General features: G+C 53.8%; 2 protein-coding genes and 1 non-coding gene across 5 annotated transcripts; 1 reads left to right on the top strand and 2 right to left on the bottom strand.

Annotated features, from left to right (window-relative positions):
- Nucleotides 1-4,167: 4,167 nt before the first annotated feature.
- Nr4a1 (nuclear receptor subfamily 4 group A member 1) lies at nucleotides 4,168-24,987 on the bottom strand. 3 transcript variants are annotated; one of them, XM_074083428.1, is made up of 8 exons: nucleotides 24,854-24,987; nucleotides 20,099-20,180; nucleotides 8,079-8,956; nucleotides 7,145-7,274; nucleotides 6,670-6,821; nucleotides 6,185-6,387; nucleotides 5,913-6,091; nucleotides 4,168-4,992 (listed from the first exon to the last, which is right to left on the bottom strand). In XM_074083428.1, exons 3-8 carry the CDS (start codon nucleotides 8,952-8,954, stop codon nucleotides 4,736-4,738), a joined length of 1,797 nt encoding a protein of 598 aa, XP_073939529.1. In that variant the 5' UTR covers nucleotides 8,955-8,956; nucleotides 20,099-20,180; nucleotides 24,854-24,987; the 3' UTR covers nucleotides 4,168-4,735. The 3 variants fall into 3 exon arrangements, with proteins under 3 accessions (XP_073939529.1, XP_073939528.1, XP_020017993.2); XM_074083427.1 differs by lacking the exons at nucleotides 20,099-20,180; nucleotides 24,854-24,987 and adding an exon at nucleotides 18,068-18,416; XM_020162404.2 differs by lacking the exons at nucleotides 20,099-20,180; nucleotides 24,854-24,987 and adding an exon at nucleotides 11,614-11,770.
- Nucleotides 24,988-40,980: 15,993 nt separating this feature from the next.
- Nucleotides 40,981-51,405, bottom strand: Tamalin (trafficking regulator and scaffold protein tamalin). The gene is made up of 8 exons (XM_020162408.2): nucleotides 51,064-51,405; nucleotides 48,783-48,832; nucleotides 46,887-46,941; nucleotides 46,682-46,784; nucleotides 45,147-45,240; nucleotides 44,977-45,043; nucleotides 44,763-44,829; nucleotides 40,981-44,335 (listed from the first exon to the last, which is right to left on the bottom strand). The coding sequence occupies exons 1-8, from the start codon at nucleotides 51,313-51,315 to the stop codon at nucleotides 43,830-43,832; spliced, it is 1,194 nt and encodes a 397-aa protein (XP_020017997.1). The 5' UTR covers nucleotides 51,316-51,405; the 3' UTR covers nucleotides 40,981-43,829.
- LOC141410628 (small nucleolar RNA SNORA51) lies at nucleotides 41,811-41,936 on the top strand. The gene has a single exon (XR_012435463.1). It is a non-coding gene; the product is annotated as a small nucleolar RNA SNORA51 (small nucleolar RNA).
- Nucleotides 51,406-51,743: the final 338 nt, after the last annotated feature.

Here is a 51,743-nt window from a genome sequence, read left to right as displayed (position 1 = left end):
CTGTCCTGCAAGGAAAGGGCTGTTTATCTACCCTGCTAGGGGAGGGTCTTCATCTATCCTTGGGAACTGTTTTTCTGGCCCTTGTTTTGTGTTGGGCAGGGGGCATCTCTGTATCCAGCCTCATGGTACTCCAGCTATGTAGGGCTGTGGTATGAGGTCCAGATTTCCTGCTTGGTCACCCAAAAGCTGGACTTCCCCTGATGGGGGCCCAGGCTAGGCAGGCAGCACCAGTCAGTACCCCGCCTGCCTGGCTTGCTGCTGGGCACTGCTCCCTGCTAACGCAGCATGTACCAGGACAGGCTCCCCCCCCTCCACTCCCCTCCCTGGCCCAGCTGCCACCCCCAGCCCCCGCAGCCATGCTGAGCCTGATTTATGGTCCTGGGTTGAGGCTGGACACTGCCAGCGCCTGGGTCAGACCTTGAAGAGACCTCAAGTGGCCCCCCCAACCTGACAGGGTCAGGGCCCAGCAAGAAGCAAGGGGAACCAAGGGAGGGTGAGCAGAGCAAGGACCTAGGATGACAGGCAGGAGGCAGAAGCCAAGGCCAGAGCCTCCAGAGCCCCACAGCCCTCAGACCAGCTATGAGTCCAAGTGGGGACCCTGGAGTGGGCCTCCTGCCCTCAGAAGGAACAGGAAACATTTCGAGTAAGGTCCTTTCCTCAGTCTGGCACTGACTCTGTCCTGTATCATCACAGGCAGCTAGGTTTCAAAGTCCTTGCAAGTGCTGGAGGCAGAAGTTCTGTCTGGGACTGAGTGCTGGTTCTTGTGGGGTTGGGGGGGATGGGAGGGGGACAGGCTGAACTGTAAGATTGCAAGGCCAGGCTTAGAAAGGACTGGAAGCTTTCTCTGAGGAAGCCCAGAAGCCCTGGGGTCTCTTTGGTGGGGGGGCTGGGGCTCACCCAAATCACTATGCTAAAACTCCCTCTCACATGAGGGACACAACTCTAACCTGCTAACAATGCTACCTCACGGCTATGACAGGCCACCACTGCTCAATATCCAGGACCACATAGCCTGCCACTTGACAGGCTCTCTCAGGCTTCCCTTTGCTGCCCCAGAGCACTGCTCTGACTGAGCACCCTGGGCCACTATAACTCATTGCCCATGACCTTCAGAAGTTTCTCACCTCTTTCAGATTGAGCTATACCTAGACCAAGATCTTGTGGCCAGAGCCCAGGTAGTGGAGCAGCCTTGTCTACTCCAGGCCTCAGGGAAGGGACACAAAGCATAGCCCCTGGGGTGTAGCACCCCCCCTCAGAACCCAGACCTCAGACTACCCTTCCTGAGTCACAGGGGCACCTCAGGGCTGGGGAGGGGGCCAGGGCCTCTGGGCACTGGGCCCAGTGTGGGTGGGTGTGGGGGGACAGGGAGGCAGGCTTCCTGGGTCTCCTGTGAGGATAAACAGCAGGCTTTGAGGCCTTGGAAAATCCCGCCTGGGATTCCAGACCCTGCCGGCGTCACTGCCTTTTGACTATTGTCCCCTTCGGAAATGGGCCCAGCCCCCGGCCAGCAGGGACAGAGCTACCATTGTGTGGCCCCACCAGGCTCAATGCCCCCTTGTTAGCCCTCCCAACCCCTAGCAAGACTTAGAGGCCAGTTCTTCCAGTTGCTGAGTGGAAAGAAAGGCCTGCCTCCAGGCTCCAGCCCTTGGGTGGGGCAGAGCAGGGCAGGGCAGGGTGGGACTGGTAGATCAGCGCCCAACTCCCATACTCCTGCCCCATGTATCCCAAGTACCAGCATCCTGGAAAGGAATTGCCATCAACGAACCTTCTTTTATTTTGGAGGCTGTAGACTGGGAGGCCAAATGGTCAAGTAGTTTGGCCACACCCAACTCAACTACTAAGCCAAGTGACCTTGGGAAAGTCATTTCCTTCCTCTGAAGTGGATTCTCCTTTATTGGAAAGACAATAGCTAATATTTATTGGGCGTTTACTATGTGCCAGGCTCCATTTGAAACACTTTATGTATATCCACTCTTGTGATTCTTTTTAGCAATTTTATGAACTAGCTACATTTTTTCCTTCACTTAGAGATTAAAAACACTGAGACACAGAAAGATTAAGTAATCTGCCCAATATTGCACAGCTAGTAAGAGTTGGAGGCAAAATTTTCCTTCCTTCCTTCCTTCCCTTGCTTTTTTCTTTTCTTCCTTTCTTCTCTTCTCTTTCACCTTGTGATGCTGGGGATGGAATCCAGGGCCTCCCTCATGCTAAGCACACACCTTACCATGAGCTACACTCCCAGTCCTGGAGCCAAGACTTAAATCCAGATAGCCTGGCTCCAGAGTCCTTGCTTTACCCATGCCACTGTGGATCCCGCCTGTGAGGTGGGTCTAATCCTGCTTTCCTCATTGTGGTCGCATACCATATAAAATGGACCTGGCTGGTGGTGGACAAAATACTTGACGTCTATCATGGTGGGGCTTACGAGGATCTAGGGACCAAGATTCTCCTTTGCCCCACCCTTCTCCTTCCACCAAGCACCAGGTACTGTAGAACTTTACCTTCCCCGGGGGCTTCCCTGTCCCCACATCTGTCTGTGCTAAAGGTACAAGGAAGAAAGTGACCTGAGGTGAGAATAACCCAGGTTTTGCAGCAAGCTCTGCTCCTGGCCAGAGCACTATCATCAAACCCAGCTCCCTACTAACAGATAGGGAAAGTGAGGCACACGGAGGAAAATGTCTTCTCTGATAGTAGTGGGCACGTGGAGGCTGCAGGAGGAGTCCATCTCCTCACTGCCCCTGCCAGGTGTTGGAGCTGCTAACAAACCTTCCTTGGGCCTGGTAGTGGGCCAGGGTACGAGCTTGAAAGTCCATAGTACTGTGGGGGGGCCACCATGCCCAGGCTGGTCTTCCAACCCAGTCACTTGTATAACCTTCAGAAGGCCTCAGGCTATTGTGCTTCCAGAAGTGAGGACCTGTGGCTGAGACCCCAGGAGAAGTCTTCACTGTTCCAGAGCAGAGCCCCAGGTTTCCAGGGGCCGTGGAGACGGAGACTCAGTGGTGAGGAATAGGAACCTTGCCTTCCAGGCTCCTACCAGGTCCAAGAAGGAAACGAGGCCTGATAGGCACTAAGCACAGTGAAGGGGGCTGGGCCCTGCCTTAGGCCTTAGGCTGTTGTTAATCTAGATTCATGTTTCTCAAAAGGGTGGCCCTCAACCACCTGTGTCATAAGCATTCACTGTGCTTGTGTAAAAGTACAGATTTAAAAGCCCTACCCAGCACCAACTCTTGAGTGTCTAGGAAAACAACCCAAGAATCACTTTTTTTTTTTTCCAGTACTGGGGTTGGAACCCAGGGTTTTGCACATGCCAGGACACTGAGCTACACCCCAGCCTGGGCATCTGCATTGAAGCCAGCTAAGCAACTGATAAGCTGGGAGCTGAAGAACCTACGTGGGCACTTGGGCACAGGTAGAGACCCCGGAACAATCTTCTTACCAAGAAGGCTAGAGCTCCAACTATGTGGATCCTGTTGCTGGGCTGGCAGGGGTGGGGAGATGGGGAGAATGTTGAGACTGGTATGAAACGAAACTTCCACTGAGTAACATCAGCTACTAGCATTTCAGACTCACCATACCCAGTCCCATGCCAAGCGCTACGCTGACATCCTCCTCTAAATCCTGAAAGCCACACGCTGCTGCATCTGTCTCTTCCTGTTTTACAAACGTGGAAAACAATAATCAGAGAGGGCTAGGGTATAGTTCAGTGGCACAGCACTTGCAGAGTATGTATGACTGTCCTGAGACATGAAGCCAGATCTATGGCTATGGTCACTGCTCTGATCCTTAGACTAGTTGCCATTCAAGGTGAGTGCCATCAACCAATAAGAAAGACTAGTGGAGTTTTCCCACTTGTCACATGTCATAGCTGGGCATGGTGGTACATGTCTATAATCCCAGCACGTGGGGGGAGCTGAGGCAGGAGGATTTCAAGCTCAAGAACAGCCTGGGATACATAGAGAGACCCTGTCTCAAAGATAAAAGGAAAAAAATCCCAGTGCTTTACCTAAACAACCACATGAACCAGGTGTCATCACAATCTGCCTTCTACCAATGAGTAAACTGAGGCAGGTTAGCTCTTGCTGGTAACATATAAGGTTTGTTCAGTCACCTGCCTCTTAGGTGATTATGGTGGAGTGTGTAGTAGATGTCAGAAAAAGACCATCCCAATTTCTGCTACATGTCTATTTTTTATTCAATATATTAAATATATTAATCAGAAAAGTCAACATACTATAAATCCAGGAAAAATACACAAATATAAATGTCAGAATCTGTCATTTGCTTTCTTCTCCGAGTGACAGTTTATGTACATGTGGAAGGAGGGTGGGAAGAGACAGCAAGTTAAAGGAGGCTGGAAAGGCTTGCCCAGGCTGGCGGGGGCCCCATCCCTTCCTCCCAACCCCCACCTCAACCTCTTCCTTCCTGTATTTACAGCAGCATTCAGCTTATTTACAGCAGGGCACATGTGTTAAAAACGGTTTATCTTACAAAAAACATGAAGGCCAGGACTTGGCTAGGGGCGAAAAGACAAAATAGTTGGGTCACCCCCGTGAATGCATTCCCTCCCGCAGAACTTGAACTCCCTGCCAACCTCCTGGAGTAGGTGAGGAGGTGGGTCAGTCTTACAGTTCAAGCCCAGACTGGGAGGTGCTCTGGGGGTCCGTGGGCTGTGAGTAAAGGCACATGGGGTGGCGTAAGAGCATACAAACGTGTGTACGTGTGGTCAGAGCTGGGGTCAGAAGGGCAGTGTGTCCATAAAGATTTTGTCGACGATTGGTGGAGGGGGCACCAAATCCTCCAGCTTGAGGTAGAAGATACGCTGTAGGCCCTGGGTGCACAGGGTCCGCAGCTCAGGGAGTTTGCCCAGCAGACGTGACAAGCAGCTGGCTGGCTGGGGCTCACCCGCCACAGCCGCCATGTGCTCCTTCAGGCAGCTGGCAATGCGGTTCTGCAGCTCTTCCACCCGCCTTGGCTCCTGCAAGCCATGCCGGTCTGTGGAGAAGGTGCAGAATTAGCCTCTCAGATGAGGACCAACGCCCAGGAGACCCAGCCCGCCCTAGGCCTCTACACCTGTGGCCACTGACCGCTCCTCTCATTCCTCTGGCACTGTGCACAAGTCTGTTTCACAGAAGCCATTTTCAAGTCTCATCAGCAGTCTGTGGGAGGGACTGACCCATCGCACTCCTACTCCAGGGAGAGACAGGCTGATGCCCAGAGAGCTTGAATAATTTGCCCAAGCTCCTGAGGTTTGCTCAGGAGTTCTTTCAGACTGTTCTGAAAAGCCCTGGAGTCTAGCAGGAGTGTCTTAGGGCTACCTCCAGGGGGCTGGTCTCTCTTCAGCCATGGCTCCTCTGGTTTTGTTCTATACAGATGGGTTCCCTGTCAAATTGATGTGAAAAAAAGGTACGAGGGCAGAAAACTTAAGAGCTCTGAAAACTTTGCCACTTAACGCCAGAAACCAGTCCTCCTGACATATGAACTGAAGTCCACAACAGGAACAGCTGTAGGAAGTCAGTGGTGACTGCCTCCAGCAGAGACAGTGATGGGAGGCGGCACAAGGTGGGCTTCTAGGGTGCTGGTTATGTAAATGCAGCTTGTGAAAATGTGTACACTTCTCTGCATGTGGTGTAACTGACAAGAAGATTTTAAAAACAAGCCAAAACCCCATGCCAGATACCCAACACCTGTGGTCGTATCTTGGGTCATTCAAAGGCTGGCTTTGTTGGCCTTTGGAGTCAGATGCAGTCAAGCCCCTCTCCAATTCCCACTTTGCAGGTGAGTATGAGCACAGAGCAACTTAAAGGCCCAGAAGTACTAATTGCCAGTCTACACAATGTCCTAGGACACTTCTCTTCTGAGGAGGGCTCCCCAGTACCCACATTCTTGGGAGCAGCTTGGTACTGGCCACTCACCAGTAATGAGGACAAGAGCAGAGAGGCAGGCAAAGGCAGGGACATCAACAACCAAGCTATGCAGGGACCGCGAAAAGGCCAGGATACTGTCGATCCAGTCACCAAAGCCACGAGCACACTGTAGCCGGTGCAGCACCAGGCCTGAGCAGAAGATGAGCTTTCCCTCACCTGGCTTAGACCTGGTGGGAGAGGTGCAGAGAGTGGTCAGGGTTCAGGGCAGCTCTCGGGCAGGAGGAGTAGAGAAGGGGCTAGAAGGATGGTGGGCAGCTTACCGGTAGGCCAGGCGGAGAATGAAGAGCTCTAGGAAGGCTGACTCCAGCAGCAGGTCCTGGTCACCTGGGGACAGCTCAGCAAAGCCAGGGATCTTCTCTGCCCACTTGCGGATAACATCCAGGGAACCCGAGAGCAGGTCATAGAACTGCTGTACATCACCAGCATCTTCCTTCCCAAAGCGGGGCAGCACAAGTTCCTGGAACTGGAGGTGGGTCCAGGGGGTGAGCACCACAGAAAAGACCTCAGATGTTAGATCCAGGAGTACAGAGAGGCCCAGAATTGGGCCCGTGTGTTGGCTTGTCAATTCTACACATCAGCCCAGGGAGTGGCTGCTGGAGAAAGCCCTGCTCCCTCCCCAACACACATACACAGGAGGTGCATTTCCTCTTTTTCTGATGGGGTGCCTTTCCTAACATGCACAAAGGCACTGTGTGTGCTTGCAGCACCTTCCCCGGAGTAGGGGCAGGGTGGGCTGGGACCTCACCTTGGAGTAGTCCAGTTTGGCAGTGCTGGGCCCTGAGTCCAGGTGTGCCCGGACAAGGGAAGTGAGGAGATTGGCAGGCGAGGCATCTGGAGACTGCTTGGGTTTTGAAGGTAGCCGGCCCCTCCGCCCCTTTAGGCTGTCTGTCCGGACAACTGCAGAGAGAAATAGGTAGGGGTGAGGAAGAAAGGGATCTGAGGAGGAAGAGACCTTCAGCCCATGCTGTGTACACTTTTGCTGAGGAGCCAGGACCTAGAGCCCCAAAACCCAAGACAACCTACAACAACCTCCCCTAAACCCCTCACCATCCAGGCAGGCAAGAAGCTGCATCCTGCCCCCTGGGCCCAGGAGTCCCAGGTGAGAAAGGAAGTGAGGAGCAAATGCACCCTTCCTGTGGGCTTCTAGGTCAGATGCCAAAGGACCCTGCCCCACCCCATCAGGCTGCCTCTGCCCCACTGGGCCCCATCCCGCCACCCACCTTCCTTCACCATGCCCACAGCCAGGCACTTCTGGAAGCGGCAGAACTGGCAGCGGTTCCGCCGCCTCTTGTCCACAGGGCAGTCCTTGTTTGCCAGGCAGATGTACTTGGCGCTTTTCTGCACTGTGCGCTGGGGGGGAGCAACACGGAACAGGCTGTCAGAGGGTGGGGTAGGGAGGGGGAAGCCCAGGGGAGGGGACCTTCCAGATCCTGCTGCCGACGCAAACAAAAGCGCTCTCTGTTCATAGCTATTTTTCTAACATTTGGGTGGCAGGGGAGGGAAAGATTGGGGGGGGTGACTCTTGGAGACATTGATGGCAGTTTCTGCCTAAGGAGGAAGACCCCAGGACCCAAGACTAGGGACTAGGACTTCCTGGCTATCTAGACACCTGACTTTTAAGTACCTGGGTCCATATGTGTGACTGCCTCTTTCCTGGGCCAGACAGGAAAGAACTGAGGGGCTGGGGGTGGGGATGGGAAGCAAAGCAAGTACCCAGCACAGGGACAAACACACAGCCTGTTCCTGAGTCCACCCCCAGCCCTCAAGAACCAAACCCCTGTCCGGATCCTTTCATCTTGTGCCAGGAACACGAGTGCCTGGGGCCCCTTCCCACCAGGACCTTGGAGGGGGGCAGTGCAGGACAGACGCTGCCCACTAGAATGTTCCCTCCTGGGCACCACATCCTCAGTCCCTATCTCACTCTTCCTTCCATTCTATGAAGTTCAATAGACCCCACAGGTTATGGTGAACAAAAGATCCCAACTCCTGTATCAGTGGGTCCCTGGGAAGGTGGCCCACCAGGAAGGCCTGTCCCATTCCCTTGGGACAGAACTAACTGGCAGGAGAACCCAAGGGAAGGGTTCAGACTCCCAAGGGATGAGACCAGTCCACCCCCACTTCCAACACAATGCCGCATCCACGGGAGCTTAATACCTTGAAGAAGCCCTTGCAGCCCTCACAGGTACGGACTCCGTAATGCTGGCACGAAGCGTTGTCCCCACATACTGCACAGCGGCCCTCACTGCCACCTGTAGCGCCACTCCGGGCCTTGGCTGAGGTTACAGGTGCATCCAGCATCCCAGAGCTGTCAAGGTGTGGGGATGTGGGTGCCAAGCCTGGGAAGGCTGCTGGCATGGAGTAGTTCTCTCCCTCCCCAAGCTGGTGGGCGGCCTGCGATGGGAACAACTTCAGGGAGCTTTGGGCCAAACTAGGGTTGGGACCAGAGGGGGGACTGAAGGAAAAGAAGGCTGGCGGCTGTGGGAGCCCAGAAGCCTTGGGCAGCTGCTCTGTCCATGCCCGGAGGCCTTCATAAGTCTGGCTGGGGGAGAAGTGGCTGAAGGAGCCATCCCAGGGAGAGAGCTGGGGTGGCTGGAAGCTGGGTGTGGATGGTGACGGGGCTGAGCAGGGACTGCCATAGTAGTCAGAGCCACTGGAGGACAGGGTCTCATCAAGTGGGCCGCTCAGGGTGCCAGGGTAGCAGCCGTACACCTGGAAGTCCTCCAGTTTGAAGGAAGCAGAGGCGGGAGAGGTGGCTGAGGACGAAGATGTGGAGGAGGCTGAGGAGGAGGTCGAGGAGCATGGCTGGGCTGTCCCTGGCAGGTGGTAGAGGAAGGTGTCAAACTCTCCAGTATAGCCGTCCATGAAGGTGCTGAAGCTGGGCAGGGCAGTTGGTGCAATGGGGGCTGCCTCAGGGCTGGCCAGGTCCATGGTGGGCTTGCTGAGCTCAGGAGTCAGGGGATCACTTGCCAGGTGGTCACGCGGTCCTGGGCTTGGTGCCGGTGTCCCATATTGGGCTTGGATACAGGGCATCTCTAGAGAGAGAGGAGACCCAAGGGAAGGGAGGAGAGAAGTCAATGAAAGAAGCCTGAAACCTGGTCTCAAAGGATAGGCCCAGGACAGCCAGGTGGCAGGCCTAGAGATGGGACAGAGGCACCAGAGCCACAGAACGTAGGAATCCTGACCCCTAGTCCAAGCTCTATGTGTCCTAAAGCCCAGGACAGCAGCCCAACCTAAGTGGGCTCAGTCAGAAGCCCAGCCACACCCCAGGGGGCCTGGGAACCCCAGGGAAGGCAGCCAGCCAGCATCTCTCTGCTGGAACAGGGGGAAGCTGTGTTCCTCCAGCCCTGCCCTCCCCACCAGAGAAGGCATGGGTGGGACTGGAGAGGGTGGGTGGAAGAGGCAGCCTGGAGAGCCTCAGCCCAGCCCCCAGGAGCAGATTCCTTGTTTCTCCAACCAGGCACTTCCTGGGAATATTCCCAGGCACACCCCAGCCTCTGCATACCCCTTCTTCACCTCCCCCCACAGTGCCTGGGGAGATAGACATCCTGGAAATGCAAGAGGAGTGGGGAGTGAAAGCCCAGCTGCCTAAGAAGGTGGCTAAGCTGTGATATAGTGGTGCCCCACATCCCCCCCCCACCCTACATGCTGTGCAAAGGCAGCAGATCCCACGCGTACCCCTGTTCTGCCATCTGGGGCTGGGTACCCACTCTGTACTGCCTGGGATGCTTCCAGAAGCAAAACAGAAGGGAACCCAGGCCTCTTCAATGTCCCCAGCTACTCAGGAGATCAGGTGACCTAGCTCCAAACCTTTAAATACCATATATTACAGGGAGGCTGGGGGCAGAGGGGAGTGGTGGAGGCAGAAGGCCAAGAGACCATCTCTCTGGACATCCAGGAGAATGGGCAGTTCTTCAGTGGAATTCCTCTGCTACACTTGGTTATTTTTATGAGTAGAACTCTTGGAGTCCAGCAGAGGACATGAGGTCGTTATTCAGGATGAAAGAGCCAGCTGGTTGGTAGGTGCATGGGAGATATCCTGCCCCTGCCTGGGTCCCTCCACTGAAGTACTATCTGTGCATCAAGAGCTCAGACAAAGGGGGTTACACATCCCTCATGCTGAGGCACCTGAAGGCCGCATCACTCAGGAAGACCCTTAAATTCACAGACTAGTCAAAAATCTTGCTGAAGAGGACCCAGTCCCTCCCTGATTCCAGGTCTGTGGCCTCAACAGTCCAGGAGGTAAACCACACAAGAAACCAAGGTGGAGCACAGTGTACCATAACCAAGGGGTGCAGTGATGGGGCAAAGGCTGTCACCACCTCCTGGCCAAGAGCTTCTGGTCCCAGCCTTTCTCCTACCTCCCAGGGGTTCCAGTCAGGATAGTCCCACCCCTGGCCTGACATACTACCAACCCAGACAACAAAGCCCCTCAAAACTCCGGCCCCACCTGCCCAGTGGCACTGTTCACAGGAATACAATACCCTACAGGAGATGGAGTGGCCACGTCTGCCAGAAGCAGGACAGCCTGGGCAGGGATGGGTTGGGGGTGGAGGAAGAAAGGCAGCAGCCACGCAAGACTGGGCATTCATTCCAGCCTTATTCAAATCCTGTTTCTCCACTTGGACGTCCCACATCCGGATCAGCCTCCACCCACTCCCCCACCCCTTCATACAGGTACTCAGCAACACAGATATGGACCTGCAGCTAGCCTGGGGGTGGGTAGTTCCAGGGAAGGAGGAAACAGGTGGGGTTAAAGGAGGGAGTGGGAGAATCCGGCATTAGGCAAAGGTCCTGGCAACAATGTGGTTTGCACCTGTTATCCTGAACAAGCTTCAGGCTGCACCTTACCTGAAAGATTCCTCTCTCTCTCTCTCTCTCTCTCTCTCTCTCTCTCTCTCTCTCTCACACACGGGATCCAAGCCACACACACACACACACACACACACACACACACACACACACACACACACACACACACACACACACACACACACACACGATCCAAGCCACAGCTATAACAATCCTGCCTGTGCTTTCAGATCCCATGACCCTGACCCTAAGAAAACTTATTCCCACACCCAGCAAGCAGTCCTCCACAATTCCACCGCCAACCTAACCATATTCCTTCGGTAATCCTGAGATCTTCTCATACAATTCAGGCAGAAAGTACAGTAGGGAATCCCCAGCCTCAGCCTCTACAGCGTAAGTAAACAACTGGGACAGGGGGAGCAGAGCTGACATAGTTTGGGAAGGAGACCCTTGTGGAAATACAATCCTAGTTAGAGTTGGGTGGATTCCAGCAGCTCCTTCTCCCATACTGTACTGGGACCCCCAACAGCACCCTAGTCCAGAGCAACGTGTGCCCATTCGGGCACCCTAGGAGAAGGAACTAATGCCAGCCATCTGTTGGACAAGTCCCCACTATGGACGCCAACCCCAACCCCCTGTGGCTTCCACCTTGCAGACACTTCACACACACACCCATCAATCCTCAACCCCGCGTCCAGTAGATTCCTCTCGGATGTAGGTCTTCATCCCGCTCCAACCGCTACCCTTCAACACCAGCTTACACACCCCTCCACACACCCCTCCTGCCAGCCGACCCTACATCTCTTCTGTTAGTACATATACCCGTTCCTTCATGCACCGCCCCTAAAAGCAGATGCATGCTCCCCGCGGGGACACCTACCCGGCCGACTCCAGTTCCCCCTCCTCGGGACCAGCGCCCGAGTCGCAGCCTGGTCCCGCGTGCACTCAGCAGCTTTTCTCTCGCACTCCCCCAAGTTTCGCAGCCTCTGCCACTGGGGCTCCCCGGGCGAGCCAGACCCTCCTCTTAAGCGCTCCGTGACGCACGGAGAGGGGCGGGGGCGCCACTGACGCACGCGGCCCGGCGAGCTTTGGCCATACAAGGGCGCGGGGGGCGGCGCGGTTCCGGCGGGAGGCGGCCAGAGGGAGGCGCGGGGACGGGGAGCCCGAGGGGGCGGGGCGAGGAGGGGGGGCCTGGAATGTCTGCGCGCATGACGCACGCGGGGTTCCATTGACGCAGGGAGCGCGGATTGTTTGATCTATAAATAGTTCCCTCTCGCCCTCAGCGCGGGCTAAAAATAGCAGCTCTAAGACCCACTAGGCTCCCTGTGCCGGACCCAGGACCCAGTCCCGGGCCTCAGGGTCCGAAATAACTAGGCCTGGAGGCCAGAGTCCGAGGAGGAGGCACTCTAGAGCCGCGCCCTCAGGGCTTCCCCCGGACCGTGATGCTCTCGATCGCCCGCTGGCAGGTCCCGGGAGCTACCCGCGCCGGGTCCCTCCGGCTCTCCCCGACCCCGCCCAGCCTTTGCCCTCTCCTAGCCCTCCTGGAGGCCTGGGGTGTCGCCCTCTGCCGCTACTGGGCGTCCAAGACAGACTGAGAGCTGGAACTAGCAACTCGGGACACTGGGGAACCTGCACCCCCACCTCAACCATGAGCACGGCTGGTGTGCCTGACGCGCCTTCCCCAGTAGGATCTCAGTCGGAGATGTTGCCCCAGGGACGGCAGCTAGAGCCCTCGCTTATTTCCTTCCCCCCTCCCCCGGCAGTGGGCAATCTGGCCTTCCCGAGGGCAGGGGTTTGCCAGGCCTACACTGGGCCAATGGGCTCCCGCTGATCTTGGTTTCTCACCAGTAACCTCCCGAGCACCCTAGTTGGGAAATTACCGAATTTTAGAACTGGGTGGGGCCTGAGAAATTTTCAAACTCGTGCCAATTCTTCCCCTTTTTATAAATAAACAAGCTCAGAGAAATAATGGCACTTGCTCAAAGTCACACAGGGAGATGGTGATATCCTGGGGTAGAACCCAGGACCACGGACTGCATCTCCAAGGGCTCTTTTCATGCCCTCCTGCCAATACCCTGGCCCACAATCAGGGAGCACCTGCCCTCCACCCCACCTTCAGCAGTGGTGGTGAGAGCAGCTCTGACCAGTTACCACCTGCCCCGTAGAGCAGGGAAGGGCCTGCCAAAGTTGAATCAGGGAACAGACCAGGCTGCAGCCACCTGCAGCCTTCCCTGGTCTGGCTGTCACCCCTCCCAGCCCCAAGCTTGGGGAACACTAATTGGCAAGGTAGGAGAGGAAAAAAGAAAGGCTACCACTGGCGAGGAGACCAGGGGGCCCCCCACCTATTCCTCTTTTCCTCTGCAAGTCAGCGCTTTACTGAGCTGCTGCTTCCACCCAGACTGCTCTCATCTCATCTGGTCACCCCATGGTACTTCCCTCTGCCTCTGAGCACTATGGGCTTTGGGCTTCCACTTTCACCTCCTCTCACAAGCTTCCCACACCCTGTCTCCAGCCCCCACTTCTGCACAAGTCCCATAAGCACCTCAAACATCATCCATTCCAGATAAAATTGACCCATCTCTGAGCCCTTTGCCTGCCACCCCATCTCTGCACTGGATGCCCCATACACAACCTTTTTTTTTTTTTTTTTTTTTTTGCAATATTGGAGTTTGAACTCAGGGCCTACACCTTGAGCCGGTCCACCAGCCCTCCTTTGTGTGTGTGTGTGTGTGTGTGTGTGTGTGTGTTGGGTATTTTCAAGATACAATCTCTTGAACTATTTGCCCAGGCTGGCTTTGAACCTTGATCCTCCTGATCTCTGCCTCCTGAGTAGCTTGGATTATAGGCATGAGCCACCAGCTCCTGGCTCAGCCAAAGTTTTTCTTCTTGGATTTTTTTTTTTTTTTTTTGCACAAGATTTTGCTTAGAGTTTTGTGGAAAAGGATGCCACAATTTAAATAAAGGTTGAAAACCACTACTATAATTCAGGTCCTCCCAGTTTGAAGATTAGAACCAAAGGGTTCCAAGAAGAGTGGCACCTTTGCTCTAGAACACACAAAGTCTGGCCCAGCTGTGTCACATCTGACTCCCCCACCAGCCTGCACCTAGCCCTGGATGCCTTCCTCTACCCAGCCTTCCTCAAACAATAACAATTTTAATATGTCAGCAAAATCAGCCAAGTCAGGCTCTTTCTCCATTCAGAAAAACAGGTGGGTTAGCACGGCTTAACCAGTGTGTGCAGAAGCCCAGCCATAGCTGGGCCTTAGCCTTGAGGGGTAAGCCCACCTTGAGCTCTAGTATCCTCCTCTATCCTTACTATTCTACCTCTGAGTAAAGTGACCATCCTGTGGGGTAGGCCCATCCATGAGTCCCAGGATGATCCCATGTGGTAAGGAGCTAAGTCCCTGGTCTAAATCTCGGCATTCCATCCCAGCCCTGGGTCTGCAACCCACACCCACTTCCCAAGCGGCTGCAGTCTTATCTGAAGCCAGAGGGTGAGAAACTACAGCTGTACCTGGCTAGACTTCTGGAGGTGGGGGCTTCTTGGAGGTCTGAACATAGCACACTCTAAAAGTAAGTCCTAGGCTATGGTGTGGCTCAAGTGGTAGAGCACCTGTCTGGCAAATGCAAGGCCCTGAGTTCAAACCCCAGTACCAAATAAAATAAAGCAAAAAACAAGTAAGTCCTGTAAATAAGGAGAAAAAAGCAGAGGCTGTCCGTGTGAACACAGCTGGGGTCACACATGAAGGTACCAGAGTAGAGCACCTAGCCTACCACAGAGGCAAAGGCAAAGGGGATCCCAAGGCTTCGTCCCTGCTGGTCAAAGGCCCCCAAGGGAGGATGGCCTGGGGCTCTGTGGGGTGGAGTCCAGCTAAGGTGCAACTCTGAGGCAAGGTGTAACTGATGCAAATTTGGGAGGTCTAAAGCAAAAGCTAGTGCCCCAACTGGACAGAGACCTCCAATGAACCTCCAAGTCCAGCCTTCGAGAACAAAACCAGAATGAACAACTCACTGGAGGTGGGGGAGGAGGAAGGAGCAGGTAACAATGGGAGAGGTATCCAAAACTAGAAACAAGGATCTGAAAGGAAGGACAGACCATGGTGACACAGAAAGGGCAGGGAGAGAAGATGACATGTTGGAGATACAAGCCAGCACCACCCAGTCGGGTCCCACACCATGGCCCAACCTACAAATCTGCCTCACCACCCAGCCTAAAGTAAGGTCGTTGAGCTGATCCTTCCCTCTGCCAACCTCTGCACATGCTACCTCACCCAAGGGCACACTGTTCCTCTTCCCTGCACTGGAATCCTGCCAATCCCCCCAAGGACTTCATCCACTCTGCTGCCCTTCTGAGCCAGTCCAACTCTCAATAATACAAACTTTCAGACTGGAGGAATGGCTCAAGTGGTAGGGTGCCTGCTTTGCAAGCATAAAGCCCTGAGTTCAAACCCCAATCTCACAAAACACACACACACCACCCACACCTTCTCACTGGGGTGGGAGAAGGTGTTTGAAATTACAATCTGCATATTATAAAGTAGTAAACACAGGCTCAAGGGCAGGTTCAAATTCAGGACCTCTAACTCCCAGTTTCAGGCTGACCCATGACTTAACTCTGACTTCCAGAGTTAATCAATAAGCTTTGATTCTTGTAAGTGCACCACAAAAGTAGGTACACAGACAGCCTGTAGCAGATGGCTCCGAAGGGCTCTTTGGTGGGACTAGAGGCATTCTAGTTCCCGATGTGGATGATGACAGCACAAGTGTGTTCCCGCTGAAGAAGTCATCAAACTACTCCTAAGATCTTACACCTATGAAGTGTTCACTTTTCCGAGGGTATGTTATACTCTCCCCACCAAAAAAAAAAAAAAAAAAAAGCTTATTTCAAAAACAGCCACACCTAACAGGAATGACATATTTATATAAATGGATGCAGATGCAGCTGGACTTGACTAAGTTCAAATTCATTCAAGTGTATGTTTCTGAAATCGGAGTGGCTGTTTTTCATTACACATGTGTTCTATCAACATATACTCAGCACAACTAGAGTTAGAAGTTAGAGTTGTCAGGCCACAATCCCTGACAGTAGAAAAGGGGTCTCCATGCTGCCATCACAGTGTTTGGGCCCAGAGTCAGGTGCCCCAACCCATCTCCTGCCCCCACCAGTGTATGAACAACATGAGGCCAAAGACACTATCTCCCTTCTTTCCAGGAGGATTTTTTTGTGTTTTTTCAACAGTAAGTCACCCAGGGCAGTCCCCAAATGGGCAGCCATGTCTACTATTGCCCCCCAGTCAAGAGAATGGGCTTAGAGCTAGGTGAAGAGATGACCAAGGGAAGCAGAATCACACAGTTCTCTCCCATGCTGCCCCTTGGGCTGGGCCCCACCTGCCCCACTTTTATCAGGCTATCCCCATCCACAGCCTCCATGCTCTCTGCAGAGGATGGGCAGAGGGAGCCAGCCTTATTTCTTCCAGGGAGCTTCCCCTCATCAGCCCCAGGGCCTACTGCCAGGCCTCATCTGGCCACTTCCTCTTCCTGCCCTGGTAGTGGGCAGGGGGATTTGTGCTGTGGGCAGGGAAGTGCTACCTGCTGCCCCAGGGGCTTCCCATGGCAGCTCTGGGAACCCAAATGAGGGGTCAGGCTCCAGCCTCTGGCTCAAATCTCCTGGACCTAGTCCAGGCCCTGACATGACCACATACGATTACTTCCCCTAAAACAGGTTTCCAAGGTCCAGGGCAGGTTAGGTACTGTGTTCCCTCTCATACCTCAGCAGGGGCAAGAGATGAAGAACTATCAGAGGCATCTCGCACCAGCAAGATGCCAGCAAGTCTGTCATGTGACCCAGCTAGTCCTCAGGCGCCTGAAGCTTCCCCATCTGCCCAACACAAACAACCTAAGCCCTGCTGGTGAGAGAATTCAGTTCACTAAGGGAGAAGCTGAACACTGAAATGAAGCACTCATTATCTGGGGTAAAACTCCAGAGACATGCAGCAGAATCCTGAAGCTGGCAGGGGACAGGCAGGGATGGACACACCAGAGTCTGAGGCCAGACTAGGGAGCTAGCAACCTACCCTCTCCAAGAATGAAACAGTAACTTCATCCCTATTTCTGTGCAGGCCTGGGGGAGAGAAAATATAAGTGTGCCCAGAGATGGGAAAATTCCAGATTCAGTATGCAGCAAGTGCTCAATTAACACTCTGGAGAAAACTGGTTAATTCAAAAGGTCAAGCTATGGCTGCAGAGGCTATCTCCAGTCCAGTTATTTCTCTACCCCACCTACTTTGCAGGCCAGAAGAAATTAACATACAGCATCAAGGAATAAGGTCAGAGCTGCTGAAGAGCAGCCAGACAGAACTGGACAGCAAAGACAAGATCAGAGTTACTCTGGGAAAGATCACCCTGCACCTCATTTGCACCCTGTCACAGCTGCCCCTCCGGCTGTCAGCAACTGCCCCACACACACCTTGGAGGGTCCCCCAGCACCTTGCAGAACATTCCCACCCACCAAATTCCCTTGCCCCTGACCAAGGTCTCCACCCAGTCTCTTCAGGGAAAACTTCAAATTCCAAAACAAAAACCCTCTGATAACAAGCCCCAGCCGGAAAGCCTGATGCACTTTCCTATTGTTAAAATATTTTTAGTGGCAGGCTCTGGATTCGTTTAGAGACTCACGTTCAGAAGGGGGAAACATTTTTTTTAAAAGCTGAGAAGGAGGAGAACACAGAGCCTCCCACGTAAGAGGCTGCCACCGATTCCGGCCAGCCCCAACCCCTGGCCCAGGTCCCAGAGAGCATGTTTGTGGCAAGCTGACTGGGGACTTGCCAGCCCTCACTCCCCACCCTGCTTCTCAGGCACCAAAAGCTGGGAAGGTGACAGGCAAAGAGAGCAAGAAAGGGGCAGAGAGTCAGCAGGAAGCCAAGCTCTCTGCCCAGCCACTAGTCTTGACCAGCTGAGGAGCATGGGACCCTACTCAGAAACCTATTCTCATGTACCCTGAATAGATGCCAAACTCACTCCCACCATCCCTCCCCTGCCTGAGCAAACGAGGGCCTCATCCAGGGTGGGTACATGGAAGAGGACATTTGAGACCCTGTCGGTAGTCTCTGAGGAAGGAGAGTGGTCACCTGTCAGTTTCCACATCTCATTCTCAGTCCAACTCCATCACCCAACTACAGCCAAGCTGTGCTCACTCTTCCAGACTATCAGCTACCTTTGCTTCCTCCTCTTCCCTCTCATCTCAAGGCCCAAAGGATTTGACATGATAGTCATAAAGAAAGAAAATCCAAAGAGCCCAGCTCCTGTGCCTCAGTGTCCCCACTCCTAAGACTCACCAGCTCTCTTCCTTAACGACCCTGGACAACAAAGGGAGAATCCAGGGTTGGTGGGGCTCTTCCCACAGCCTCAGGGAGCCCAGGAGGAGACGTGACTGCCCGGTCAGCCTGTCCTCACCGGCTGAGCAGGCTCTAGATGTGGAACTGTCTCCAAGCCAGCGTGTCCTCCTCTGTTTATATAGCAGAAACAAGAGCCGGCCTCTGGGGAATGGGGGAGCTGCCTTAGGGCCCTCTTGGCTGGGCCTGACTTTGGCCCAGGTCAGCAAGAGCCCAAAATAGTCAGCTGACGGGAGCCCCGGAGTGAGCGTGACCCTGGGCCCATGCCCAGGCCTGGCAGACAGGTGCCCACGTCACAAGACCAACAGCTCTAACGCTCATGGGGCCCTGGCTGGCAGCCCCTCGGTTGGCCTTGGCAGTATGTTCGGCATGGGAGTTCCACCTAATCGCCACCGTCACCCAGACAACGGGGTAAACACTAGGAATTCTGCCATTAGGGTTCTGCTTTACCCAGAGGGAAGGCTGGGTACTTGGGAAGCTGGGTCCGGGCTGGGGAGTAGAAGTAGGGGCAGAATGAAGGAGACACCTGGTCACTGCTCTCATCTTGACTCACGTGCTTCCCAAGTCCAGATCGCTGGCTGACCAGGGACACCTGCCCCTTCCACTTACAGTAATTCCTCCCCTGTCCCAGGCCCAAGGTTGGTGGCAGGGAGCCTGCTGCCAGCAGGAAGCCAGGTGCACACTCAGCCTAGCTCCCAGAGGACCCACTTCTCAGGGCTTCCCCTGCTTCCAGACCCAGCCTGGACACCCCATCCTCCCCACCCCAGCATCTCTCTAGGACTCTGCACCTTGTATACCAGTTCCACAAGCAGCAACAGGGTTGGGAATGGGGACGTGGGGAGAGAGGGATACTGAGCCACCCTACTTTATCTAAGATCTCCCAAACCTGAAAAACTGTGACTCAGAGATGACCCTCTGTCCCAGGGAAGGAAGAAGGGAGTCCCAGGGCCCTGTCCAGGGTGCCAGGTTGAACTCTACTTCCCTCAGCATAGTAACAAGTTCTATGGCGCTCTTAGCCTCATCAAGGTATCTTAGGTCCACAAGGAAAGGCTGTTGGAAATCCCACCCCTTGCCCACAGTCAGCTCATGTCTTCTCTGCAAGCTTCCTCAGACAAGGCAGGGTGTCCCCACCATCAGCCAGGCTCTGAGCTTGACAGGAATGCAGCAGACCTGGAACCTGGGTCTGACTCTGTACTGCCTCCCTATAGAACCTTAAGAAGTCATTTCTCCCTCTGGACCTGGCTTTCTCATTGGTGGAGGGGGAAAAGGGTTAGCTAGATGGCCTAGGGTCCCCCGGCCATGGCCACAGGTTGGGATTTTCCTTCTCAAAGATAATGGATGAATAATGGAGAGTCTGTTCCTGCCTCCCAGTTCACAGAGGCCACCTCCCCACACTACACACTCCACAGGACCTATAGGCTTGCCATGGTGACAAGGGGTGATCACTACCCTTCTGGGGTGGAAGGGGTGGTCCAGGCCTTGCCATCATGTACTCTTTGGGGGCAGTGTCTATCCCCTGGAAACAGACCACTTTCCCACCCCACTCCCAACACACACACACATCTACATGCCCCTACTATACTCACAGCCCTAAGGTACCCACCCACCACCTCAGCTTCCTGGAACCAGGCATCAGGCACGTGCTATGAGCAGCTGTCCCCTCCCGGCAACTACCTGCCCATGACACCAGAGCCCTGAGCCTCCAGTCTAACCTGCTAAGAAAATAAGGCTTCCCCGTCCCCACCCCCGCACCACCCTACCTCTAAAGAAATCAGATCTTCCCAGGCTGAGCAGCACCTCGCCTGCCACCTCTGCAGGGCTTCCCCCTCCAGTCCCCAAACCACATCCGCTTTGGGCTGCTCTGCGCCCACCTCTGCCCACCAACCCCCTCTTCTCACAGACCTTAGGTACACAAAAGACAGCAGCAGGCACTTACCACTCTGGATGGACCCAAAAGCCTTGGTCAATACTTACACCATCCCCTCAGCCTTCAGGGCCTGGCAGAAGAAGACAGGATACCAGGGAGGAGCAGGGGCTGGCCTCCATCCACTGTGCCCTGTGGAGGGAGAGTCTGTGAGTGATGAGAAACCAGCCAGCAGGGATATCCCCTGGAGACAGTACAACCAGGAAACAGGAGTGACAATAGAGGTAGGGCCAAGGCCAGGAGGGGGAAAACGGTCCCTGGCCCTCCTGGGCTAGGTATCAGAACCTGGAGCCCATGCCCCAAGGAATCAGCTCTGGGGGACACAGGGTGGCCAGGGGCTTCAGGCAGTACCTGTGCATCTCAGAGTGCCTAGAAGCACTCTGATCCCCAGCCCTGGCCTCCTGCCCCAATTCTGCTGAAGCCCTTGTTGCTCACAGCTCTCATGTGCCCACAGGGCATTTGTTTGGCAGAGGGAAGGAAGCTACTGTGAGAAAGAGTAGAACAATTCTCAATTTCTACCAGGTTCTAGGTCAGCCCCCAAAGCCCTAGAGGCTCCCCAGAAGGCAAGGGCTCCAGTACCCATCTCAGCTAGCTCATCCTCTAACGGAAGCAAGAGGGAACTCTCAGAACTTCTGTGACAGGATCCTATCTTCAAACAAGAAGGCCCAGCCTAGAGTCAAGTAGTTAAGAGCACTGATGGGCCAGTCATGAGGACACATGCCTACAATCCCAGTTACTCAGAAGGCGAAGATTAGAATAACAGTTCAAAGCTAGCAGAGGAAAAAGGTATGGAGACACCAGTTCAATACATAAGCTGGGCTTATGCCATATGCCTATCATCCCAACTAATTAGAGGCTATAGGTTGCAGGATCACTGTCCCAGGCAGGTCCTGGACAAAAGTATGACCCTATCTGAAAAAAAACTAAAGCAAAAAGTGCTGGGGGGGGGGCATGGCTCAAGTCTTAGAGCATCTGCCTAGAAAATGCAAGATCCTGAGTTTAAGCCCTAATAACGCAGAGAGAGAGAGAGAGAGAGAAATTAAAGCACTGATGGGGGGCCTCAGACTGTCTGGGTTCAAATCCTGGCTCAGCAGGATTTCCCCTGGACAATTTACACAATCTCTTTCTATCTCATTTCTACAATTTTTTTGGCAGCACTGGGATTTGAATTCAGGGCTTCATGCTTGCTAGGCAGCTGCTCTTACCATGTAAGCCACTCTGCCAGCCCTCTGCCTCTCATTTCTCACATGCAAAAATAACAAACTGTAATTAACATCTCTAAAACTAGCAACCACAGAGTTATCGTCAGGCTTAACAGGAGTTAATGTGTGTAGAGAACTTGGAACAGAGCTGGATACACTTATGTCCTCTGTAAGTGAGGACACACCAAAGCTACCCCCAGATCCTGGTTCCTCTCAAGCCACTCTGGGCACCTGGCTTCTCCTTCCAGAGCAGAACCCAGCTATGCACCTCACCCCAGCCTCTTCAGCTCTCCCCCTAATCCTGCCAAAGACTCCTCAGCCTAGGGTCCCTGAGCCCACATCTCTCTCCCTCTCCCACCCCCCTTCAGTGCTCTCCTCTCTCCTGGGCCCAGAGTGTGGGCAGGACCAGCCAAGGCCTTCACTGCTACTGGACTATACTTCAGACTGCAGGGAGGTCTGGGAAAGAGATGTAGATGTTTTCATGATGGGGGAGGTGGAAAGAGCAAGGAGGAAGAAGGCCCCAAGGGTGGGTCAGAGACTTCCTCATGCTCCTGACCTCTGCCCCAGGTACCCAGGCTCTCCCTTAGAGCTACCAGAACCCCTCACGTGCCTGTGCGGCCTGTGGGCATAAGGAGCAGGAAGTGAAGGCCACAGCGGAGGAGGAGGGAAAGGCAGGTGACTGGGACAGTTGGAGCACTTCCAGTCCTAAACAAAAGCAAGTTGAGGCTTCAAACCTGCCCCACCTAGGTACCACTTGTTTCCCAGGGTGGCTCTGCCATCCTGACATACCCCGGAAATGGACCTGGAAGCCCCTAAACCTCGCTTTTCTACCAGTCTTTGGGGTGGGGAGGAAGGGTACGGAGAGTCAAAACCACCTCTCACCATCAGGCCCGCCTGAGCATCCAGGTCTTCCCCACCTATGACCAAGAATAGGAGCCAGAGCCTGGCACCCAGTTGGTTCCCAGAAGGTGATTCATCACACTGTAGAACAGGTATCTGATCCCATCTCAGGTCTCAGATCAAAACTCCCTGCTGACAGTCACACCACCAGCATTTCCTGAGAACTACTGTTAGCTAGGCAGTGTGCCATGAGTAGCGGAAGACTCAGGGGCAAACCAAGATCCTGGGGCCCCAGGTACAATGGAGGTGGGGTGGGGGAAGGTGAACCAAGGTCAGTTACACCCAGCACTATGCAAAGGGGCACGGGACAGAGCAGGCTTGAAAGAAGGAAAAGTGGTGCCCCAAAAGGAGTGGGTGCATCAGGTGAGGTGGACTTCAGAGCCCAGCTCCTGCTCCCCCCTCCTCCTCTCATTTCCCCTCCAGTTCAGTGCTGCAGTCATGTGGGTCTTCTTTCCCTGGCCTTGGCATTGACTGTTCCCTCAGCGGGAGAGTCACTGTCCCAGATGGTCTCTCTGGTTCCTCCCCATCTATCTCACCTCTTCAAAGAGCCCCCACCCACCCCCACGTCAATCTCTTTTCACTCTTTCATAGGACTACTGCTGTTCATTTGCTCACTTATCACCAGTCTACCCAACTAGAAAACAGGGATGCTGTCTGTCTGTCTTAGCCATGCAGCCTTGGTCTCAAACCATGGTCAGCACTACTACATGGGGGAGGGGAGACCTCACACAGGCCTGCATTCGAGCGGGCAGGTGGTAGGAGGGTCAGTTAGGTTGGGAGAACATTTCAGCTAAAGAACTGTCCCACTTCCATTTCCGGGCAGATCCAACAGATAGAGGGTTCTTCCTTGAGTCACAACTTTGACTCCAAAAGCTAGAAGACCTAGATCCCAGCTAACCCCCTGCATGAACTCATCAGAGCAGAATGCGCACATGACTAGAGCACTGGACTAGTCTCCATCTAGGGCCGGGCACCAGTGGCTCACACCTGTAATCCTAGCTATTTGAAAGGCAGACAGGAGGACTGCGGTTCAAAGCCAGCCCAGGGAAATAGTTTTCAAGACCCTATCTTGAAAATACCCAACACAGAAAAAGGGGCTGGCAGAGTGACTTTAAGGGATAGAATGCCTGCCTACCAAGTGTGAGGCCCTGAGTTCAATCCCCAGTACTGCAAAAAGGAAAGAAAGAAAAAATAAAAGAAAAACTCCTATGTAGTCCTCCCTATGAAGTACCTGAATCTTTTCTTAACTAAACTCCCCCTTGGGACAAACTTGGGTGACAGATCTGCCATCCCGGTGGCCTCCTGGGTAACAGCTCTCCATATGCTCCAGCCAGAAATGAGCACATTGGTATTACTAACACCAACAGCAGCTAAAATTTGTTGAAAGCACTACTAAGCACTTAGCACCACCTTCGTATTTCAGCCTTACAATGCTAATGAGGAAGGGATTGTTATCATCATGCTCCTTTCACCAGTGAGGAAATCTAGGCCTAGTGACGTTAACAAACTTACCTGAGGTCACACAGCTAGAAACTGACAAAGTTGGGATTAGAACCCAGGAAACTAGAGCCGAGAGCCCAAGGCCAGACATCCCTCCTCCCTCCTCCTTAGACCTGTGTAGTGGAAAGTCTCCACTACACAGAGCAGTCTGACAGCCCCCACCCAAGGGGCAGGTGGGAGGCTTGGGTCCTGGTTTGCTGGCCCTTTAAGATATGCACAGGATCTGAAATCCTGAGCTGATAGTCTTACCTCCAGCACAGGCCCCAACATTTCTCCTCTGTCACATTCATCTCGTTGCTCTTGAGCCATCCCTCTGGCCCAGCACCATCATCTAGAATCTCGATTTTAAAGTATTGTATACTGTCATCCCTCTAAGCTCTGGGTCACTGCAGAGTCAGCTGGCTTCCTTTTTAAGGCACTGAGCTAAATGTTCACTTGGTGTAGGTCCAGGATCAAGCCTTTGGAGCCACCACTAGACCCAGTCCAGCACACAGAGCCCCGAGTCCGTCAGCACCCTTTGGGTACACCTGTTGGTAACTGCCTACCAAAGCCGCCCATAATACTCGCCCTAACCCAAATCAAAACTCCACTGAAACCACCTCTGCATCATCTCTCTCCTCCACCGTGTCACTTATCAGACACGGAAGCGCAAACAAGTAATGCTCCCAAGCCTAGGAGCTGTGTGTCCTGCCTTTCTTCCACACAGGAGTACCGCTCCCCCCAAGCGTAAAGCCAATGCTGCGGGAAACAAGGACCCGAGTGGCGTCCGGGCACCATGGACTCCATGACAGCATCCTCTCCAGACGTGATTGCTCCCGTCGGTCCATGAAGGGCTGCAGCGCGCCAGGCCGGTCCCCGCGGGCCGGGTCTGCTGGCAGCCCGGCTCCCGAGCTCCTGGAACCCGTTCCCGCAGCCGGCGGGGAAATGGAAGGAATTTCTCTGGCCTGGCCACGTCCAGCGCCCCTTGCGGGCCAAACCCCACCCTTGGCGGGCTAGGGAGAGAGAGCGCTGGCCGTCGCCCTCGGGGCTGACTCGGAGCCAGCGGGTCCCGCTGGGAATCCCGTCTCTCCCCGCACCCCCCATCCCGCTCCCGTTTCCAAGCAGGGCTCCCGGCGTGGCTCCGCGCCTGCCTCCCACCCCCGCCATCGCAAAGGCCCCGCGACGCCGGGATGTCTCCCCGCGCCTCCTCCCAGGCCCCCTCACCTGGCCCGGAGGGCTCAGCTCGCCTCTCCACCCCCTCTTTCCTGGGTGGCGCCGGGACCCAAGGGGAGCAGCTCCCCAACGCAGGGGTGCCCATGCCCGGGCCGGGGTCGGGGCGCCGTGCGGACCCCGCGATTGCGCCGCCGCCTTGCGCTCCTGCAGCCGCGCCGCGCGACCCGAGCCCCGGCCGGGAAGCCCCCAGCCCCGCGGTTCCGGCCGTGCCCGCGCCCGCGCCCCCCGCCCCCGCGGCCCGCGCCGCCCGCGCGCAGTCCTGGCCCCGGCGCGCCTCCCCCGGAGGGCGAGCGGGCGGGGATCGTGACGCGCGCCCATTGACGTCTCCGGAATCCCGGCGGCGGCGGCCGACGCAGCCTCATCAATGGGGCTAAAAATAGCGGCGCCCGGAATAGCGGCTAGCACCCCGCCCCGCCCCGCGCCCCCCCAGCGCACACCGGCTTCACAGCCTGTTACATAACGTGCTTGGCCACAGCCCCGGTGGGGAGCTGTTTGCAGGTGAGGGTTCTGGGGCGGCTGACTTCTAAATAAACTCACTCGGGGCTTCCCCTGCACCCAGAGGTGGAAAAAGTGAGGCCCAGAGATGCTCGGCGGCCACCCAAAGTCACACAGCAGTTAGGCTGCTTGAGAACAGACGGTCCCAGCCTCTGAGCCTGTGAGCACCCCAAGGTGACATGAAACTGTGGGCGTGTGTGACACCACAAGGTCAAGGAACCTAAGCTGCAAGGCACTGCACACTTGAGAGGGCAGCTTACAGAGAAAGATGACTTCTGGGAGACTGATATTTCTCCTGAACAGAAGCACTTCCAGAGGCAGGGGTGCAGGCAGGGGCAAATGGATTCACTGATGTGGCTGTTCCCCCAGTCCTGTGTGACTTTGTGCAACTTTCCTAATCTCTGTTAGCCTGTAAAGTGAAGATAATAATCTTGTCTGCTTTTTGTGATATCAGTAGAACTGAGCAGCTGTGGAGGAGCCTTGTACACAGTAGGCGCTCAGTTCTTACTCTTCCCTGAGTCTCACTACCCCAGTCCAAAAGAATACTGAATGTGCCCCCCACCCCACCCCATCCCCCACACCAGGCATAGTCACCAAGCACAGGCCTCCCAGGAAACCCCTGCAGGGGTCGGGGTGTTAGGGTCTCCCACCCAGCTGGGAGCTCATCCTGCCCTGAGCAAACCCTTCCCCAACAGCTCCCAGTCAGATGCGGCTGCTCAGGAAGGCCAGGCCAAGGTTGCCATTTGTGGCTGGGCTGTGTTCTGTCCTGCCAGACAGGTAAACAGGAGAGCCTGGGGAACACCCATTACCAAGGACGCTGACCTGTGCCCTCCCAGCCTGGCAAGCTGTACAGTCAACACTCTGCTAGGCCCCACGCAGTCAAGAATTCCTTCTGCATTCAGAGCCCTCCTAGTTCCAGGGGCCACATTCCTCTCCCCACCCCCTGTCTGCCCCCAGAAATCCTTCTCTGGACCTGTTCTACTGTCCTTGGGCAGCTTGGAAACCCCTTTCTCTCATTCTTCATAAGGATCCCAGGAACCTCTGGTTTGTCTCAAAATCTCTGGAATCTGAGTTTCTTTACCTGGTTCCAGCATTAGGTCCATTTAGAAATGAACAGGCTCCAAAGTGGCCAGGTGTCAGGGGCCCAGCTCCCCTCCTCCCTGCCCTAGGCAGCTCCTTTCAAATAGGCCTCAGAAGGAAACAGCTGCCCTAAACTCCCCCTTCTTTATTTTTCCAGAAGTTTTTTTGAAAATGCATTTTAAAATATTTGCCTGTGTAGGAGAAATACATTTATTTAGACAGGAAGGGGGAAAAAAAGGCTCAGTTACCAGTTTTTCCATGGAAGCTTCCAGCCCACAGAGGTCTCTCCTTTCTATAAACAGTCCTAGCATGACTTGCTTTGATTACCTACTTTCCTATTTGTAATAAAATAAGACAGATATTAAAATGTGTAATACACACACACTTGTGGCTAAGGAGGCAGCATTGCACTGGTGGAGGGAGCACAGGCCCAAGTGGCCTGGGATTGACAGAAAACTGAGCAGCTGTAGAGGAATCTGGTACACAGTAAACACTCAGACTTAGTTCTCCTTGTTCTCCCCCAGGAGTTCGACATCCTCAGCCCACAGAGTTCCAACTCTGAGTACCTGTGTGGACATAGCTCTCTGGACTTCGGTTTCCTTATCGAAAACACAAGGATGATAACATGCCTGTCTCAGAGGGTTGTGATGTAGAGTACGTCTTTTTTTTTTTTTTTTTAATGTGGCACTGGGGTTTGAACTCAGGGCCTCATGCTTGCTAGGCAGGTGCTTTCACCACTTGAGCCACTCCACTAGCCCAGAGTGCATCTTTGATAAGAAGAATAAAGCATGAAGGAAGGAATATGGTGGCATAGTGGCAGATTTGCCATTTCCATAAAGGAAGGCTTGGAGCTCTTACATGCAAAGAGTTTACCCTAGATTTGCTCAATGGTTATGTTTATTTGGTGACTTGGGTTGGGGTGGAAGGAGCAGCCCAGATGGGAGCAATATCACCTCTCAGTGTCACTACAGATGTCCTGTAAACCTCAGCTCCATTCTTGTCCCCCTAACTTGGGTCCCTCAGTTAGTCTGTAGCCAAGCAGAACCACAGCCTGGGTCTTCTGACTCCCACAAGACTCTTTCTACCCATCATCGTGTTCCCCCATCCCTGATGTCATCTTTCTGCACAAATCTCAGACAGCACTCACAAGCTCCTTGGGCAGATGACAGAACTAAAGGGTGAGAAGGTGTGCTACCCCTTCCCATGGCTCGGGGTCTAGGAGCTGGTGGGGACAGGTACTCTGGCCAGGTTTGACCTACATTCTGGGAAGCTCCTAAGAGAGGTGGACTAGGTCTTGCAGGAGAAAGCTGGTGAGGAGGCAGGACACAAGAAAAGAAATGAAAATGTTGCCAGAAGCTCCAAGAGGCCTCCAGCTGGCACTGGGGTGGAAGCTAGAGGGTTAATCCCAGAGGCCACCCTGGAGGAAGAGAACATGGGGCATAGTGTGAAAGGAGTGACAGAACCAAGGAGAGCGAAGGAGAGTAACCAGTGGAGAAGAGAGGCTGCCTCCAAAGCTCATAGCTATGGAGCAGGGATGGGGTTGAGGTCCTGAGGGTGGGAAACAGTAAGCCAAGGTGGGGGATAGGGCTTTCCCCCCAACTCCCCCCCAGTTCATAATGTCAGAAAGCCTCCATTCAGGGAAACACCATCTCACTCCACCTCCTCCCTGGGAAAGGAGAATGTCAGGGAGTTCCCTAGCCTATTTGGGCCCAGAAGGGGCTTCCTGACTTCAGTGGGGCCCAGAACAAGTAAAGGGACTGTGGAGGGGATTCCCTTCGTGGTTCTCTTCTCTGTGACCATCAGGAACTAACCTGCTAGGGTCTCCCTACCTCTTTCTAGGTTTAAGAGCAATTCAATGGCAAAAAAAAAAAATGGGGTGCAAAGGCAGGAACTTCCTAGGGCTGTCCCAGGCACCGAGGTCATCTAAGACCCCCACCGGCTGGGGTTACAAGCTCCAAATCACATAAAATGCAACCCCACTTAGCGCTTTTTGAAGTGCGCCCGCATTTACAGTCCCTGGTCACCATCACCACAGAAGGCCATCAGGGCCAGCATGAAAAAGTGGCCAAGGTCACCAGGCAGGAAGTACCAGAACCATAATGAATGCAAGATTACCCCTAAGTCAAAGTCAGGACTCTTTATTAAAAGCAAATGAAAATACCGCGTACATTTATTTTTTAAATTACAAAATCAAATATGCTTGCTGCAAACAAATGCAAACGTTCCAGAACTGCGTGACTGCCGAAGTGCGAAGTCAGTATGTCCGCTCCTCGAGGAGCCGGAGTTTGGTCTTTATCTGTTTCCAGATCTCTCTCGTGTCGCGGGAGATCGCGAGGCTCTGCCACCAGCACGCGGGGCCGGAAGGAGCCCTCCGGGGGCGTCTGTGCAGCCCGCGCCAGGCCCCCCTGAGCCGGGTGCGGCCGGGGAAGCCGCTACGTCACCAGGCGGTCGGGAGGGAGCCCTTGGTGCCTGCCAGGATTCCATTACATCACCCGGGGCGCTGAGCCGCCGTTCCGTAAACACCGCTGCAAACCATTGGCTACCACGCCGCCCTCCCAGCCAATAGCACGATAGCATGCAAATCAGTCGTTGAGCCAAAGCTTCCTTTGGGTCTGGTGCATGCAAACAGACGTCATCGCGCGGATGGGAGTGAGGACAAGGGATCAGAGGGGTCCGGAAGTTTGTAAGGGGGCTGGTTTGGGAAATTGGCATCCCAGAAGTGTTCCAGCCAATCCCGAGGGGAATGAAGGGTGAGTGTCTACAATTCTTGAGCTGTCTTTCCAGTTACATCCTGCTGCTTGGAGATTTAGTGAACATAAACAATGGTGTAAAAAGTAAGTCACTTGGAGACAAAAGAAGGAAGAAATAAGAAATAAAGAGGTGCAAAAATTGGAACGTCCTTCGGTGAACATCTCGATCAACTCTCTGGGCGGGGAGGAAGCACAGCAGAAAACAAAACAGACAGCCCCTGTCCGGGTAGATAGTTACAGCCAGTAAGGAAGTCCTGATATGAAACTTAATTTATTAAGTTAATTAATTAAGTCTGATATGAAACAATTAAGTAATAGGGGCCATTAAATCGGTCAGGGTTCTTCAGAGAAACCAAGCTAACAGCATATCCACTCTACATAGCTTATATGTAAATCCTACACTATTCTACATAAGATCTTTGGATTTTGGTATCCTCAAGGGTCCTGGAACACATCCCCAGTGGATACCAAAGGACTATGTAAGATTTATAGGAACAGATTTATTATGAAGGATGACTCAGGAGGTTGTGTTGGAGGCCAAGAAGGCTCACAATCGACTGCAGACAAGCGGGAGGCTCAGGGAAGTCAGTTGTATCATTCCACTGTGAGTCTGGAAGTCCAGGACCTCTGATGTTGAAGATGGACGTCCCAGCTCAAGAAAAAAAAAAAAAGAAAATTCTGTTTCCTTAACATTTTGTTCTGTTGAGGCCCTCCATCGATCAAATCATGCCCACCCATATTGGTGAGGATGCTCTTCTTTACTCAGTCTATGAATTCAAATGCTACTGTCTTCCAGAAACATCCTTGTACACACACTCAGAAATAATGTTGCACCAACCACCTGGGCATGCCTTAGCCCAGTTGACAAATAAAATTAACCATTAGAGCCATATAAAGAAAATGAAATGCAGGATGTCAATGAGACGTTTAACCAGACACTAATTTAGAAGGGATGAAGGAAGTGGGGAGAATAAGAGAAGGCATCTCCACAGAAGTGGTTTTAAACTTAGGGGCCCTGTCAGGCAGAGGGGAGTGGGAAAGTTCCAGGGAGATGAAACAGTGTGTGGGAAAGGCCAGAGGTGAGCTGGAGCCCAGCTCCTTAGAGGAGTCCGGCTCCTAAGGGGAGGGTGTCAGGAAATGCGCCCAGAGTGGACTACAAGGCCTTTTGCCAGTCACTGTGTTAACAACTTTCCTTGCTTTGTTTCTTCTTTCAGTTGCCCTGTACGGTGAATACTAGTTTAGAAGTGAGGAAACTGAGGCTCCCAGAGGTTAAGTCACTTCTTCATGCATTTGTAACCAAGCCAGCGTGGACTCAAAAGCTGTGCATGGAACTGCTATGATGTTGCCTGCTACAGAGGAAGCTGAGGTTCAGAGAGCTGAAATGATCTCCCCCGCCTTTCATGGCTGGCTGCAGAGCTGGGAGTCTACAAAGGTTTGCTCTGTGCATATCACCATGCTGTGAAGGGAGACAGGGTTCCAAAGGGGGGAGTCTAGCAGTTTAGATCAGTGGCAGAGTGTATGTTTATTGTGTGCTCGTGTGCAAAGCTCTTGGTGTGATGCCCAGCATCACAAAATAAATAAATACTTTTAAAAGGGTTAGGGGGCCAGGCGCTGGTGACTCACGCCTGTAATCCTAGCTACTCAGGAGGCAGAGATCAGGAGGACTGCTGTTTGAAGCCAGTCCAGGCAAATAGTTCGTGAGACCCTATCTCGAAAAAGCCATCATAAAAAACGGCTGGTGGAGTGGCTCAAGTTGTAGGCCCTGAGTTCAAGCCCCGGTACTGTTAAAAAAAAAAAAAAAAAAGGTTAGGGACTGGGAATGTGGCTCAAGTGGTAGAATGCCTGCCTAGTAAGCTTAACGCCCAGTAGTGAGGAGGGAGGGAAGGAGGAAGGAAGGAAGGAAGGAAGGAAGGAAGGAAGGAAGGAAGGAAGGAAGGAAAGAGGTAGGAAGGGAACAGTCAGGGAAGAAAGGGACTTCTTTGTGCAGCCTAGAACTTAGGGCTTACTAGGGTGTAAGAGATAGAAGTTTTTCATCATTACTGGAGGTGTGCTGTTGACCAGTAGGGGCCGCCCCGGAAGCTGTGAAAGGACTGGCGCATAGGGCAGCCCAGATTAGCTGGAGCTTCTGTGCTGTCTCCTTTTTGAAGAGACTAAAAGACCAAAGAGACACTGCTCCTCCTACTCTCCCCAGCAGAGCCAGCTCTGGGTATAGGTGACAAGCCCCAGCGGAGAGTGCCTGGAGAGTAATGCAGGCAGCAGGAGGCACCAGAGGAGAACAAGTTCTTCCCCATCCCCTGCAATGTAGGGCAATGATTCCCCTTGGCCCTCTGGGGCCTGTGCCCCATGCGCCTTGGCCCTGCACTCAGAACCCCCAGGACCTACAGACAAGGCACCCAAGGAGGATGTAGAATCCTGGACAGTACCTGGACATGGGCAGAGCATTTGTGTGTGTGTGTGTGTGTGTGTGTGTGTGTGTGTGTGTGCATGTAACCATCCAGCAGTAGGCAGGGAATCTGTGGCCAGGAAGATGGGAAGGTGAAGCAACCTACCCACTTTCTTTGGTGACACTAGGATTTGAATTTAGGACCTCGCGCTTGCTAGGCAGGTGCTCTAGCACTTGAGCCACTCCACCTGCTCATACCCACTTTCCATTGCCCTTTTAGAAAATGTCCCACACTTCTGCAGCTGGGGACTTCCTACTTGTCCCAGGGTCTCAGGGTCATGGAGTGTAATGTCCCTGCTCCCTGAGAGTTGCCCTTCACTGAAGGAATTGCTGGAGACAGATTAGGTGATTTCACTGTTACCATTTTAAAGCCTTATATTTTTAATCTCCTTTTTTAATGTTGTTTTTGTTTGAGACAGGGTCTCACTATATACACCAGGAGGATCTCAAACTCCTCCTGCCTCAGGAGGATCCTACGTGCTGGGACTACTAGACCTGTATCACCACACCTGGCTTAATCTCCTTATTTTTAAGGAGAGGTGTTTTTGAGGAGTAGGTATTAAGGGGCACAGAAACAAGAGTGGCCATATCTTTTATTTTTTTTTTTTTGGCAGGACTGGAAATTGAACCCAGGGCCTTGCACTAGCTAGGCAAGTACTCTTCCAGTTGAGCTAAACCTCCAGTTCCATAATCATAATTCTTTTTGTTGTTGTTGTTGCAGTACTGGGGCTTGAACTCAGGACTTATGTCTAAAGCCACTCCACCAGTCATTTTTGTGATGGGAAGTTTTGAGAAAGGATCTCAGAACTATTTGCCTGGGCTGGCTTCGAACTGCAATCCTCCTGATCTCTAACTCCTGAATAGCTAAGATCATAGATGTGAGCCACCAGCACCGGCTTTTTTTTTTTTTTTCCTTAATCCAACAGCATTATTGTCATTCGGTAATAACATAATTGTATGCACAATAAGAGCTCAACAATAGGGTTCATCAAAACAACATGAACAGATGTTTTAGAATTAGATTCCCAGCAAAGAACATTTTGTGGTACTGTGACTTGAACTCAGGGCCTTGCGCTCACTAGGTAGACACTCTACCACTTGTGCCACTCCACCCGCCCCTGTGTAGAAATCTTAATGACGTCTCACTTCACTCATCATTTCTAGTTGGTGACACTTGGTAGCAGAGTATCATTCCCTTCCTTTAGCATGATCCAATCCAGTTGTTTTCTTGACTTTGCTTTTGAATGAATTTCTTCTGCATCATCTAACACAAGGTCCATGTACTCATCAAAACCAAAAATACAGCCAGGCGAGGGTGGATTATGCCTGTAATCCTAGCCACAGAGATCAGGAGGCCAGCCCAGGCAATGTAGTTTGAAAGACCCTATCTCAAAAATACCCAACACAAAACAGGATCAGCAGAGTGGCTCAAGTGGTAGAGACCCTCAGTTCAAACCCCCCAAAAAAGACAAAAAACAGTAACACAGTCCTCTATCCAAATATTTACTTGCTCGTAGAATCACGCCTGAATCCGAGATATACTTTGTGAGTATTGGGAAATGATGGTGATAGGCTGCACCATCACTTTCTGCACCTTTTGGCACACCATAATTGTAAATCCTTTTTTGTTGTTGTTGTTGCAGTAATGGGGCTTGAACTCAGGGCCTCATGCTTGCTAGACAGGCGCTCTACCACTTGAGCCACTCCGCCAGCTCCATAATCATAATTCTTAACACATTCTCGCCATACTCTGACCCAGGTGCTGTCAGGAGTAGGGAACTTGTTCCTGGTCCTTGGAGGGGTCACATGGCTTTGCACTCTTCAATGGGCATCAGAGTGTGTGGGTGTCTCCTCCTGTCCAGAGGCCTTCCTGCTGTGTCTGAGAGGGCTGTGATGAGGAGGCAGGGGACTAGGGTGAGGGCAGCCCTGAGACCTTGGTCCCTTCCACACCTGCCTGCAGCCCCTCCTCCCCAGCTTTTTAGGCTTGCCTTCCTCTCTACTTGGGTGGCCTAGACAAAGGATGCAGAGGAACGGAGCTCCAGCTCTGCCACTGCTGGCTGCAAAGATAATAAAGTGCTTGCTCTAGGCGAAGACCTGGCTGCCACCCTTAGCCTCCGGGAGGCAGCTGGTGGGCCCAGGGTGGCTCCGAGCTGCCTTAGCTCTCAGGCTTGTGAGCAGGACGATCCCTCATGCACTCGCACCATAAATGTCCAGACACCAAGCCACTTTGGACCGGTCTCCTGCAGGTCAGGCATGGCAACCTCCCAGAGAGGGCCCAGTAACCTGAGCTGTGGCAGGCCCTCAGGTCACTTCAGGAGCACAGGGCGATCAGCTGATCTTCTGAGGACCATTCATCATGCCCCCTAGCCCAGCCGGGCTCAGCCATGGCTATTTCCAGTCCTGGGTAGAAAGCAGCTTATGTAACAGGCTGGAAGCCAGGGGCTGAGTTGGGGGGCACTTGTGGTAGAGATGGGGCTGCTCTCACCTCTCACTCTCAGGCCAGCCCCTCAGAGATATGGGGGAGCCCATAGCCCTGGATGGACACCAGGACAGCCATACAACCTGTCAGCAGGCTTCCCACTTTCTGGCCTGGAAGAGGGCCCAACCTCCCTTCCATGAGTTAAGACCCCCTGAACAGCCTCTTCCTCAGCCCCCTCAACTCTGCCCCAGCTCTGTTCTTCACCTGCAGAGGTTGAAGTAGATATATCTGTCACTGCCACTCTGGGAGCACCCTGTGCCCATCCCACAGCCCCTTCTCCATTCCAGTGGGCATGGGAGGTATAGCTTGGTGGGTGGGTGGTTGAACTGGGCTCGAAGACATTTGTTCACAGTGTGGCTTTAGATGGGCTTTGGAAGTTTGCAGAGCCTTAGTTTCTGCTCTGGGAAACAGGAGAATAATAATCTCTTTTACAGCCTGGTTGTGACAAGCAGGATTTAAGAGCACATTCTAGCCAGGTATGGTAGTGCACAGAAGTAATCCCAGCACTCAGGAGATTCAGGCTACACAATCTAGTCCAACCTAGGCTACACAGCAAGTTCAAGGCTCCCCTGGGCTATACCAGGAGACCCTGTCTCAAAACAGAACAAAAAGAGCACATTCCAGGAGACAGATCACTCAGGTTTGAATCTGAGGACTGTTTATGTGGCCTTGGTACACAGGCACTTAAGACTGCCTGCCTGGGGTTCCTCATTTGTAGGACAGGGGCAATGATACCGTCTGCTTCTCTGACTCTTGTGAGGATCCTATGAGTTTGTGTGCATAAAGCACTTTAAAACAGCTCCTGGCTAAAGTCAGCACCATGTAAGTGTTGGCTATAATTATTCCCAGATCACTTTCCTTAGCCTTGGCTTCTAATAAGCGGTTGGTGAAAGTTACTTGTTATTTTTAACTTCCTTCTCCTTCGCTACCTTAATCCCTTCCATAAACCCACCTTCATTTAGCCTTGCAACCTTGCTGAAGTACCCTAATCTCTTTTCTTTTGTTACCAGTCCAATAGGGTATAAATAAATTATGTTGGTCCAGGGCTTATATTCACAAAACCTTTGGCATGCACTTCTGTCTGGACCTCTCAGTAAACGCGTGGACGAGTAGTGCACTCATGTCATTGCCCTCATTTTGCAGAGCCAGGGACAGGGTGTGATCTGTCTAGAAGCATCAGCTGCTAAGGGGTGTGTCCAAGCCATCAGGCAAAGTATTCTGGCCTCAGGCACCAGCACCCGCCGGATGATGTGGCCAGGGCATGCCAGCTTTGTGCTGCCAGGGCAGATTAGCACAGGGGGGCCTCTGCTTCCGGTCCAACCTTGGGTGTACCCACAGTGTGGGAGGAGAAAAACCTGAAGGCTATATAAATCTCTCCCACCCTAGCACCAGCCCCACCAGTCCCAATGAGCTGTGTAGTGGTGCCACCTACTGGACATAAGTGGTACTACTGTCTCTTAGAAGGGAGAAAGGATCTATTCACACAAAACTCTATTTAGGGCTGTTATGAACGAGGTCCTTTTCTGGAATCACAGAGGTCAAACAAAAATCTCAAAAAGTCCCAGCTTTCCATGGAGGTACATTCTAAGAGAGGAATATATATGAGAAGTGCTGCTAAGAAAAACAGCAGAGAATGGCTGAAATGCGTAAGGGTGCTATGGTGGATCAAGGACCTTAGAGAAGGCGTCCTAGGAGAAAGCCGAGTAGCGGGGCCTGGGTGAAGCGAGGGAAGAGCCCCCATGTGTGGGCAAAAGCCACTGCCACAGAGGAAGAGTGGGAAGGTGCTGAGACCATGGCACATGAGGAAGAACACCAAGCAGCTCCAAGGATCCCATGGCTGGAGAGCAGACCTGCCCAACACAGAGATGCAGGCTGGCACGCACTATGCTGTGTGCAGGGCTTCTCTCCAGTCTGTAAAGTGGCCATTCCTGGCATGAAAGGTTGCCTCACTCCACTTTTAATCATAAATTATGCACTTGAAGAGAATAAGGGAAAGGCGGACACAAAACAGCATTTAATGTAAATGGCTAGAAATATTCATATGAATATAAAACAGGCTGAAGCCAGGCACCGGTGTTTGCGCCTGCAATCTTCGCTATTTGAGAGGCTGAGATTGGGAAGGAGGATCACAGTTCAAGGCCAGTCCAGGAAAATAATTCCAGAGACACCCCCCCTATCCAAAATAACCAGAGAAAAATGGACTGGAGGTGTGGATCAAGCAGTAGAGCACCTGTTTTGCGAGTGTGAAGCCCTGAGTTCAAACCCCATTCCCATCAAAAGAAAAAACAAAAGAGCAAAGCAAAAACTAGGCCTAAGGCAATGTTTTCTCCTGGAGTGAATTATGTCTCTTCTTCTGCTGTGATCCAGAGGCAGGGAGAAAAATGATCCTCCCGACGCCCCGAAGCAGGAGAAAACATTGTTAACATTTGTAACAACCATGCCTCACACTCACTACTTTCTGGTTTATAAAGTCTTCACTATTGTGCATTTGGTCTTTACCATACCCATTTTGCAGGAAGGGAAACTGAGCCCCAGGGAGTCTGCGACTCTCCCACAGATAGCCTGTGACCAAGCTGGGATCAGGATCCACATCTACATATTCAGCGTCCTCCAGGCATCACTCATGTCAAGGAAAGAAGAGAGGTCGAGGGAAGGGCTGCCGCCAGGGGCAGGGTAACGAGGTGAAGTGGTGTTGGAGCCTGCCAGCAGAGGGCGATGCCGCCCCGCCGCTCAGCAAGCGGACCCGAGCCACGCCCCCCGCCGGGCCCGCCCCTTTGGGGACCCAGACCCCGGAAGCCCAGGGCAGTGGTGCAGGGCTAGGGGAGAACCCAGTAGCGCTGGTCGAGGGGCCAAGAGGGCCAAGATCCAAAGAAGCATGCGAGGTTGCCGGGGATGGGGGATGGGGGATGGTGTCGGGGTCCACGGCGCGGCGGGAGGCCGAGCTGGAGGTGCGAAGCGGGATAGCCGCGTGCTAGGAGAAGGTCCCCACGTGGGCGGAGGAGGGGGCGCACAGCATCTCCGCGACTTCCTGAGGCGGCGAGATTTGTTGCTTCTGGGAGGCGGTTACTCACTCGGGCGCTGCCACCTGCTTTCCTCCCAGATCCCAGCAAAACAACGCTGAGTCCCCATGTCCACCCCCACTCAGCTTCTGCGGCTGCGCCCCCAGGATGGGACCTGCCTTTGCAGTCAGCCCTCAGCCTCTCCGCCGCGGGGTGGGCGAGGGTGGGGAGGGCGGCGCCCATCTGATTCCACTGGGGTGGCACCCGCCTTCCGCCCCACCTCACCCACGTCCTGCAGCCTCCTTGGGGCGCCAACCTCCAGCACCGCCCCCAGTCTGATCTTCCCCTGTTAGCCCCCAACAGCTGGTCAAGACGTGAAACCCTGAAGGGCACGCACCAGTTGGGAAGTCCTGGCCTGCTGTAGGCTTCAACCTACGTCTTTCTCCTGTATCCACCCCTGAGCACTGGGTCTCGCCCCCCATCCAACCAAAGTGGGAACACAGATGTATCTGCTGGCATCCCTGCCCTCCAAGAGTTCCCAGTCTGTGGAGAAGGCAGCACAGGTCTCCTGCTCTCTGGAAAAGACACACTTCAGGGGGGATTAGTCTGTTAGTATTTGGAGTCCCAAGGTGTTGGCGGGAAGGCATTGATGTCAGTCAACATCCAGTCAGTAAATCTTTATGGAGCATTTGGGATACTTTTATCTCTCCACCCCACCCCCACCCCCACTCCCACCCCTGGCAAACTGGATTGAACCCAGGGCTCCACGCATTGCTGGGCAAGCCCGTACCACCTAAGCCACGCCTCCAGTCCTTATTGATTTATTTTTGACGGTACTGGGGATTGAACTCAGGACCTTTAGCTTGCTAGGCAGGCGCTCTACCACTTGAGCGGCTCTCCAGCCCTTATTTTGTTTTTGAGATATGTATCCCAAGCTGACCTCAACTTCCAATCCTCCTGTCTCTACCTCCCGGACAGCTGGGATTATAGAGGTGAACCACCATGAGCCCAAAGAGACCCTCCTGCCCACAAGTAGCTGGGACTATGGGAACACTCCACAGCACCCATCTTTGGCGTTATTTTAAACATACTGATGCCCCGGCCCACCGTCAGAGCTCCTGAACCAGAATCTTAAGGGTACCAAGAAGCCCCAGTACTGTTAAATGTCCCCCGTGTAATTTGCTGCTGTAGTTTAATATCAAGTTTGCATTCATTCAATCAGAGAAATTTGGAGTATTCCAGAAGGTGCCACATGTGCTGGGAACTGGGAGACTGTCACTGTGGGGGTTTTTGAGCAGAACAGACCAGCTGTGAGGGAGCCTTCGTGACTGTAGGGGAGCAGTGGGGAAGGTGAGCCAGAGGCAGCATTTGCATAATTTCACTTTTTTGTATAAATTTGCATGTTCTCTCCTGGAAGGCCAATCTCCAGAAAGGGAAGATTGGCTGAGGTTTAGGAGGTCTTCCTCACGGCAAAAATTCCAGTGTCTGGATATTTACAAAGCGTGCTTCCTCTCCGCAGGCCATCCCAGCCCACCAATTTAAGGACCACAAGAAGTATTTTGGTTGAAATCAAAGTTCAGTGTTCTGAGCTTTCTGCTCATTTTTTCACGCAGACATACCTACATTCAATCACTACTGGTTGAATGCCTGGTCAGTGCCAGATCGGCACCCAGCATAGGACACCCAGGTGCCTTTGCTGAGGAAGGCAGCAGGATCCAGACTGGTGTGGTCAGGTCTCAGAAGTGCAGTGTTTTCAGGTCACCAGCAGGGGTCAGTACACCCACTCAACTCTGCAGTGTTTTCATCTCTTGGCTCTTAGCCTTTGTTAAGGAGCCCTTCTTGGTCCCCTCTTCACCGCCCTGTGTCCCCTTTCTGTCTCACTTCTCTGAGCACATAATTTCCTCCTTCAGGTCATTTCATCCACCCGTCAACGCAGGACCAGGCAGCCTGACGTCTCTGCTGACCTTGGGGAATCCCACAACAATCCCTCACTTCCCCAGCAGCTGAATGGTGAGCAGAAAGTGCCTGCTACTGTCTCACTTCTGCTGTCAGTCAGGTCAGGTTATCTGGTTTGGTCTGGAGGGAAAATGAGAGTATTCTAGGGTCACTTCTACCAGGTTTTCTTACACACGCTAAGTCCATACCCCTTTTGTGACCCTTAGAACCAAGTTCTAAGAGCTCTGCTGTCTGCCTCACTTGATGGAAATGCTCTCACCTCACTCCAGGACAGCACCCACATGGAACCTTGACTCCTTTCAACCTGATTTCCTCCTTTTGTGGGATCTGGCACATCTCAGACCCTGCTCTTTCAGGTCTCATCTTTCCTATGCCTCCCCCATTCCCACTTTCTTCCATAAATGAGTCCTACAGCTTTACAGGTTCAACCCACTTCTCAACATCTCCTTGACCCTACCCTTGAACTCCTACCTACAGGAAACTCTCCTTCTCCCCACTGTAGGCTACAGAGACAGAACTGAGAGAATCCTGGCTCTGCCAGGTACCAACTATGCTACCTCAATGTAATTCTCAGTTTCTTCATCTGTAAAATGGGACAGTGACACACAGATCAGATATACTGTAAAATCAGATGAGGGGTGTGGAGCTCACCCGAGCGCATCTGAGCTTCACCTGGTATGAGGTATATTGAGCCATCTGGGAGATAGTTCCCTATCCTTTCCTTTTGTGCAGCTGCCCCAAATCCAGCCTTACAGGAACCTGCCCTTGTGTGCTCCAGCTGTCTCTGCTTCGCTCACTGCCCTTGGCCCAGGCAGAGAGGACAGGACCAGGGGTCTTGGGGGCAGGAAGCCACTATGCTGGAGAGATGAGGGCAGATACAGGGCTCTGTGGGAACCTCAGACCAGAATGCCATCTTCAGGACTGTGTCCTTACCCCACATGAATAAGACCTGCCTGGGAGTCCACTCTCCTGGCAGCATTGCCCTGGAATGCTGGGGGCCCTTTCTGCCCAGGGGCTGGAGAAGGCTCCCAGAACCCCTAAGACCTTGAGAGGAGCAGAAGGCTGGTGGGAGGGGGAGGAGGGAGGCAGGCAGGGGAATACCAACCACACAATATTCCATCCCTGCTCCTTTCCCATCCACCACCACCCCCTCCACCAAACACGATCTCTGGGTTAATTTTTAGCATTGCAGCTCGCACATTAGTCACTCCCTGTCACCCACCTACACGGCAGGAGGCTGCTGCGCTGGTGCCGTCATCCATCAGCTGAGAGGTGGGATCCAGCCCCACCCTGGATCTCCTCCCCCTCTACTGGGTGTGCATGGCTGGCTGGCAAGGAGCCCCATTCACCTGGGTGAGGGGCAGGGGCACGACTCCCAAGACCAGCTGCCTGGCAAGGGGTGGGGGCAGGCTGGCAGGAGACTGACTGGGAATATACTGGAAAAAAAGTCAAGAGAGGACCCTGAGCCCCCAATCCCAGTAAGGTGCAGGGTGGTGCCCAGGCAGTTGGTCTCCTAGCAGCCCTGGGCTCTGGAAATAAAGGTGTGAGGGCCCTGCCCCTAGACCTGAGCCCCACGGATTTCATGTCTGTCCTCACTGAGGAGCAGCTGTTCAAACACAGAGCTTGGGGAATCTCCATTTTCTTCACCAACTGCACCCACCCTTTCCTAGACCAGGAAGGACAAGACAGCCAGGTGCAGGTGGTTAGCCACCACCCAGCCCCAAAGGGACTTCCAGAGAGGGGCCCACGATACCAGCTACAGGTGGGACGGGGGAGGGGCCGTTGTGTGTGGCCGTGGTGGTTACCTATCCAGTGTTGGCTCAAGGGGACATCCACTCCTTGAGCAGGGTCTCCTGAACACCTGCTGGTGGTGGGCTCAGCATTAGGAGCATTAGGCCATGCAGGGGCAACATTACTGACTTATAGGTTGGTTTTTATTTATTTGCTTATTTATTTTTGTGATGCCAGAAATTGAACCCAGGACCTCACCAATGAAGTGCTCCACCACTGAACTCTACTCCATTCCCAAGGTGCAACTTTAAACAAGGCTGAGGCTCCTGTCCTCCAAGGGCAAAAGACAGATACACAAAAAAAAGCCAGTATAATTACCAAGGAGGAGAACATACTATAAAGAATAAAATAAAACAAACAGGGGACTTGAGATCAAGAATAATGGGAACAGGGAATGATTTTAGGTCAGCTTTGTTTCCTGAACTCTCTGAGGAGGTGATGTTAAGCTGAGGAAAGAGTATTCCAGACAGAGGGAACAGCATGGGCCAAAGCCAGAGACAGCCTGGCATAGCTGAGGATTAAGAAGAGAAAGAGTAACGTGGCTGTGGAAGGAAAAAGAACGTGAGATTGCAGGCAGAGGTGCAGAGCAGAATGTGGAGGGCATCCCAATACAGTTGCACAGGTTAGGCACTGCACAAAGGCTGCCAGTTGGCAAATTGTTGGGCCTGTGTGACTGCTGTCTGCCCAGAGAAAGGGATGCCTTTTGTAATTTGTCTGCTCAAAGGGACCTGTTATGAATCAGCGATGGTAGAGTTTGAACTTCATTTTTTTATTCCACGGGATGCCATTATGGGTTTCCAATAGAAGGTTGTGATCTGATATCCACCTCCCTCTTTTTTCTTTTGTGGTTACTGGGGTTTGAACCTTGCTAGGCAGTGCTCTACCACTTGAGCCATGCCTCCAGCTTTTCTTTTTGAAGGAAACCCCAGATTTCCTTTTTGAAAAGATCACCCTAGGCCTCCTGGTGCTTACTACAGGCTGTGTTCTTACACCAAAAGTAAAGAAGTGGATAAGTAAACCTACCACATATACACTTCAGCCTAGGCCGTGTCTGGTCTGTATTGTGAATGGAAAGACATGGGGTGGGAGAAGAAAGAAAAAAAAAAAAAAAAAAGATCGCCCTAACTGTATGCCCAAGGGGAAGAAAGAAGCAGAAAAGTCATAAAGGATGCAAGTCGGTAGGCAGGAGAGGTTAGGGTAGTGGCCTGGCTGGGGAAGGACCATCTGTATAATGATCACTGCCAGGGAGGCACACAGGAACAGGAGTCTTAAACCCCAGGCCCAGTTCTGCTGCCAACTATGTGACCCTGGACAGCTCACCTCCTGGGTCAGCTTAAGGAAAGTAGTGACCTTGTTTTGGAGATACTTTGGCCCACATTGTATTGAGATTTTACTGTGTGCTACGACTGGGCAAGAATAAAGCAGTGAATAAGACAGAAAAAAGGGCCCTGAGGCCTGCTGCAAGGAGCGTGCATGCACCCATCCTAATGGGCGGGTAGGGCAAAAACCAAAACCCATCAAAGTGGAGACAATTTCAGATGGCAATGCAGAGTGTGGTGAAAAACAAAACAAGGTTAGCCCAGAGGCAGCAATGACTGTAGTATGGGTGGGAAAGTCTCACAGAGGCAAGGGGTGCTGAAGGAATCTATTGTTGGAGGAACCAGAGCAGAGACCCAGAAGGGGTCTGAAGCCAGGTGCCCCCAGTGGAACCGCATCTGAGAGCACAGGGAAGCGGCTGGGGAGTTCTAGAACAATGGAGCCATCTGGGATTGAACCTATCAGGTGGGACAGGTGGCGGTGAGTCCTCTGTAGATTTGGCTTCTGCCCTCAAGGCAGGCCTCAGAAGCAGAGGGGTGGAGGGGATGGGGAGTAGAGGGGATTGTGGGGTGGAGGTGGGGTGGCAAGCATCCCCACGGGGATAGTTAAGGACTTCAGACAAGCCGTGCCCACCACCTGTTGTGGGTATTTGGGGACAAGACAAGAGGCCCAAGTTCTGAAAAGGGTGTGGGCCTCAGTTCAGGCTCATACATGTCAGTTAAAATCTCCCAGATGATTTCACTGGCTTCAGGCTGTAAGAAAATAAGATGCAAAATACAGTGTGTGTGTGTGTGTGTGTGTGTGTGTGTTGGAGGGGGATGAACAGTGGAGTCAGAGCTTGCCCAAACCCAGTCCTCCCCCACAGGCAGTTACCACGCTGACACAGATGCAAAAAAAAACCCATCAATTTTATGCACTTTGTGCTTCAGAAGCAACAGGCAAAACTGTGGTACAGTCTGTGCTGGCCCACCCCACCTGAACATGACTGTCCTTGTTCCCCAAGGGCACAGAATCCAGGACCCCTACCGGCAGGACCCCTACCGGCAGGACCCCACTTAGTTACAGGCCCATGGAAGGGGCCAAGCCCTTAGGAGTCAAGGCCAGAGGGAGGGGACCAGCACCTTGCCCCACTCCAGGGCCCCCTGGAACCGTTTAGTGTGTGTGTGTGTGCGTGTGCGTGTGCGTGTGTGTGTGTGTGTGTGTGTGTAGGATGGGGGAGTGACCCACCACGGGCCACTTCTCCCCAAGGCTGAATGGGAGAGCAAATAAAGCTGAAGAGAGGGCTTCGTGGGGCAGGGTTCCCCACCCCAGGTGGGATTTTTCCTGGACACCCCACAAGGCACTACTGATCCAGACTATAGGATAGTACACCCATCTTTGGCCCACAGACCTCTCCCAAATTTGGAAGGCCTATTCTCCCCCTGCCCCAGCTCCCTCTGTGGTTTAGAAGAGGAGGAGAGACAGGGCCTGGGCTTCCCACTGGCTTGGCAAACAAAGTCAAGCCTTGAACCAACCAGTCTGGTCAGGGCTAGCAAGGACCCTCTCCCGCAGCTCTGGGCTCCTGGGGTCCTCTGGGCCCGGGACTACCACTCCCACTTTTTGCACTGGCTGTCACGAATGAATAAATAAATAAATACCTCCCCGCCCTCCCCCGCCCCTACAGCTGACTCTCCTCCTCCTCCAGCGAGCGGTTGAGTCCCGGGATGAACTTGAGCAGCCGCCTGCGGAAGCTGCGGTACTTGGTCTTGCGCAGCCCGGGGCCGCACAGGGCCTGCTCCCGGGCCTCAGTCCACAGCGCGCCCGGCGCGCCCCCGCCACCACCCCCGCCCGGGCCCGCGCACCGCACGCTGGCACTGCGGCTGAGTGTGGTGCGCGCCCCGGGGCAGGGCACAGAGCCCGGGGCCTCCACGGATCCCAGGCCGGGGGCGCGCGCGGGGGGCAGCGGGGGCGGCAGCGCCGGCGGTTCGGCTCCCCCGAAAAAGCACGTGTGGTACACGGCATCATCGGTGTCACCCCGGGCCCGCCGGGAGCCCGCAGGAGGCCCCCCGGGTGCAGCAAGCAGAGGCCCGAAGGGTAGCGAGCCGGGGAGCAGGCCCGCACCATAGAGGCAGGAACGCACAGACTCCAGCGTGTCATAGATGCTGGGGTCCTTCACCACCAGGCCTGCCAGGGCAGAAGACACCAGGGAGGGCCCTGAGGCCTCCGTACGGCCAGAGGGTCCTCAAGCTGAGGGTCAAAGGGCAGGGTGGGAGATCCAGTTCCTTCCTACTGATCACCTATGTGGCCCTGGCACGGCACAAACCTGAGCCTCAACTTCCTGATCTGAAAAACAGGAATTATAAACTCAATTCCTTATGAGGACCACTTAGGACACAAAGGCCATGACAGGATTGAAAAGCTCTTTGAGCCTTGGTGCTCCCATGTGGAAGATGGAGGTGATACCATCTAATATTTCACTTCAGAGAGCAACTGTGAGAACTAAACGTGTGTCCATCAGCTTAGGGTAGTGATATCTTAGCAGTTCTGAGGGGGACGCAGAAAGGAATGTGGGTGCTGAGCAGGCAGCCCTTCCCACTCCCGGGCCACTCACCATGCACCAGCCGCTGCTCCTGCACCATGAGGGACCTGTATTCTCCCCACTTCTCATACAGGGTTTGCTGCAAGACACAACCCCCAAGCCACCCTGAGGATGTGGCAGAAGCCTTCCAGCTAAGGGAGGTTCAGACAGAGATGAATAAACGCCTTAAAGAGCAGGGCCTGAAGGAAAGGGCTTGGGAAGGGGAAGGTGGAGACTGGCCACTCACCTTCAGGTACTGCAGGCGAGCTTCCAGTTCCGCCTTCCGGATTGACGTCCCATATAGAGTTTCCAGTCTAAAGAATTGAGGGAGCAAAGGTTAAGGGAGCCTGCAGGCTGAGGAAACACAAAGAGGCTAACCGCAGGGTCCCTCAGGCCCCAAGGCACCCTAGTCCGCACCTGAGAACATTACCAGATGCCTTGATGATGTCAACAATCTCCCGGTGCCGTATGCCTTCCACATTCAGGCCATTGACACTGGCGATGGTGTCCCCTGCCAGGCAGAGAAGAGGTCAGCATCTGCTCCACAAGCGTTGAGGGAAGAAGTCTAGCCCTTGTGTCGGCCAGAAAGGGGATGGACGATAACCCCGAGGAATACTAGTGAACTTCCTTCCCCCACTGCTCAGTTGTGGAGAGACCTCCTGGACATTTTTTTTTTTTACCCTATCTAAATCACATGCACAAAACCACAGTTATGCCAGACATGGTTGTACATGCCTTGATCCCAGCTACTTGGAAGGTTAAAGTAGAAGAATTTCAAGTCTGAGACCAGACTGGGCTACATGGTTGGTCCAAGGGCAACCTGGGTAATTTAGCAAGACACTGTCTCAAAATAAAAATAGGTCTGGGGATGTAGCTCAGTTGTACAGTGCCTGCCCAGAATACACAAGGCCCTGGGTTCAATCTCCAGTGCCACAAACAAAGAAACCACAGCCATTTCTCCCTGCCCACAGTGACCACCAGCTCGTCCAGGCACAGTACTCCAGTCTAGGTGCTGAGGACCTCACACACTAACCCTCAGGAAGTTAGTGCAAAGGCTGAGCCCTCCCAGCTCCTGGAACTGCCCCTAGAGTTGGGTTATTTCTGTTCAGCCTACACATGTCATGAGACCCAATCAAGACAAGAAAGGGGCAATACGAGTAGCATCCAGCCAGGAACCAACACTGGCTTCAAGCATGAGAAGCCTCAGCTTCTGATGTCCAGGGCCTCTGCTGAGCCCTGGGCTCAGACAGGGCATGCAAGCTTCTCTAACAGTTCCTTTTCTATCTGTAAAAGGGGGTACGAACCCCCTGCTGTGGCTAAGTCAAGGATGGATCAGGAGGGAGAGTGGAGGGGAAACCACTTTGCAAAGTTGCAGTAATATACCAAGGGCTGCAAATAAGCAGACAAGGAGGGAAGGGCCAACAGACAAAGGGGCTGGCAGAACAGGGTGGAGGGAGTCAATGCAGTCTCAGGCTGCCCCTTCTTGGCACCTGAGGGCTCCACATTTGCCCAGTCTCAGGGTCTCCTACTGGAGCATCATTTCCTTCTTAGAGGATGTAACCTAAGTACTCAGCTTGAGCCAGGTCAGGGCAGGGGAGGCCCTAATGGCCTGTATCAAGCTGACTAGTGGAATGCTGCTCCTTCCCTAGCTCCTGCCCATCCTGGGTTGCCAGAGGCAGCACAGAAGCATGGCAGTCGCATCACCATTTTCCAGGCACTGGCGCTGTGCCCAGAGAACCCCCTCACTGCACTGTGATGTGAGAATGGTATTAAACCCATTTTGCAGATAGGACTGTGCAAGATCCAAAGCCTGTACTCTATCCATTCTTTTCCTGGCCTTCTCAAACTAGGAGGAGCAAGGAGGATTGGTTTCAGGAAAGATTTCTCATGCCTCTCTTGGGAATAAGTTCATACACTGTCCCAGAGCCCTATGTCCTGGACCCAGGCCCCACCTGGTGTGAGCCCAGCCAGCTGTGCAGGGCTGGATTCATGAACTCGGCAGACAAAGGTCACCATCTCCACACGCTGCTCCTCTCGGTGGTGAAGACCATAAGTCTGTAACAAATAAGAGAACCCTCAGCCCTGGGGCAGGCAGGTCCATCCATCTCTCACATTGCCCTCCTGACCCCTCACCCCTACCAGCCCAGCTTCTCCCACCTGGATCTCAAAGCCGAAAGTCTGGTTATCCTCCTTCTCCAAGGTCAGCACCTTCCTGCAGAAGACACAGGGGTCAAGACTAGTAGTAAAGGAGTGTGGAGTAAAAGGAGTGTGACAGAGCTAAGTCTGCTGCAGCACACACACTCTAGGGAGGCTGAGACAAGAGGATGGAGGTTTGAGGTCAACCTGGCCTGTATAGTCAGTTCCAGGTCAGCCTGGGCTACGTAGTGACACCCTGTCTCAAAGAGCAAAACAAACAAAAACAAAAACAAACAAACAAAAAATAGTAGCATGGCAGTTGTACAGCTTGGTTCGCAAGGATGCGGAAGTCTGGTCTAGAATGTCCCAGAAGGACCCACAGTCTCCAGTGACAACTCACTCCTCACAGATTTTTGGAATGTCCTTTCCAGACCCAATTGAAATTGGCCTCAGGGAGCTGCACAGAAACCAACCACTTTTGTGGAGGAGGGGAAAGGGAGGCACTGAGAAATGGCTAGCCCCCAGATGGCATTGGCGAGCAGCACCCCGTCCTTCTAGTGAGACCCAGAATATATTCACTGACTAGCTGAGGCCCCAGATTCAGCCCCAGCCTGGAGACTCAAGGCTCCACAGCTTTGGGGAAAGGACAGCCCCACCCCCAGAGGCTAGTCACGAGGCTCTCTCTGAGCAGACCACAGCTGCTCCTCCCAGCTGCGGTGGGGCTGGCCCACCAGATGTGAGGGCTGGGGGAGGGGAGCCTGAGGCCGCCCCTTCCCGCACCGAAAGCCTGCCCACTGAACACAATGCTCTGGAGCTGCTCCAGATCCTCCCCTGCTGGGGGAGCCCAGAGTTTCCTCTGCCCACCCCACCCCCTTCCTTCCCGCCAGCCAGAGGCAGAGTTAAAGCTGCCTCCGAAGGCCCCTTCAAGTCTGGCAGCCTCAGAAAGGCCCTGGAGACCAGACCCCTCAGCTCCCAGTCTCACACACACATCCCACCCCTTGTGTAGCACCTCCCACCTGAGCCCCTCACTCCTCCAACCATAGGCCTTTTCCCTGTGGGTCCTAGAGTAGGCCTGGAAGTTTCACATCTGTCCCAGTGCTCTCTGGGCTTCTGGAAGGGTCGGAAAACTGCAAAGGGCCAGATGGTAAATATTTTAGGCTTTCTTTGAGGGCCCCATATGGCCTCTGTCATACATTGCTCTTTGTTTTTGTTTTTAAAACCCTTTAAAATTATGAAAGAGATATATGTTATGTAGATAGATACATAAACAATTTTTAGCTGAAAGGCCAAACAGGCCAATCCAGCTAGTAGGTCATAGTTTGCTGATCAAGTTCAGAGGAAGTCAGGCCCAAATCAGGCATGGGACATAGGCAGAGAAGGGACTTGTGGACTCCCAGGTCCTGAAGTGAGGATCTACTCTGTCCATCCCTCTGATCCTTCCTAAAAAGGTTAGCACAGGATGGGACCCGCATAGGGACTAAGTTCTGAGCACAGGGCTGGCCAGATTCAAGACACTGGTCATAGCATAGCGTGGCTATGGTGTGGGATCATTGGGTTTGCTGAGCTAAGTGGGCATGGGGAAGCCCTGGAGGCCAGACTTAGACATTCCCCACAGACATTTCCTACTGCCCCCACTCTCTACCTCTGCTGATCCAGATCTCCCCAGGGAGGGGTAACTGACAGGGACTGGGGGTGGATGAGGAGTACCTAATGACTCAAAAGTCCCCACCTCCTGTCTCTGCCGCCCCTACACACAGCCCACACCCCCACCTGCTCCTAGTGGGGGAGCCATACTTAAGGGTGGGAGAATGAAGGATGCTGTGTCGGATGTGTTCCCTCTTCTCCCCCCACCCCGCCACTCCAGCACCTTACTCTTCTGGGCCACAGCAGGGGCTGGGAGAGGGGGTTGTGACTCACCGCTGCTGTTCAGGACTCTGGCTGAGATTCTTCCAGCGGAATCCTGAGCCCTGGGCAGGAAAACAGTCAAGAAAGACTGGTGAGAAGGGCATGTCCTTGAGCAGAGGCTGAGAGTCCTGATCTGGGAGGTACCTCATCTGGGCTCCAGCTCTGGGCATAGCACCCTACTTGCTGCCTGTCTGTCCCTTCCCAGCTCCACCTGCTTTGGTTCTGGTGTAACTGTCGAGTGCAACTATTAGTACCACTTCCAGGCCTTATCCTGTCCCCTGGGACTTCGGGGACACAGCTATTCTGCATTTCAGATGAACCTCTGAGGTTCATCTTAAGAGTATCCACATACAAGTATTAGTGGTTCACACTTGGAATCCTAGCTACTTGGAAGGCTGAGAGGATCATGGTTCAAGGCCAGTCTGGACAAATAGTTCCTGAGATGTCATCTCCAAAATAACCAGAGTAAAATGGACTGGAGGTGTGGCTCAAGCAGCAGAGTGCCTGTTTTGCAAGTGTGAAGCCCTGAGTTCAACCAAAAAAGAAAAGGAGGATCCATGATCTTCTAGGCTCCTACTGGTTTCTAGGCTAGGTGGGTCATGACACTACAATAGTCTTCACCTTCCAGGCCCATGTCTGTAGGGGCTCAGGCCTTCTAGACCCCAAAAACTGAGGCAGGGGCTCTTCCCCAGTGGGATTCAAAGAAGGGTAGGGGTCCTGGGCTCACCCATCAAGGCATACTCCAGGAACCCCTTGACAATGAGGTCTCTCCATGTAAGGTCTAAGCCACAGACAGTAGCTTGGGAGAGCTCAGATCAGGGGCCCAGGCCTGGAGAGATAGCAATCTTAGCCTGAATGTGGCAGAGTAGGGCACAGAGGTGCTAAGTCTGTTTCAGGGCCCAGCTGTGGATCCCTGCTGCAGATAACCAGCAGTTAAGCTGGATTTTTCAACACTGCTATGTATTTTCTGGGACAAAAAAAAGAAAAACTTATTGTCACACTTGTCAGTTTCACTATACTTGAAGAATAAAATTAGGAGTTCTTTTGACAAGGAGAGGTGACAAAGCTGAAGGCCCCTGACTCTTCAGACCCCTTGATAAACCAGAGTGGTCTCTCTCCGTCTGGAAATTTTTGTTTTCTGAAGGAAACCCCATCCTGGACCAGCCCTTTCCCCAAGTGCCAAAACAGCCCAGGGCCTTCCTGCTCAGTGCTCTTGTTAAACTCTCCTTCCCAAGTCACCCCAAGGCAAGGAAGAGAAGGGGGCCCTCTTTCTCCAGAACCAAAGATTAGCTGGGGGGCGGGGGGTAGGACAGTTCCCAAATGGGCCAAGGAGGAAGGACTGGGCAGCACAGAGAGAGACCCCTTTGTCTTTCAACCCGATTTTCATAAAATGCAAATTCTCAACAAGCTGTTCATTGTATGGGGGCAGGGGAAGCTGGGGGCGGGGGAGGGGGGGAGGAGGGGGCACTGCGTGGGGGAAAAGCCACCAGTTCCCACTCCTTAACCTGGGTTTCCAGTCTCTACTGAGAGGGTCTCTAAGCGCTCAGGTCTCCTGAGGCCGGAGGAAGAGCCTCTCCAACAGGGAGACGCAAATGTCGGGTGCGGCTCGCATCCTTCCTGCCCCTTGAGCGCCCTGCGACCCCTCCCACCACGTCCGGTACGGGTTGAAGTCCAGGGAGCCGGCGCCCTCGCATCCCACACGTCAGACTCTGGGCAAGGCAGCAGGCCCCGAATCCATGAGCCCGGACGACCCCGCGGTAGGGTGTGCTCTCCGGGGTCAGTGATGCCCCACACTCTTCCTCGGCGTGAGGGCTCTAGGACCCTTAAGTTCTCTGGGGCGAGCGGGGGAACCCCATCACTAGCCCTCTGCGCTCCAAGTCGAAAAGGAGAGGCTAGGGAGAGGGGGTCCTGCCTGAGAGCTTCAAGACACCTGGACACTGGGAGCGGGGCGAGGGGGGCAGAAAACCAGTTGGAGCGAGTGAAGAAAGGGAACGCTGGGGCAGAGTGAAGGCAGGAGGGAAGGAGAAGATGGGGCGCCGGCGCGTGTGGAGTGGAGGTGAGAGCCACCGAGACTGGGGGAGGCATGGAGGTGGGGGCCGTGGGTGGGGAGGTTTGCGCCTTCTGCGGAGTGGGCCAAGGGGAGTCGACCCGGGTCAGGGGAACGTGAGGCAATCAGTGGACCCTAAAGAGAGAATGCTGTGGGGGTCATCAGACGCTGATGAGGTTGAGCAGATCCCGAGGAAGGGACCCTGGGAGCACCGAGAGTCGGGGCGCAGGGGCGAGGGGGACGCACCTTTCGGCGGGGAAGGGTGCCCCCGGACACGGCGAGCGCGCGGTACAGCTCGGCAGGGTGATAGTCCTCCAGCGCCGCGTACAGCTCATCCCCGGGGGGTCCAGGGGTAGCAGCTGCAGCAGGGGGGCCCGTGGCCGGGGTCGGGGCCGGAGCGGCGGGAGCTACTTCCGAATCGGGAGCCCGGCCGGCGGGGTCCGGGGTGGCCGCCGCCTCGTCTTTCTGCTGCAGCTTCCTGAGTCGGCGGAGGGTCATGGCTCCTGCGCCCCTGCGACGCGGCACTCGCTCCGCTCGGCGGCGCTGGCGGCGCTGGGGGATGCCAGCCGAGCGGGCCGCGTGTCGCCTCCCTTTATAGGCTCAGGAGTGGCGTGGGGCGAGGCCGACGGCTGTCTCGCCCCCGGCGCGCAGGCTCCGCCCCCGGGGAACCGCTGTCCCGGAGCCCCGCCCACAGCGCGCACCGCCTGCCTGGCTGGGGAAACTTGGGGGCCTGGGTGCCCAATGTAGGGAAACCTAGTCGCCGACGGGAGCTGGACGGACAGGGTATCTCGGGGCGGGGCCGGGGTCTACGTGATACCTGAAGGGGGTTCTGTAAAGAGCCACTGCGCGAAATTTGAAATGGGAATGGATGGCTTTAGCGAGGGGGCACAGTAAGGAAGGGGTCAATGCAAGGAAGTTTGGGTAAT

Source organism: Castor canadensis, chromosome 8 (genome assembly GCF_047511655.1).
Source record: "Castor canadensis chromosome 8, mCasCan1.hap1v2, whole genome shotgun sequence".
Lineage (NCBI taxonomy): Eukaryota > Metazoa > Chordata > Mammalia > Rodentia > Castoridae > Castor > Castor canadensis.
Note: the sequence above shows the minus strand (reverse complement) of the source record. Positions and strands in the feature narration are given on the sequence as shown.

Bases quoted from the DNA above. Each gene is read 5' to 3' on its own strand.
- Tamalin (XM_020162408.2), bottom strand. From the start codon at position 51,315: ATGACCCTCCGCCGACTCAGGAAGCTGCAGCAGAAAGACGAGGCGGCG. The intron at 48,833-51,063 runs GTGCGTCCCCCT...TTTCCTGCCCAG, and splicing joins GCACCCTTCCCCGCCGAAAG to GGCTCAGGATTCCGCTGGAA. The intron at 44,830-44,976 runs GTGAGTGGCCAG...TGTGTCTTGCAG, and splicing joins CTCGCCTGCAGTACCTGAAG to CAAACCCTGTATGAGAAGTG.
- Nr4a1 (XM_074083428.1), bottom strand. From the start codon at position 8,954: ATGCCCTGTATCCAAGCCCAATATGGGACACCGGCACCAAGCCCAGGA. The intron at 7,275-8,078 runs GTATTAAGCTCC...GCTCCCCCCCAG, and splicing joins GCTGCAAGGGCTTCTTCAAG to CGCACAGTGCAGAAAAGCGC. The intron at 6,388-6,669 runs GTGAGGTCCCAG...ACCCACCTCCAG, and splicing joins CCAAACTGGACTACTCCAAG to TTCCAGGAACTTGTGCTGCC.